This window comes from Gracilinanus agilis, chromosome 2 (genome assembly GCF_016433145.1).
Source record: "Gracilinanus agilis isolate LMUSP501 chromosome 2, AgileGrace, whole genome shotgun sequence".
In the NCBI taxonomy this organism is placed as follows: Eukaryota; Metazoa; Chordata; class Mammalia; order Didelphimorphia; family Didelphidae; genus Gracilinanus; species Gracilinanus agilis.
In genome coordinates, this window is record NC_058131.1 from 553,440,965 (window position 1) to 553,503,516 (window position 62,552).

General features: G+C 39.5%; 3 protein-coding genes across 4 annotated transcripts; 1 reads left to right on the top strand and 2 right to left on the bottom strand.

The window, feature by feature from the left end:
- The first annotated feature begins 3,821 nt into the window (after positions 1 to 3,821).
- Positions 3,822 to 4,805, top strand: LOC123236034 (olfactory receptor 6J1-like). Its single transcript, XM_044662289.1, has one exon. The coding sequence runs from the start codon at positions 3,822 to 3,824 to the stop codon at positions 4,803 to 4,805; it is 984 nt and encodes a 327-aa protein (XP_044518224.1).
- A 33,433-nt stretch (positions 4,806 to 38,238) lies between these two features.
- Positions 38,239 to 40,149, bottom strand: LOC123236035 (CCR4-NOT transcription complex subunit 7-like). The gene is given in 2 exon segments (XM_044662291.1): positions 38,239 to 39,623; positions 39,625 to 40,149. Coding segments are annotated over 2 exon segments (858 nt in total). The 5' UTR covers positions 40,072 to 40,149; the 3' UTR covers positions 38,239 to 39,212.
- Positions 40,150 to 42,086: 1,937 nt separating this feature from the next.
- Positions 42,087 to 59,582, bottom strand: ABHD4 (abhydrolase domain containing 4, N-acyl phospholipase B). 2 transcript variants are annotated; one of them, XM_044665268.1, is made up of 7 exons: positions 59,527 to 59,582; positions 53,778 to 53,866; positions 51,282 to 51,654; positions 50,624 to 50,778; positions 46,498 to 46,609; positions 44,226 to 44,412; positions 42,087 to 43,301 (listed from the first exon to the last, which is right to left on the bottom strand). In XM_044665268.1, exons 1-7 carry the CDS (start codon positions 59,547 to 59,549, stop codon positions 43,212 to 43,214), a joined length of 1,029 nt encoding a protein of 342 aa, XP_044521203.1. In that variant the 5' UTR covers positions 59,550 to 59,582; the 3' UTR covers positions 42,087 to 43,211. The 2 variants fall into 2 exon arrangements, with proteins under 2 accessions (XP_044521203.1, XP_044521202.1); XM_044665267.1 differs by lacking the exon at positions 59,527 to 59,582 and adding an exon at positions 54,119 to 54,979.
- Between the last annotated feature and the right edge of the window lie 2,970 nt (positions 59,583 to 62,552).

Consider the following 62,552-nt stretch of genomic DNA (forward strand, 5'->3'; position numbering starts at 1 on the left):
TTCCATCAATATTTAATATATTAGAAATTAAAACTGATAAAAAATTTAAATGTTTATTAATTTAGGTAAAAATAGCAATAATAAATCCATGACATGTTAACATAAATAGTATATTTTTGTTTACAAAAAATAACCAAGACTTCCAAAACAAAAAGTTAGTGAGTTAGTGAGAAAAGTGGTGCTTTACCTATTTTTATAAATCTCTTTAATATCTAGTTTAAAAGAAGACAGATTCTCACAACTGTTTCTGCATTCAATCTTTTACCATGTGTTGCTTTTATGGAGAAAATCCAGTCTCATAGAGATAGGTAGTTAGAAAAGAAGAATATTTTAATGGGCAAATAACATCTTAGGTTTTTATAAAAATAGTTTTGATCTCAAGGATCCTCAAGGGTTTTTGGAGCACACTTTGAGAATCTTTGGTCTATCCCAACTTTTTCATTTCATAGCTCAGAGAATTCAAATGAATTGTCCAAAGTAAAATTTGTAGTAAGCAGCAGAAACAGAATTTGAACCCAAGAGTTCAGACTCTAAATCCAATGCCTTATAGCACTAGATGACAAGGGCAAATGACAAGGATAGAGTTCTATCTGGCTTTAAATCCCATGATCCTATGATCTTGGGATTTTATGACAGGTGAGGGAAAAGAAAGGAGGCTAGAAAATTGAGTATTCCAAATAGCTTATCATATCAACTTAACTACTTTCTATCTCCATAGCATAGTATAGAGTTGAATAGGCAACATGAGTAGTCTAATTAGAAGAAGACTTGCAAACTATTCTTGGGTGGTCAGTTATTTCTGGGCATCTCGACTTATAGTCATCCTCTTCTTGGCTCTGCTAAGGCTCTCCCCCTGCCCCATTAGCCATTTGGTCAGGAAAGCCCAACAGACCTTAATAGAACTCACTGAACTGGAATTTATTGGTTCTCCTTCATTCAAAGTCTTTAAGTAAAGACTTAGATGACCATTGAATGCTTTTGTAAAGGAGATTCTTGTAGGTTAGACTAGATGACCTTTGAAGCCCCCTCTAACTCAGAGATCTGATTGTGATTTTACATGACATATCAAATTCAAAGTAATAATCAAATTGGAAAAGTCCTTTTAATGTATGAACATCAGCAGACACATATTTTTAAGGGAAGAAGTCACAGTGAAGAGCCAAACAATGAAGTCCCATAGAATGAATCCAATGGCCAGAACGGAGCTGGGAAAAGTAAGTTTATATTTGTAAAATACCACCTCTATAAATGTATATGAAATATAAATATAAATATGTAAATATAAATATAAAACCTCTTTCAGAGGAAATATGATTTAAAATGATTTCTATAAAAGATTAGTTGTGATGGCAAGTCTCTACAGAATTTATATAGAGCCAAACTTGAGAAATAGAACTTCTAGGAAGTAACAGGGTGGGGGGTAAAAAGGTTGGGAAGGTGATCCAAGTGGGCAATTGGTTATTAATCTGATGGGTCATACTGTTTACAGTTTTCTGGAGGTGGGAATGTAGAGGTCCCATCAGAGCTAAGTATCATTTATAAACATATTTGAGATTTTCTTGATTCTGTTTGTATTTAGCTTATATAATCCCAGAGTAGTGAGTTCCCTGAATTTGCTATCATAAAATAATAATTCTTATTTATTTATTTACTCATTCATTCATTCATTTATTTATTTGTTCATTTATTTGCTTATTTATAAAACCTTTACCTTCTATCTTAGCATCAATACTATGTATTGGTTCCAAGGTAGAAAAGTGGCAAGCCTAGGCAACAGTGGTTAAGTGAGTTGCCTGGGATCCCACATATACTGTCTGAGGCCAAATTTGAACCCAGGACCTCCCATCTCCCAGGGCTTGGCTCTCAATTCACTGAGCCACCTAGCTGCCTCCTAGCAACTTTTTCTTTCAAACATTAAACAGTGCTCCCAAATTCTAACATTCCAGAACTTGGTAAACAAATTCATCTTCATTCATCATTTAAGACTGATTTCATTTTATCTCAATCTTCGTCTAAGCCTTGTAACAAATAGCCCCAAGAACAGATTCCCCAATACCACTGGTCAGTTTCCTACTTACCCAACCTAGATTCATTCTCCTCCATAGCTCATGTTCCTGGCACCATCACTTTCCCCTTTAATTCTCCTATGGCACTCCCCCTCATACTGGGTCTTTGGTGGTATATAGCATAGGTACAGTGGTGAGAAGACAAAAGCTACCTGACTCTAGTGGTAGGAGATCTCAAGGCAAAATATCTGTACAAAAATATTTATAGGTTCAACCATGCTACTCACAAGCTAAATGAAAAATAACATGCTTAGCAACCTTTTCTATTTTTCCTAATTCACTCTTACTTTTGTACTCAGTTCATACTATAACTCTTCTTGATCCAAAAGAAGTCAGATTCTTTTTCTATTGGTTCCTACTCAATTCCTTATTTCTTGGTCAAACTTCCCGTCAAATCCCAAACTGTTTTTTTCCCTCCTTTTTTCTAGACCCTTCCTGGTCTAGGCTTTCTTAGTATACAGCTCAGGACAAATATTCAAGAAAGGTGTCTTTGCACTCCTTTAATCCTTTCTCTTCTTCCTGTTCTCCCCTTTCTCTTTAAGCTACTATTTTCTTCACTCCTTCCCCTTTCTCTCTCTTTCCATTCATATTCATGAACCTGATTGTACATATTTTGATTGAACTGCTCCTAGCTAGGCAAGGGTTATCTTATGACATCAGGAAAAGTTTAGAGATCCATCATTGTTTTGTTTCTTGTTATTGAATATCCTTTATAGAGCATTCTTTTCAGTTTCAGGAACATATTATGGTCCCAATTCTACCATATATCTTTTTTTATGCCACTGGAGCCCAGGAAGTGGGTTAGGAGGACCAATGGTTTGGGTGCAGAAAGTGCCACTAGACCAACTCAGCAGGCATAGGTCTTCTAAAATGCTGGTGGGAATAAGAGACCATGAATCATTAAAACAACAGCATCTCTAACATATGTTGCCCACACAGTAGGAATGGTATGTACTGTGGATAAAGCTATCTCAGAGAAAAGAGAGGAAGTGATCAAGTTGCTTGGGAAGTTTAGTTTTAGAGGGTCAGTTGGCTAGATCTTTTTCTACATTTAATTCATAAACTTTAGGTTTCTGGATATAATCAAAATGCTGAAAAAAGACACACTTGCAAAATATGAGAGAATTACCTAAGACAGAAAGGAAATGATCTCCTTTCCTCCAAGTTTTCAGTGTGAGAGCTGGTTTAAAATGGGATTTGGGCATGCTCATTGTTTAAATCTTGTAATTTCATAAAAACAGAGAATTTCAGAGATGAATATCTAACTTTAGAACTAGTTCAATCCCTTCTTTTGGAGGTAAATGAGGCTCAGAAAAGTGAAGTGATCTATTCAAGGGCACAGCTAATTAGTGACAGATGTGATATTTAAACCTAGGTTACCTAAGAACCATACCAATGCTCTTTCCATAGTGCCATGATTGATTTCTCTATTATATTCAGATTTCCTAATTGCAAGGTGAGGGATACTGGAAGATTCTTTTTTATAAATATCTGACAGTATTTGTCAAAAGTTGGTAAAGAAGACCTAAAGGTTTATTTTCAATATTTTTCCTCTCCTTGGTCACACACTATGATTATATCTCCAATTTAGGTGCAAAAAATTCTAGTACTAGTTTGGTATGTCCTAGAGTTGTGATGCCCATTACCCTTTTCTCTGGTTACGTAAGCACTGTCAATTTTATCAACTCAGATCCATCCCATAGAATTCTTTTCTATTGTTTTCTCAGGGGGAAGAGATTCGGGATAACCTTGCTCATGAAGAATCAGACAACTACAGTAGCAGAGTTCATTCTGCTTGGTTTTCCTATCAGCAGAGAGGTGGAGCTGCTATTCTTTATTCTCCTTCTACCCACATACTTGCTAACACTTCTGGGGAACATCCTCATCATCTGTATTGTTTTGTCCTACTCACGCCTCCATACACCCATGTACTTCTTCCTCTGCAATCTCTCCATCTTAGACATCCTCTTCACCTCTGTCATTTCCCCAAGGGTACTGACCAACTTAGCCACTGGGGATAAGACCATCTCCTTTGCTGGTTGTATCACCCAGTGCTATTTCTACTTCTTCCTGGGAACAGTGGAGTTTATTCTTCTGACATCCATGTCCTATGACAGATATGCCGCCATCTGTAACCCACTGAGATATAGCACCATCATGAGTCCTTCTGTGTGTGTTGGGCTGGTTCTTTTCTCATGGGTGGGTGGTTTCTTGTCTGTTCTTTTTCCCACCATACTTATCTCCAGGTTACCCTTCTGTGGTTCCAATATCATTAACCACTTTTTCTGCGACAGTGGGCCTCTACTGGCCTTAGCCTGTGTAGACACAACCGCTATTGAGCTGATGGATTTTTTGCTGTCATCCACTGTTATCCTCCTCTCCTTAATTCTCATTGGATACTCCTATACCTATATCGTCAAGACTATCTTACCTATCCCATCAGCCAGTGGGAGGAAGAAGGCCTTTAACACCTGTGCTTCTCACTTGACTGTTGTTGGGATTGCTGGTGGGATAACAGTTTTTATCTATGTGACTCCCTCCCAGAAAGAAACCCTGGAGATCAACAAAATACCCTCAGTGTTGAGCAGTGTGGTGGCACCTTTCCTCAACCCCTTCATCTACACTCTGCGCAATGACACTGTACATGGGATACTCAGGGAAGTTTGGGTTGGACTCAGAGTTGCATTAGTGGAGAGGAGGAGGTCAGTCTTAAGAATGTTGTACCACAAGAGTCACTGACAAGAGAGTAGAGGCCTCTTTCTATCTTAATAAAGACCATTTTTCTAATCCCTCAAAAATGAATGTAAGATACCTAGAGGTCCAGAACCGGGCATAAAACGTATCTATCAGCATGCATTTATTAGGCTTCGGTTATGTTCCAGACACTGTGCTAGGCACTGAGGATACGAACAACATGAATGGGGGGAAACCCTACTAACAAAGCACTTACAGTCTCCTAAATATGAGCTATTATTACCACTAGCTCTCATTAGAACCCACTAGCCTAATGTAGGCATGGTACATTATTTTCCCTTAATACATTTTTGTAATAATAAGAAGCATACATCTTTTAAAATCACTTTGTATTGTTTTCTCATACTTCCCTTAACTAAGTTGCAAGCTTCTTGAGAACTGGGAACATGTTTTAGAGTTAATCCACTTGGTCCTAAACTCCTGAATCTTTTTCTGTTGTTTCCTCGGGGGGAGAGGTTCTGGATCTCCCAATCCAAAGAGTTTTGTAGACAACAAATGTACCCCACGAGCTTTTCACAAATCCTTAATAATTAATCCCCCCTAGATGTTTCCATGCCTACATGTACTGTTAAATTCCCACATTTCCAAGGGAGATGTGGCTGGAACAATTTTCTTGCCTGGCAGAACTCCCAGTTTTGGCCAAGTTCAATCCTACTGCTTCTTGGCTTTGATCTGTTTAGCTTTGGACTCCACTATCCAGCATTCCTTCTTTTCCTCCCTCCTTCCCTCTCTGTCTCTGTCTCTGTCTCTACCCCCTATTCTACCCAGTCCAAAAGGCACTCTTTGCAGAATCATGGAATCTAGGAGAAAACAAGTTTAAAATAAAAGTGGAATATTCAACCTTCTCACCTTCACTATTAATATCATCCCGTTGACCTTAAGCATAGTCTTCTCCCTACTTCAGTTTTCCTTTTCTCTCTCTAACATAGGTTTTTTAAGACTTTTTTCTTTTTTCTTTCTTTTTTTTTTTTTTTTTTTTTTTTTTTGTCTTTAGTGTTCATGAGCAGCATTAGTTCATTCTGGGATTTAGGGTTCCTGACATTCTTATAAGACCGTGCTACTTAGTCTTCCATCTTCCATCCTCTGTGTTTTTCTATACACATCCTGTCAAGCATCCTCATGGCCCAGATGCTGTTGGATGAGGTTGCCTATTTTACAGACAATCTGCTATCACACAGCACTGGCCTATTGCTTTGTTGCTCCAGTCTATACTTTTGTCCACTCCCTTAGTGACTCTTCCTATTTTCTGATCTGCACTGTCTTGAGCCATGCTCGTGACAACTCCTCTTTGCATTATGACTCTCCAGTATATACTGGACTACTTAGCCTGGACACAGGATGCACTTAGCCTGAATGGCTGCTTCCCTAAGTCAGGCCATGGATTGCTGCCATCACACCTAGGCTCTGTGCTGATCTCTGAGGCAATAGAGAAGCCTTCCAAACAGAAGCACATTGGAGCTATTCAGTCTCATTTGTTATTGGCTCTATTACTGGCAACCTCTAATCACTTCACTACTGCAATATGTAAACCCATTTAACAAATTTCCTCCACTTTAAGAGAAGAAAGAGGTACCAGATAGAGAGGCTTGCTTGATGACCAAAAAAAAGTTGGTGCTCACTCCCAAACGAAACAAGCTGAAAAGGCCTGAGGTGCTGCCCAGCTTCCTGGCTCAAGTTATACAAAAATAGGCTTCCAAACTATTCACTTGAGTGGACTGGTCACCCATTAGGCCACATTATATATATTTGAAAATAACTATGGATCAGATCAGCTAAAATGACAAAAGGACAAAATGATAAATATTGGAGGGGATGTGGAAAAGTGGGGACACATACACTCCTGGTGGAACTGTGAACTGATCCAACCATTTGGGAGAGTAATTTGGAATTATGCCCAGAGAGCTATAAAATTGTATATAGATTTAGCTTCAGCTATACCGTTGCTGGGTCTGTTTCCCAAGGTCATCAGGGGAAAAAGAAAAGAACTCATATGTTCCAAAATATTTATAGCAGTTCTCTTTGTGGTGGCAAAGTACTAGAAATTGAAGGGATATCCATCAATTGGGGAATGGTTGAACAAATTATGGTTTATGATTGTGATGGATTACTACTATGCCATAATAAATGATAAACAGATTAATTTTTTTAAATCTTAGGAAGAGCTACATGAGATACTGAAGAATAAAACAAGTAGAGCTAAGAGAACATTATATACAACTACAGATTTAATATTTGAAGAATAACTTGTGGATGTTCACTTCCAGACAATCAACTGAGAAGTACAAACATGAAAGACATCATCTTTATATTTTGCCAGATGATGCCTTCTATGGTGTGGGAGATGAGGGAGAAGCTGAATAAAATAATTTTTAAAAATAACTGGTGGAATAATTATTCAGTTGCTATGAAAATTTTATGAAAATTTTATCACTGAACTCCAATTGGTGTTTGAGGACCTATTTTGGAAGGAGATTCTCAAACAAAAGGTTACATATGGCCTTATGAGTTCTATACAAATCCTGTATGAATTTTGAATAATAATTGACCAAGGATACAGATTGGCATAAGCTGTCTTGATGAATCCATTCCAGTAAAGCCCCATTGACCTCATCTGGAATGAGCTTGTCAAGATATGTCCCTCATTTGCTTCCTAGAGCCTCTGATTCAAAGTATTACTGAATTCTATAAAATTTTAAAATAGATTTTATTGATGTCTTTTGTTTTTACTTCCCCTTTATTGTCCTGAATAGCCTTCTGTTGTGGTCCAGGACCCTAGTGGAGGAGGGGAGACTTGATTTAACCCATATACCTCCAACCATAGCTGAATTTTGCCTCTAGATGGATTGATTTGGGCAAGGAGAATATAAAAAGTTCTAAGATTTTTTTCAGCGACTTCTGTGGGGGTAAATACATGGGCATTCTAGTAAAGATTTAACATCCAGCTCTCCAGGAAATAAAATGTACACACGACACTTTAAAGTTTAATCTATATTGTCAATATTTTTCTCCATAACTTTCTTAATTTTAGACAAACAACAAATCAAACATTGATTAGTAGTACCTGCCAATTTCCAAATGGCAAATTAATTTAATTTAACTTAATTGAAAATTTAATAATTGGTTCTTGTGAACTGGTATGAGCAAGCTCCAGAACATACTTGAGTATATGTTTGGAATATATATACATATGGAATAGGTATTTTAATAATTTTGTTTTCATAATTCCAAGTTACTTTCTAATATGATTGTACTAATTCACAGCTCCATGAACAATGTATTAGTATTCTTGTCTTCCCATAACACCTCCAATATTGCTCATTCTCATCTTTATCAATTGCCAAGGATAAGAGGAAACTACAGGTTTGTTTTGATATGCGTCTATCTTGTAGTTAGCAATGTGAAGAATTCGTCCATATGGTTGTCATTAGTTTGTAGTTCTCCTTTTGATAACTGTTCATATCCTTTGACCACTTCTCCTTTGGAGAATGGCTTATGGTCATATATATTTCTATCAGTTGTCATATATATATATATTGGACATCAAGACCATTCAGAGTTATTTGATACAAAGATCCCCTTCCAGATGTCTGCTTCCCTTACACTAGATATATTAATTTTATATAAAAGCTTTCCAAATTAATATAATAAAAATTCTCTGTTAACTTTCATAATTGCTTCTTTCTCTTTTTGTTATAAATTCATTCCCTACTCATAGATGTAAATAGTATATAATCTGCTTTTATTTTAAATTTCCTATAAGAAATTTAATATTCAAACCATATGTCCATTTTGAATTTATTTTGGAATGTGGATGGTTGAATTCTTGACCAGTGGCTTCCTGTTCCACTCCATAGACCCTACACCAATATGGGTCAGAGCAGCCTGTCCCTGGCTCTCTTTAAATGAAAGAGAAGATAACTCTAATCCAACTTCTGTGTTGTGAACAAGTAGGATACTCTGTGTATGTCTTCCCTGTTAAAAATCCAGCTATCTTTTGGGAAAGGATAGCTATAGTCCTGTTGTAAGGGGTGGTCAGCAGGATAGCCACCCTAACATGAGTCCTTTTCAGATCCACATCTCCATAGCTACACTTGCCTATCATGTTCTACCTTCCATATCTACCATATTCTACCAGCATATCTTTTGAGCCCTTGACAGGAGTGCTCAAGGACGTCACCTCCTCTGTAAAGTCTTTTCAGATTCATCTAACCATTACTTTCCTTCATATTGGCTTGGATTCTTTGGGATCATAAAATCATATATCTAACACTGGAAGGAAGAACTTCTTGGTGTATCTTGTTGTATTGTTGTATTATCTAATAGAATAGTAACAACTTGAAGTCAGGAGCTTTTTTCCCTTTTGTATCCCTGGCACAGAGTAGACATTCAGGTTTCTGACAGAAAATATTTATTTGCTAAGCACCCACTATGTGCCAGTCATTTTGTTAGGTTCTGAGAATATAAAGATAAAAAAAAAAAAAAACAGAAGGTCTTACCATTAGGGAACTTTATTTTTCATAAATGCTTATTGATTTTAATAAAATGGTAGATTTAATCAATTTGTGAAGTGATAGAATAAGACCTTATTAATCAAGTGTTTGTTACTCATTCTCCTCTGGGATGAAGGGCCATCATAATGAGTTCAACCCCTTCTGAGGTCCCAACACCTTCATCCCAAGGCTTGGTAGGATGAATTTTTTTTTTTTTTTTTTTTCAGAATTAAGGTAAAAGGCCTTTAGGGAGTTCATCAAAATGAATTCTCTTTTGGGATTAATTTGTCTGTTTACTTCTTCTCACAGGGTCCCTATACTCTTCATAAAGAAGACTGTGAATCATCAGTATTGTAATAATTATAGACCCTTACCATTTGCATCTGATACGTGTTCCCACTGGTCCTCAACTTTTTAGACCAGGCATGGTGGGGCCACAATTTACAGCAAGTTAGATCTCCAGTAGTCATGCGATTAGTCTCAATCTAGTGAGTTAGGTGTAAAACCATATTCTAGAGCTGGTTTAGATATTACTAGGGTGCCAAGATGTTATTTAAACTCTATGAATCCATGGTCTTTTGGTGGGTTATAAACGACATATTCTGGGATCTATTAGACTAATAAGATGGCATTATTAGATATTCCTGGTACCCATCTGACAACACCAGCCCCATTTAGATAGATCTAACATACCTGCAACAAGACCCATTACCCTCTAGGTTGGAAAAGGGTGAGTATGACTGCAAGGAGGCCAAGTTTTAGGATCATATTCTTTCCATTTTGGAGAGGAATTGGATAGAATCCCCAAAGACTGATAAAATTCTGAAACAGCAAGAGCCTAAAACTCTCAATAACTTCCAATAGTTTGTGAGGATTTGCACATTATTATTATATAGTGTATAGGAAAGATTTGACTTGAAGTCAGAAGATATGATTTCAAGTCCAGGGTCTTAAACTTACAAGTGATATGACCTTAAATGAGTATTAACCTCTGTGAACCACAGTCTTCTTCATCTGTAAAATGATGATTACAATTGGTATCGATTTAAAGAAAATGCTTTATGAAATTTTAAGTGCTATTTAAATATTAGTTACTAATATGATCATACCTTTCCTTGCTAAAGATATCCAGTTCGGCAAAATGGATAACGTTTAGCCTTGTAGTCAGAAAGACCTGGATTCTGACACAGCCTTAGTTGTGTGCACATGGGCAAGGCACAACTTCTCAGTAACTCAGATGACTTTCTAAGATTTATTAGAGATAGACCGTCTTCATAAATGAGTCAAGAGTTTCCTACACCAATAAGATCAAGGATCTGAACCAAAAAACCCTCAAAATTCTTTACATCCCACTTCTTCAGCTTAACTTTCCTCCTACCCCAATTTTTTGAGAAAAAAATGATTAGACTTTCCACTCCCCGTTTAGGCCCACCCAGATTTTACATTTTACATCTTTGAAGCACTTATCATCAGTTCCCAGCCTAAGCTACCCCAGGTGGCATCACTACTTCACAGTGGAGAAAGATGCTCCTGGTACCAAAGATGGAGGGGGATGAGATGAGTAATCTCTCAGCATAGTTGGAGTTCTATTCAGCCAAACCCTCATACATACTTCTCTCATCAGAATGGTAGGATTGACATTTCCTAAGTGATAGGAAAAGGGCAAGTGAAAGATTGCCCAACCAAGCTTTCCCCTTGTGTCTGTCATCAGTACTAATACATTTGGTTCTGCATGTGGAGCTCTTCATCCTCAACCTCCTCAGAGCCCCTCTCCCAGCAAGTTGATTTGAATGACTTGTCAACCATCTCAACAATAATTTATTTTTTTAGAAATTGTGAATAGATAGTATTTCATGACTAAGAGGCTCTAAAGACTGGGCATAGGGAAATAGAGTTCATATAGTCCAACAGTTGGCAACCTTTTTGGCCGTGAGAACCATAAACGCCTGCAGAAGGAGGAAGATGGAGGCAGAAGGTGCTGGAATATGGGGCTGGGGCTGAAGGGCCCCCTGGGGCACATCCTGGGGCTCTGCCTGGATTGGCCGGTTGGGAAATGGAACCAGATATGGCTCCAGAGCCATACATTGCTGACCCCTGATATAGTCAGTAGTTTAGGGAGTCAGTTATACTGACAGTTAAGTTCCTTCAATCCCTAGATAACTGCTAAGATTCATACTCCTTGGCTAAATAAGGTCCCACTCAAGGCAAGGCTGAGGTTGAAGAGTTTTATTGGTAAATAGCTTAGAGAAGCAGGTGGGTACCTGGAGCTAAAGCTATGAGTCATAGTCCAACTGAAGGAAAAGAAAAGACTGACATTTCTGGGTTAAGCTGAGGGGAGGAGAAAGGAAGGGGTGAAACTGGGAACAAACTGATTTGAAGCTTCTCAAAACACTAATTGTGAAAACCTAGTGAAACCCAAATAATAAAGTTTTCACTGTTTCCCCCACTAAGATTTTAGGGATATCCTATTGCTAATGAGATATCTCAGTATATTCTTAAATACCTATTAGGATTCTTTTGTATTAATAATTTCTCTCTGTCAGACTTTGAAAGACTCAAAAATTCTGATCAGAACAATTAACCTTGATTTCAGAAGACTCCAGAAAGAATTGATGGTGCAGAATAAGATATGTATATTTCTGGACATGTCAATTATAAGAATTTGTTTTGCTTGGCAAGGCATATATATTTCAAGGGTATTTTTCCCCTTTGTTTTTTTTTTTAAATGGAGGGGTAGGTCATTGAAGAGAAAATAATTATTCCTAATTTTAAAAAATTTAAAAAGTATCCTCTAGGGGGGGCAGCTGGGTAGCTCAGTGGAGTGAGAGTCAGGCCTAGAGACAGGAGGTCCTAGGTTCAAATCCGGCCTCAGACACTTCCCAGCTGTGTGACCCTGGGCAAGTCACTTGACCCCCATTGCCCACCCTTACCACTCTTCCACCTATGAGACAATACACTGAAAGTTAAGGGTTTAAAAAAAAAAAAAGTATCCTCTAGGAAAGTTTATGCTGTCACTGGTAGTGTGCCTGGAGAGATAGTCAGATCTTAGTAAATTATTTAACTTCACTGAGGGATTTGGAATTAAAAAAAAAAATTTTTTTTTTTTAAGAACCCTTACCTTCCCTCTTGGAATCAATACTGTATATTGGTTTCAAGGCAGAAGAATAGTAAGGGCTAGGCAATGGGGATTAAGTGACTTGCCCAGCGTCACACAGCTGGGAAGTGTCTGAGGCCAGATTTGAACCTAGGACTTCTCCTCTCTAGGCCTGGTTCTTAATCCACTGAGCTACCCAGCTGTCCCCAGAATTTATAATCTTGATGAGGAAGGAGAGGTAGTTTGGGAGCATGAGCCACTTGGAAGAAACAAGAATGAAGGAAATAGTGGCATAAGCTTTTGGGTATCATAGAAGTGGATAGCTACTAGAAAGGATAAGGGCACTTGGTACCTAGGTGTGGAGTTAATTAAGGAAGTGAGGATATCTAGAGTTGGGAAATGGATGCAAATAGAGAGGTGGAGGGGTACCAAAAATACATTTTGTCCACTTCAAAATTTTGTTTAGAGTTGGTCTTGTCCCTTTTTCTTTAAAAAATAATTATTTCCCCCCAATTATATATACATATATTTTATTTATTATTTATTTTTAATTTTTTATTATTAGAAAATTTTCCGTGGTTACATAATTCATTACATGATTGCAGTAATTACCCTTCACCCCCTCAATCCCCTCCCCCCTGTAGCTAACTCGAATTTCCACTGATTTTAACATGTGTGGTCAGTCAAGACTTATTTACATATTATTGATAGTTACATTGGTGTGGTCTTTTTGGGTCTATATCCCCAATCATGTCCTCATCAACCCAAGTGTCCAAGCAGTTGTTTTTCTTCTGTGTTTCCTCTCCTGTAGTTCTTCCTCTGAATGTGGGTAGTGTTCTTTTCCATAAATCCCTCAGAATTGTCTTGGGTCATTGCATTGCTACTAATACAGACGTCTATTACATTCGATTTTACCACAGTGTATTGATATCTGTTGTACAATGTTCTTCTGGCTCTACTCCTTTCACTCGGCATCAATTCCTGGAGTTTTTCCAGTTCACATGGAATTCCTCCAGTTTATTATTCCTTTGAGCACAATAGTATTCCATCACCAACATATACCACAGTTTGTTCAGCCATTCCCCAATTGAAGGGCATACCCTTGCTTTCCAGTTTTTGCCACCACAAAGAGCACAGCTATAAATATTTTTGTGAAAGTCTGTTCATCTATGAACTCTTTGGGGTACAGTCCCAGCAATGGCATGCTGGATCAAAGGGCAGGCATTCTTTTATCACTCTTTGGGGATAGTATATCCGTATATCTATTAACTCTAATTTTTCTAGGGCTTCATTCACTTCTCTTATCTCTTTCTTATTTATTTTTTGGTTTGATTTATCTAGATCTGATAGGGGAAAGTTGAGGTCCCCCACTAGTATGGTTTTGCTATCTATTTCCTCCTTGAGCTCCACTAGCTTCTCCTTTAGAAATCTGGAAGCTATATCATTTGGTGCATACATATTGAGTACTGATATTTCTTCATTGTTTATACTGCCTTTTATTAGGATGTAGTTACCTTCCCTATCTCTTTTAACCTCATCTATTTTTACTTTGGCTCTATCAGAGATCATAATAGCCACCTCTGCCTTCTTTTTCTCATTTGAAGCCCAAAAGATTTTGCTCTATCCTCTCATTTTCATTCTATGTATGTCTGTCTGTCTCATGTGTGTTTCTTGTAGACAATATATGGTTGGGTTTTGGTTTCTAATCCACTCTGCTATTTGCTTCCATTTTATGGGCGAGTTCATCCCATTCACATTCAGAGTTATAATTATCAACTGTGCATTCCCAGACATTTTGATTCTCTCTCCTAGTCCTGTCCTTCCTTCTTTCACTGTTTCCTTCTATACCAGTGTTTTGTTTTTAATTAGTTCCTATAATCCCCTCCCTTGTTGTACTTCCCTTTCTCCCCCCTCCCTTCTTATTCCCCTCTTATTGTTCTTTAAAGCCACACGGCGCTCCCCCCCAAGCTCTCTCCCTCCCTAGTATTGCTTCCCTCCCCACCAGTTCATTTTTTACCCATCTACTTCTCTATAGGGCATGAATCAATTCTCTGCCCCTATGGATCTGATTGTTCTTCTCTAAGTTGATTTCAATGCACTTTATTGAATAATTCCTCTCCCTAACCTCTTTACCCTTACAGTGTATTGTTATTTTTCCCTGTTGATCCCATGCGCTTCTTTATGGAATAGAAATGTATTCCTTTTTGTTTGTTTTCCTATTTTTCTTATTATTATCTTCTCCCCATCCCCATTTTTGTATATATTTATACCTACATACTTACATATATATATACGTATATATATTTATATATCTCTTGACATTTCATCCTTTACAGTTTGTCCCTGTTCCCTCTATGTAAACTTCTTCTAGTTACCCTGTTGGTAATAATAATTTTAATATTTGCCAATATCTTCTTTTCTTCTTGGGATATAAATTGATTGAACTTGTTGTGTCCCTTAAAGAAAAGAATTTTTTTCTCCTCCCCCATTCTCTTAATTACCTTATGTTGATTCTCTTGAGTTCTGGGTTGGGGCAACAAACTCTCTGTTTAAGTCTGGTTTTTTTCTTGATGAATGTTTGGAAGTCCTCGATTTTATTGAATGACCATAATTTCCCCTGCAATACTATAGTTAGTCTTGCTGGATAGTTGATTCTTGGTTGTAGACCCAGTTCTCTTGCTTTCCGGAATATGTGTTCCATGCCTCCTGGTCCTTCAGTGTAGATGCAGCTAGATCCTGTGTTATCCTAACTGTGGTTCCCTGATATCTGAATAACTTCTTTTTAGCAGCTTGTAATATTTTTTCCTTGGTCTGGTAGTTTTTGAATTTGGCTATAATATTCCTGGAAGTTGTCAGTTATGGATTAAATGTAGGAGGTGATCTGTGAATCCTGTTGATTTCCACTTTTCCCTCTTGTTCAAGGATTTCTGGGCTATTTTCCCTGATAATTCCTTGTAAAATGCTATCTAAACTTTTTCTTTTATCATGATGTTCTGGTAAACCAATAATTCTTAAGTTGTCTCTTCTAGCTCTGTTCTCCAGATCTTTGGTTGAATCAATGAGGTGTTTCATATTCTTCTCAAATTTTTCATTTTTTAAAATTTTGTTTAATATATTCTTGCTGCCTTGTGAAGTCATTTGCTTCTAGTTGTTGAGTCCTGTTTTTTAAAGACTGAATTTCATCCCTGGCTTTTTGGTCATCCTTCTCTTTCTGGTCTGATTTTCTTTGTAGATGATCTTTTGCCTTCTTTGCTTCATTTTCAAGCTGACCAATTCTGGCTTTTATTACTTAATTTTCTTGTTTTAGTCCATGTATTTCCTTTTTCAAATTGTCTTCAGCCTCTCTTGATTGTTTTTTGAGTTCCTGAAGTTCTTGATTTAATTGAGTTTTAAATTCTTGAGTTAATTGAATCTTGAGATCTTCCAAAGCCTGTGTCCAGTTTGCGTTTGGAACTACTTCCTCTTCTTCTATTTCTGTTTCATTTGCTCTCTTTTCACTTCCTTGAAAGAAGCTGTCAATTGTCATTTCTTTTCTCTTTTTCTGTTGCTTACTCATGTTTTTTCCCTTCCTTGTTCTGCTAGTTTGAGCAGATGTATTTAATTATCTTTGATGAAAGATCCAGCTGGTAATAGAGGTTTGTAGTTACTTTCTCTGCCCTCTGAAGACTTCTTGTCTGTTCAATTGTTGGGATTAATCCTCTATTGATTGGATTAATCTTACTGCTTTATCTGCCCTGAGGCTAAAACCTTGAGGGGAGGGAATAACAAACAAACAGAAAAAAAACAAAACAAAAAAAGTGGGATGACAAGAAGGAGTGTTTTCTCTGAACTGAGCTCTCCATCAGTGAGGTTCCCCTGCACTGTCTGCTGTGTTTGATCTGTTTTTCTTTCCTCTTGAAGTCCTGCGTTCTCTATCTCAGTATGAGGAAGCCAAGCTGTCCGTGGTCTGGGGTTTGGTTCTCTCTAAGCCACCATCTTCTGGGATTTTTTGCTGTGTTTCTCTGGTTTTCTCCTCCAGTCACCTCTCCAGAGCCTGTGTTTGACTCCCTGAGTCTGGTGCCAGCAAGGCCCTCTCTCCCAACTGGTGCGCCCACCGACCCTGAGATTTCCAGGCCGCTAGAGACTCCGCACAGCACAGCATGTGGGGGAGGCGTCCTGGGATCCTGGGATTCCCCTTCTACGCCCTCAGTCCCAACAGTTCAAGAATTGAAGCCTTTTAATTTTAATTTTAATTATATATAGAAACAATTTTTGACATTCTTTTTTAAATTTTGAGTTCCAAATTCTCTCTCCTTCCCTCCTTATTCTCTCCCTTCCCTAAAATGGTAAGCAATCTGATATAAATTTTATGTAGGCAATCATGTAAAACATTTTCCCTATATTATTTATTTTGTGGAAGATAATTTGAACAAAACAAACAAAGCAGAACAAAATGAAGAAAGAAAATGAAATATAGTATGATTTGGTCTGCATTCAGATCCCATCAACTCTTTCTTTAGAAATGGATGACATTTTTCATCATGAGTTCTTTGGAATTATCTTGGATCATTGAATTGCTGAGAATAGCTAAGTCACTCACAATTGTTCATCATACTGTCAACATGGAATCTAGAGTCCCCAAACTTGTGGCTTAGTGAGATCTGATGAACCCCAAGTTTTAGAAATAGCTTGTAGGTTGGAGACCCCCAAAGCTTGCGCTTGTTTCCTGTTCCATGAGAATCCACCCTGAAGGGAATCTCAGGCTAGCAGTTGCAAACTGAATAATGGACCCTAGAGTAAATGCTAAATACCCTTTTGTCTTAGGTAGTCTTCCCCATAGAATCAAAGACCCTTCCTAGGAAGACTACCTGAGCAGGGACCATTCCTTTAGTATCCATTGTGTAAGCAGTCCCTTTCCCCTACACCCTAGCCTCTGGCTATGATTCCTTTCCCAAGCTTGATTGTAAATCCCATCCTTACCAGTATGTCAATCATCTTTCCCAGCCCCAGAATCTCCCCAAATGGTATATAAGTTCCCCAATTTCCTTTGTTCTTTGGAGTCGTCATCTAGCATCACTCCCAGGGGGATCAGGGAGCAGAGTGAAGCAGTGTTTAATTCTTGGATTCTGCACAAGGCGCAGCTCTGCAAAAGAGGCCAAGTAGCCCTAATCCCCCTTTCCCTTGATTAAAGAGTGGTTTTATGACTATTTAATAGTTCTGCGTTTTTTCTAAGTTAACAATACAATATTGCTATTATTGTTCTCCTGGTTCTACTCACTTCACTTTGCTTCAGTTCATGTAAGTCTTTCTAGGTTTTTCTGAAATCATCCTGCTTGTCGTTTCTTAAAGCATAACAGTATTTCCTCCATATTCTGAATGGGTGAGGCAATCCCAGAAGAGACCAATTTTACTAGGTACATCTTAATAACTATTACCTTGAGAATAACAACTAATTTCTCACTCCACACAATTACAATCACATAATAATTTATTCAGTAATTCTCTAATTTGTAGATATCCCCTCAAATTCCAATTTTTTACTGCCACAAAAAGAGCTGCTATAAATATTTTTGTACAAATAGGTCGTTTTCCCTTTAAAAAAAATTTCTTTAGGATAGAGACAAAGCAGTAGTATTTATAGATTAAATTGTAAACACAGTTTTAAAGCCCTCTGGGCATATTTCCAAGTTGTTCTCCTGAATGGTTGGAAGAGTTTATAACTCCACCAACAGTGCATTAGTGTCTCAGTTTTCTCACATCCTCTCCAACATTTATTATTTTCCTTTTCTATCATATTAGCCAATCTGATAGGTATGAGGTGGTACCTCAGAGTTGTTTTCATCTGAATTTCTCTAATCAAAAGTGATTTAGAGAGACAGCTAGATGACTCAGTGGACATAGAGGCAGGTCTGGAGATAGGAGGTGCTGGGTTCAAATTTGACTTCTGATACTAGCTATGTGACCCTGAGCAAGTCACTTAACCCCAACTGTCTAGTTCTTACTGCTTTTCTGCCCTAGAACCAGTATTGAGTATCACTTCTAAGACAGAAGATAAATTTTTTTAAGAGTGATTTAAAGCATTTTTTCATATGACTATAGATAGTTATGATTTCTTTGTCTGAAAACTGCCTATTCATGTCCTTTAATAATTTATCTGTCAATTAGGGAATGATTTGTATTCTTACAAATTTGACTCAGTTCTCTATTTATGTGAAAAATGAGGCCTTTATCAGAAATATTTGCTGTAAAAAATTTCCCCCAGTTTTCTACTTTCTTTTTTGGTTTCTTTTGTTTGTGCAAAACTCTTAAAATTCAATATAATCAAAATTACCTATTTTACTACCTATAATGCTCTGCTGTCCTTTTTTCAAAGGTTAAATGGTAGAAACATTTTCTTGTTGGAAAATAGGACCCCACAGAGAGGGAAGTCCTCCTGACCATGGAGTTCCCTTTATGTCTGATTTGCTTCTAGACCTTATTTGGAAGCTTTCCACCTGGCACAAAGACAACACTGAATTCAAATTCTCTTTTCTCATCTTTACCTATTGAAATCCTTTCTTTCCTTTTTATATTTTATTGATGCCCTTTAAAAACATCATAATAATTTTCTATTCTGCATCTCCCTTTCCTTCTCTGCCTCCCCAAAACCTTGAAACATCTTTTGTAGCAAAGGAAAATATTCAGACAAAATTGAATAATAAAGTGATCACTTCTGACAATATAGGAAACACTTTAGTCCTCCACCTCTCTTCTTAGAGGACATGATATATTTATGTTTCATCACATGTTTTCTAAGACCAAGATTGATCATTATAATTCATCTGAGTTCAGTTGCTTTTTAGTATTGTTTTAATTTATATTTTTATATAATTTATTTATATGTAAATTATATATTTATGTCATATACATATATCATAAATCATATATATTTATCTACTTTCCTTGCTCTATGGCAGTTCACATAAGTTCTCAAATTTCTATGAATTCCTCTTATTTGTCATTTCTTATAGTGCAATAAAATTCATGTGCATATTGTGAATACATATATGATGTGTACATTTCGGGGACTGAGGTCTCAGGGTCTGAAAAGGCAAAGGTCTGAGACCTCTGATGTTAGGTGAGGTCAAGGGTCTGTGTAAGACAAAAGGTCTGAGATCCTTCAGTTTCCACATTTCCCATCAACAAAATAGCTGATTCCCTCAGTTTCTGCATTTCCCACCAAAGTTGTTGATTGAGGCAATAATCTTTTCCCAGGCAAAAAAGTAAGTTTACTCTTCTCTTGGTGTCTTCTCCCCTCTCTCAGCTCCAGTTATCTTCTTGCTTACCCACCCCCTTTCCTCCTCATAGTCCTTTGCCCAAGGCCCTCTCTCAAGGCTAACTTTTGTTATGAGAAAGTTGCTTGGATTACCATGAGAAAGTTTCTTTGCAGTTTTTGTGCTTGTGTGTTCATTCAATAAAGTGGACTTAGTGGCCACCAGCAATTAAGGCCCTTCTGACCCCAAACTTTGACTTACCTCTCTCTTTTCCCTAGCCCTTTCCTGAGGAACTCTTGGGCCCCATTCTGCCCCCCCCCCAGGGGCTTTCACAACTGCCTCCCCCCAACAGGGACAAATGTTTATGTTCCAACCTTTGTCTAGTTTCCTAGGGTCTCTGTCATGTACACATACACATATATATGGAATTTCTTGACCTGGAAGTTCCCTATAATGATGAAATCACAGTCCTATTTGCTGTATATCACAGTTTGTTCAGCAATTCTCCAATCTATGGTCACTTATTCTGTTCCCACATTTTTTTTTTTTTTTTTTTGCTGCTACAAAAAGTCCTGATACCAATATTTTGTATAGATGGGATATTTCTATCTTTGACAGCTCTGGGATATGTATCAAATAAAGGAAATACTGGATCAAAAGGTATGAATTCCTAAATAATTGGAAAAACATTGTAGACAGGCTGAGGCAATATAATAAAAATGGAATCCTACCTAAATTAATTTGCCTATTCAGTGCCATACCAATCAAATTACCCCAAAATTATTTCATAGAACTAGAAAAAATAACAATGAAATTCATCTGGAAGAACAAAAGGCCAAGAATATCAAGGGAATTAATGAAAAATATGAAGGAAGGAAGCCTGGCTGTACCAGATCTCAAATCATACTATAAAGCAGTAATCATCAAAAACAATCTGGCACTGGTTGAGAAATAGAGTGATGCAGAATAAAAAGAACATGAAGTCTTCTGACTAAATTTTTTGAGAAATGCTATCCTAAGGAAATATACAGGACTCACCTGTCTTGTAGCTTCTCAAGTTTTGCAGAATAATCTATGAGGTGTTAACTTAGAAAAAACGCGGGACTATTAAATAGTCATAAAACCACTCTTTAATCAAGGGAAAGGGGGATGAGGGCTACTTGGCCTCTTATGCAGAGCTGCGCCTTGTGCAGAGTCTAAAGGAACACTGCTTTGCTCTGCTCCCTGATCCCCCTGGGAGTGCCACCGCGCTAGATGACCACTCCTAGGGACAAAGGAAATTGGGGAACTTATATACCATTTGGGAAGATTCAGGGGCTGGGAGAGATGATTGACATTATACTGACAGGATACAATCAAGCTGGAGAAAGGGATCATAGCTAGAGGCTAGGGTGTAAGGGAAAGGGACTGCTTACACAAAGGATACTAAAGGATGGTCCCTGCCCAGGTGTGTCTTCCTCTGTAAGGGTCTCAGATACAATGAGGAAGACTACCTAGGACAAAAGGGTATTTAGCATTTACCCTGGGGTCCATTATTCAGTCTGCAACTGCTAGCCTGAGATTCCCTTCAGGGTGGATTCCCACGGGAACAGGGAACAAGCACAAGCTTTGGGGGTCTCCAACCTACAAACTATTTCTAAACTTGGGGTTCATCATACCTCACTAATCTATAGATTCCATGTCGACACAGGTAAGGAAGGAGCAGAGAGAAATTTTCCCAATTTAGTAGCTTCAAAGCTACTGTTCTGGATGTCCAAGAAATGATTCTTAAAATGACTTGCCAAAAAATTGGAAAATGAGGGGATGTCCTTCGGGGAATGGCTGAACAAATTGTGGTATCTGTTGGTGATAGAATACTATTGCCCTAAAAAGAATAATGAACTGGAGGAATTCCATGTGAAATGGAATGACCTCCAGGAATTGATGCAGAGCAAAAGGAGCAGAACCAGAAGAACATTGTACACATAGATGGCTAAATAAATAGACAAACAAACAAACAACTAAATAAATAAATAGAATTGAATGTAATGGACTTCTCTACTAGCAGCAAAGCAATGATCCAGGACAATTCTGAGGATCTTATGAGAAAGAACACTACCCACATCCAGAGAAAGAACTGTGGGAGTAGAAATACAGAGGGAAAACAACTACTTGAACACATGGTTCTATGGAAATATGATTGGGGATGTAGACTCTAAGCAATCACCCTATAGTGTGTTATCAATAATATGGAAATAGGTGTTGATCATATAAAATCCGGTGGAATTGTGTGTCAGTTATGGGGGCTGGGGTTGGAGAGGAGGGAAAGAACATGAATCATGGCAAAATATTCTAAATTAATTAATTAAATAAACATTTTCAATTAAAAAAATAAAATGACTTGCTAAACAACAGCAGACTAAGAGGTAGCTAGGAGGTACAGCAGATAGAGTATTGGACCTGAAGTCCAAAAGACATGAGTTCAAATCTGACCTCAGACACTAATCAGGTGTGTGTGTGTGTGTGTGTGTGTGTGTGTGTGTGTGTGACCCTGGGCAAATTACTTAATCTCCCTCAGAGTCAATTTCCTTACCTGTTAAACGGGGATAATAATAGTGTCGACATGGAATCTAGAGTCCCCAAACTTGTAGCTTAGTGAGGTATGATGAACCCCAAGTTTAGAAATAGTTTGTAGTTTGGAGACCCCCAAAGCTTGTGCTTGTTCCCTGTTCCCCTGGGAATTCACCCTGAAGGGAATCTCAGGCTAGCAGTTGCAGACTGAATAATGGACCCCAGGGTAAATGCTAAATACCCTTTTGTCCTAGGTAGTCTTCCTCATTGTATCTGAGACCCTTCCCAGGAAGACTACTTGAGCAGGGACCATTCCTTTAGTATCCATTGTGTAAGCAGTCCTTTTCCCCTACACCCTAGCCTCTAGCTATGATCCCTTTCTCTAGCTTGATTATATCCTGTCAGTATAATGTCAATCATCTCTCCCAGCCCCTGGATCTTCCCAAATGGTATATAAGTTCCCCAATTTCCTTTGTCCCTAGGAGTGGTCATCTAGCGCGGTGGCACTCCCAGGGGGATCAGGGAGCAGAGCAAAGCAGTGTTCCTTTAGACTCTGCACAAGGCACAGCTCTGCATAAGAGGCCAAGTAGCCCTCATCCCCCTTTCCCTTGATTAAAGAGTGGTTTTATGACTATTTAATAGTTCTGCGTTTTTTCTAAGTTAACAAAAGTATCTACTTCTTAATGTTGTTCTGAAGATAAATTGAGATATTTGTGAATCATTTTAAAAAACATAAAATGCTTTATCAATGCCAGCTATTATTACTATTTAGCAGACAGTTCAAGTAAAATAAAAAAAGAAAGAAAAAATATAGAGTGGTGGATGAAAGTAATGAGAGTAGGCAATTAGCACATGACAGTTCATGTCCATAGCAACTTAGTGTTTGACAAATGCAAAGATCCAAGCTATTGGGGAAAAAACTCACTATTTGACAAAAACTTCTGGGAAAACTGGAAAGCAGTATGGCAGAGATTAAGCATGGATCAACATCTCATACCATATACCAGGATAGAGTCAAAATGCATACTTGATCTAGAAATAAAGAGTGACACTATAAACAAATTAGGGGAACATGGAAAAGTTTAACTTGTCAAACTTATGGATAAAGAAAGAATTTATGACCAAGTAAGACAGAGAATATTTTGAAAAATTAGAGTAAAATTTTAAAATTTTCATGATTTCTCTTGTGTGTCTTGGCCTTTTGTTCCCTTTAATAAATTTTATTACTACTAACCTAGTTCTAAAAAGCCACCTGGTAGCAGTTTGGTATAGCATTATGTCTATAAATTAATTTAGGTAGAATTATCATTTTTACTACATTAGTGTAGCCCCATCATCAAAAATGAATGTACCTGAAGAAAAACAACTGCCTGATCACATAGGTTGATGGGGATATGATTGGGGATATTGACTCTAAATGAGCACCCTAGTGCAAATATCAATAATAAGGAAATAGGTCTTGATCAATGACACATGTAAAACCCAGTAGAATTGTGTGTCGGCTATGGGAGGGGGGTGGGAGGAGGAGAGGGATAGAACATGAATCCTGTAACCATGGAAAAATGCTCTAAATTAATTAATTAAATAAAAATTTAAAAACTAAAAAAACCAATGAATGCACCTATAATTATTTGTCTTCTATAAAGGGAGTTTTATAGTTCTATTCATATAAGTCTTATGTGGGTCATAGTAGGTTAACACATGAAAATTTTATGCATTTTTAGTTGTTTTGATTGGAATTTCCTTTACTATCTCTTCCTTTTGAATTATATTAACAATATATAGAAATGCTCATGATTTTTGTGGGTTTATTTTATATCCTCCTTCTTTACTGATGCTTGTTTCAGCTAACTATTCTGTTAAAATTTTAGGGTTTTAAATATCCTTTTCAAATAAAATTTGTCTCTCCTATTTGCTTGCATTTTCTATTTTTCTTATTGCTACAGCTAGGTTTTCTAGAATTGAGTTAATAGTGGAAATATATCTCTTGCTTTACTCTGATTATACTGAGAAACTTGTATTAAAAATAATGCTGGCTCTTGGTTTTAGATAGATATATCTGATCATATTAAAGAAAGGTCTTTTTTATTCTCATATCTTATATAGCGTCATAAACAAAAGCAATTATTGTATTTTGCCAAATATTTCATCATACTATGTCTCTAGAATTGCAATTTGAAGTTATTTTTGTTAATAATGTAGTTTATTGAGGGAAGGACGGGGTGGAGTCAAGATGGCAAATCAGAGGCAACCCATCTGAACTCTTTCAATATTCTTCTCCAAACAACTCTAAAATAATGCTTCAAATCAAATTTTGAAATTTGAAATCCAATAAAAGGTTAGAGTGAGATATTTTCTCAGACTCAGAAGGCTTAGGAGGTTGACAGAAGTTTGTGACACTGGAATGGAGGCCTTTCTGGAGCTCTCCCCCCCCCCCCCCCAGTGGCAGCAATAGCAATAAAAGCAACTTCTTGAACTCTCATCCCAGAGACAGTTAAGAAGGCTGAACAACTGATCAAAAACTGTTTACAGGAGACCCTTTGCTGGTACTGATTTCAGCTGGCACTGATTAGCAACTCTATTGCTGATAAACAGTTCTGGGTCACAGTTCCAGAGCAGAAAGAGGGATTGGGAGTCAGTCAAAAGGGAGTAGGATCCCTGGTCAGAGCTACAGGGCCAAGAGGAGTGCTAGTACTTGAGCCTTCAGAAAAGCAGGGACCCTCCCTGAGTAAATTACCAGAGCTCAAACCTGGAAAGCAATGACCACACATCACACCACCTTGCAAGCATTGAAAACCTGCAGATTCCCCAGAATTAGTTCCGAAAACAGTAGCACAAGAAAGTGTGAAGCTTAGATCACACAAGCAGAGCCCAAAATTAACATAAAGTTCAAAGTCAAATAGTCTGGAAAAATGAAAAGCAACAAAAGAAGCTACTGTGATGATAGGAAAGATTAAGACATTGGTATGAATTGGAGAAGACAGCAATATGAAAATGGCTACAAATTAAACCTCAAAGAACAATGCTAATTATATCCAAACCCAATAAAAATTCCTGGAAGTGTTAATAAAGAGATAAGAATGGTAAAGAAAAATTGGGAAAAGAAATGAAGTTATGGAAGAAAATTATGAAAAGAAAATTAATAGCTTGGCAAAAGAGGCACAAAAAACCCTAAAGAAAATAACATCTTAAAAATCAATTGGTCAAATGGTAACATAGGTACAAAAATCTACTAAAGAAAAGAACTTAAAGAACAGATTTGGCCAAATGAAAAAAAATACATAATCTCACTAAAGAAAATAGTTCCTTGAAAATTAGAGTTGGGCAAGTAGAAGATAATGACTCCACAAGACATCCAAAAATAAAACAAAATCAAAAGAAAGAAAAATAGAAAAAAAAATGTGAAATATGTCCTCAGAAAAATAAGTGACCTGTAAAATAGATCAAGGAGAGACAATGCAAGAATTATTGGGCTGCCTGAAAGCCATGAACAAAGAAAGAGCCTAAATGTCATATTTCAAGAAATTATAAAAAGAAAATTGCCCTGATGCCTTAAATCAAGAAGGTAAAATAGAAATTTAAAGTACCTACTGATCACCTCCTGAGATTCCAAAACAAAAGCTCCCAGGGACATAATAACCAATTTCTAGAGCTCCCAGACAAAGAGAAAATACTTCAAGCAACCAGGAGGAAACAATTCAAATATTTGGAGCCACAAGATTTAGTGCTTTCCACTTAATGGAGTAGAAGGGATCAGAGTGTGACATTCTGGAAGGCAAAGGAACTAGAATAATCTGCTCTTCAAAACTGAGTATAATCCTTCAGGGCAATAAATGGATATTTAATGAAATTAAGGATTTTAAGCATTACTGATGAAAAGGCCAGAGCATAATAGAAAATTTGACATTTAAAAACAAGACTTAAGAGAAGCAGGAAAAGGTAAACATGCACTTCCCAGCTGTGTGACCCTGGGCAAGTCACTTGACCCCCATTGCCTACCCTTACCACTCTTCTGCCTTGGAGCCAATACACAATATTGACTCCAGGATGGAAGGTAAGGGTTTAAAAAAAAAAAAGGTAAACATGAAAGGGTAAGCATAAGAAACTTAACAATGTTAAACTGTTTACATTCTTGTTTTGGAAGATGATACATGTAACTCTTAAGAACTTTATCATTATTAGGGCAGTTTAAAGGATTCTATATAGATAGAAGACACGAGTGCGCATCAATCATGCTAAGATGATCTCTAAAAAAAATTGAAGAGTTTAAAAAAAGAAGAATGCACTGAGAAAAGGGAGAAGAGAGAAGAAGGGGAATTTTTCTCACAGAAAAAAGGCATTCGAGGAAGGGCTTTTATAGTGGGAGACGGTGGGCAATGCTTGAACCTCACTCTCATTGAAATTGTTCAAAGAGGGAAGAATGTACATACACACATACACACTCAGTTGTGTATAGAAATGTAACATACAATAGAAAAAAGAGGGGATGGGATAAGAAAAAAGATGGTGGTAGGGGAAATGATAAAAGGAGGATAGATTAAGAGGTAGTGATTTGGAAAAAGAATCAAAAAGCAAAATAGACTTTTAAGGACGTACAGGACAAAAAAGAAAGTGAGGGGGGGAAATGAAGAAAATAAGATGGAGAAAAAAACCAAAATCATAATTGTGAATGTGAATAAGATGAGCTCACCCATTCAACTGAAGAAGATAGCAGAATGAATCAGAATCCAATACATAGTTGACAAGAGAAATACCTTAAACAGAAGGCACACACAGAGTAATGGTCCTAGACCAGTGATGGGCAAACTTTTTAAAGAGGGGGCCAAAGGAAAGGAAATGCTCATCTGTCAGTCTGTTTCTAAGGCAACTCTTTTGAAGTTTCATTGTATTGTGTCCTACTCATTATATTCGTCAGATTAGGAATAATGTCGAGCAGCCAGATAGAACATTTCAGAGGGCTGCATCTGGCCTGTGGGCCGTAGTTTGCCCATCAATGCCCTAGACCATGATTTTATTTGGTTCTTGGGTCTTCTGCTTCATCCCCTAATGCCAAGCTGGGGATTGCCACTTTTTGCTGCTGACATAACAAGTTTTCTCCTAGCATTCATCTTTATGTTTAATTGTTGGTTCTGTTCTGTTGAGAGCTGGGAAATCAGTTTTTAAAAGCTTACCAGAATTCTTTGCAAAATAACAGTCAATGGTAGTTCTGTGAATAAATTATAAGAACTTCTGGCCATGGATTCTGGCTACTCAGAAGAAATCTTTTTTTAAAATTTGCTTATTTCTTTTTGGATATTTAACACTGCCAAATGAATTATCTCCTTTATGTAAGGCGTTACTGAAATAAGGTAATGGGTTTGATTCATTTTTAGTTATTGTGTATTTTATCACAAGTACAAACATATTTATACTTGTATCACTAATTACCCTACTTCAAATTATGTTGACATTTCATCTGAAGTTGAAAGGTTTTTAATTGGTCTTCTAGTAAATAAAGTGCATCCTTTCTCTTTTGAGATGGTGACCCAAGGTGAAATTCTGACACTTTTGAAGTTTGTCTTTCATTTCTCCTCTCCCTTCTCCCTGTTCTTGTTACCTTGTCAGCTTTCAGTGACTGATATGAGCTAGAGAAGGTGTTAGATAATTATAACTTACCCCTCTCGGAACTTAAACATATTAAGTGATCTTTTAGGACCAAAAAGGTTTAAAGAACCAAAAAATTAAAATTTAATGGTGGAACCTTGACCAATCAATGGAGGAGAGATCTTTTTTCTTTTCTGGGTGGAAAGTTGTGGGGGCTCTCTGTTGTTGTTTTATTAAGATGGGAGCAGGGAAACAATACATGCAAAAGTGAAGCTCTTTACTAATTCAGTACTAAGGTCCCTCGGTATGGGGCTCAAGTCGTTCTCAGCTCTGGGATTCTGTTCTAGTTACAGCCAAGTGAGATGCTCCAGTCCCTTTATTCCTTCTTCTCTGGTTCCTGCCTTCCCATGTGGCCAGGGAAGGCTGAATGTATTAAGGAATCAGGCCCTGACAGCTAGGAATGTCCTGTATTCTCATAATGGTCAAAGTTCCTCAGTTCCTAGGAAGCCCTGGGCTTTATCAGCTACTCTGGAAGCAGCTCAGACTCCATCAATATCAAGGACACCAGTGTATTCCTTATCTGGTGGTACCTGTGGTTCTCCTCCTTCTCACCCCCATCTCCAGCCTCCCATAGTTTGGAGTATGGGGGTGCAGGCATCACAGCTCCAATGGCTGGCTGGCCCTGCCAGACCCTGCTCTCATTCCTCAGTGGTGGTGTGTCAAGGGGCAAAGTTTCCATGCTTGGATCCAGATTCTCCTGAGAGGTCAAGGAATCATTTTTTTGCTAGAAGAGAACATAAAGACTTAATTACTAGGGGTAGCTAGGTGGCGTAGTGGATAGAGTGCCAGGCTGGAGTCAGGAGGAACTGGGTTCAAATCTGATCTTAGACACTTCCTAGTTATGCGACCCTGAACAAGGCACTTAACTCCATTTACCTAGCCTTTGCCTTTCTGACTTAAAATTGTTACTAAGACAGAAAATAACATTTTTTTAAAGAGTCAATTTCTGAGCTACAGAGGAGTAGTAGTGCTTCAGCACAATGGTATCAAATTCAAATAGAGATAAGGACCAATAAAAAATATGTAAAGATCTCTGTGGGCAATATATTGACTAAGTTTTTAAAGTAACATTATCTACATTTTATGGTATTTCTTATTTATTCGGATAAATATTTTCCCAACTGTGTTTTAACCTGGTTCGGTAAGACAAGGAAGAATGTCCTAGGTCCCATCAGAAGCAAGAGCAGGTTGGAAGGTGTAGAACAAACACTGAGACATATGATATGCCCAACCCTAGATGCACTTATTCCTCTATCTCAGTGATTCCCAAAGTGGGCGCTACCACCCCCTGGTGGGTGCTGCAGCGATCCAGGGAGGCGGTGATGGCCACAGGTGCATTTATCTTTCCTTTCAATTGCTATTAAAATTTTTTAAAAAATTAATTTCTAGGGGGCTAAGTAATATTTTTTCTGGAAAGGGGGCAGTAGACCAAAAAAGTTTGGGAACCACTGCTCTATCTAGACAAAATGATCAAATGGACTATATATGTTTGTTCCTCTGTTTGAGACTGTGATCCTGACTTTTTTCATTGTGACATTTGGAACCATATCAATGCCCTACAAAACCTCATATACATTAGGATATATCATTGTTCCAATGACCTGATGAGATAGGTAGTAGGAATCTTATCATCCCCATTTTGTAGATGAGGAAGTTAAAGCTCTGGAGGTTAAATGAGGCTCCCAAGGTAAGCAGGAGATGGTACTTGAAGCCAGGTCTTTCTAGCTCCAAATTCAATATGTTTTCTACTTGAGGAGGCTGTTTCTTGCCTTAGTTTTTCAGATTAAAAAAGTTGTTTTAAATGAACACTCTTAAAGAACTTTGAGAGTCAGCATGGTGTAGTGGATCTTCTGCCAGACTGGAAGTCATAAAGACGTAGGATCAAGATTCCTCTAACACATAATAGCTATGTGCCTATGGGCAGGTCACTTAACCTCCAATTTCAGTTACTCTGGCAACTAAGAACCTGAGTTGTAAACAAGGAATTATTAGTCAAAGGTTAGGATATCATTTCTTACCCCCTCAAAAAAAATGTTAAGAAATACATTTTGCTGGAGGTAGAGAACCCTTGGATCATCATATTGAAATACTTTGGGGACTGTAGTCCTCTGTGGAAGGGGTTCTAATTAAAAAAGAAGCGAGTACAGGGAAAGGTATATGATAAAGTGATGTTTCCCGAAGTTACCTAGGGCTATCCCTAATTCTGTACATGCTTGTAGTGAGACTGACTTGTAGGTTATGATCATGTGCAATGTATGTTCAGTGTCTCCCTGTTGGGCAATGTGTGTTTGGAGCTGGGTGATGGAGCCAGGGTGGGTGTTGGCAGGTGCAGCATCCCGAGCCAGTGCCACATAGCCCCTTCCCCAATGCCCCGCAACACTTACAACCCCATTCTTCTTTTGGAAGTAATGGAGGAATCTCTTTCTCCTTTTTGCTTCTTCTAAGACTGGGACTTGTCCCTTGGTCCTTTGCTTTGATTTTTGGTTTTTGGAGTGGAGATTTCCCATCCTGTGCCCAGGTAACCCCTCCTGAGCCCCCCAGGGTTAAGGAGGCCAAGATGTCTCAGGAAAGAGTCGCTGTAAAGGAGTCAGAAAAAGGAACTATTTGTGACGTCATTTGTAGCCATGGATACAGGAGGCAGCTGAACCTCCTGGCTGAGTCTGATTGAAAGGTGGAGCAGCGCTTGGAGAGGCAAGAGATGTGTAGTGTGAGAAAAGTGGGAAGCAATTTTCAAGATGCTCTTTTTCTATGATACCTTCTTAAAACAATGAGGCAAGAACTAAAAGATACCCGTCATCTTTCCTAGTCTGGAACCAAGCCTCCTCCTTATCCACATGATGTATTTCCACTACCTTCCATGTCTCAAAATCTACCTGCCATTGTAAATACTCATTATTTATCTTTTATGTTCAATCTGTTATTCACATGTATGGCTATCAGAGAGTTGGAAGATCTTAAAGTTGGAGGGAGAGGACTTCTGGACTGAATAAGGCAGCCAGATCAAATCTCTGTACCTACTTCCAGCAAAACCCTCAAAATTGGACGAGGCTGAATAATGATCAGGAAATCCAATGAGCAACTACAGTAAGTGACTTTGGCTACCCTAAAATTGTAGAAATGGTCAGCTAGAAACCCAGGGGTTCTAGGGAAAGGAGGGGATCCAATAAAGGCAGTGCCAGCACAGGCAAAGCAAGTCTAGAGCAGCTCAGCCAGAAACACAGGTAGCCTGAAGGGACAGTGTTTGGAGGAAACTCCAGGAGAAAGCCTCAGGGAGGTCAGGTTCCTATAGCTGGGACCTTGAAAGCCATGATGAGTATCAGAGAGGGTTGTGGTGGCAAATATTTAATCACCACTTGGAGCCTATGATATACTTTTAAGATTAATTTGCATTAGGAGCATTTTCTCCATCACTTTTAAGTTGACAACACAACAAATCAAGCCCCATTTGTAGCTGCTGGTTTTCTAAGAAATAAGTACTCACAGTGGGCAGCTAGTTGTCTCAATGGATAGAAAGCCAGGCCTAAAGATGGGAGGATCTGGGTTCAAATCTAGCTGCAGACACTTCCTAGCTAATCAATTAGCCCCAATTGCCTAGCCCTTACTCTTCTGCCTTCAATTCTAAGGCAGAAGGTAAAGGTTTTTTTTTTAAAAAAAGTAAGTGAATATATACAAACCAGCTATATATAAAATGCAGAGGAATTAATTTAGAGAAGAAAGGCACAAGACACAAATTTCTTGCCAATATCCTTAAAATGTAGGACTCAGAACTTAACAGAATTTTCTAGAAGTTGTTTGTCTGGGTAGGGTAGAATATATTGAGACTATTCCCTAACTTGATCTTCCCATTAGGAATCATTTCTCCTTCATTTGAATTTCCCTTTTTTTTTGTGGCACATTTGCATTCTTGCCTTTCTGATTCTTTATCTTGCCAACTAGTCTGTAACTCCATAGAGGGAGGAAATGATATGTAATTTATCTTTGTATTTTCTACACTATCTGCCTGGGTGCCGTACCTTACATATTACTCAAACAATTGTTACTGATGCTTTTCTTGTTAGCCATATCACTTGGTTGACCAATATTAAACTTGCAACAAACTAAAACTAAACCCCTAAATATTTTTATTTTCCACAAGAAAAAGTCAAATATGTATTTGAATTTTTTAAATGAACTACAAGAATTTACATTTATTTTACATTTAATTTGTGCTTATTCCTATTAGATTTAATCTGGCTAGTTTCTGCTTATGGTAAATCCTTATTTTGTTGCTATATATTTTTTAAACCCTTACCTTCTGTCTTAGAATTGATACAAATATTGGTTCCAATGCAGAAGAGAGGCAAGGATGAGACAGTTGGGGTTAAGTGACTTGCCCAAGGTCACACAGCTAAAACATGTCTGGGGCCAGATTGGAATCTGGGTCCTCCTGACTCCTTCCCATCTTCCCGCCCCAAAATGGAAAAAGATTAAAAAAGGAAAAAACCTGCTGTAGTGTGTGCATACTCAAACAAAAATTCTTGCATTATACTGTAGGACTCATTTTGTAATCTGAATCCATCTCTTTTTTTTCAGGAGGTATTAGATTTTGTCAATGTTCTTTGGCAAAATGTTCTTTGTTAGTCTTTGTATGATGTTTTTTAGGTCTTTCAAAGTTCTTTGATTTTTGTTCCCTTAATTTTGATCACTTTGCATCAGTTCATATACGTCTTCTCACGTTACTATTTTTTCTTTAGTGACCAACCATTTTTTCCCCTTCACCTTACCCCTTAATGAAAAATTACCAAATTCTCAAGCATTGTCAAGAAAAACAAATTCCTACTTTGGCCATGTCCAAAAATATATATTTCATTCTGCATAGTCTCTCACCTCTGTGTCATGAAGTGGGTAGCATTCTTTATTAGTCCTCTGGAGTCATGGTTGCTCATTGATTAGAGTTAAGTCTTTAATGATTGTTGACACAATATTGATGTTATAATAAATGTTATCATAAATATATATAATATATTATAAATAAATATAAAAGTATAAAAAATGTTATAAGAATTATTCTCGTTTTTTCCTCATTTCACTGCATTAATTCATATGTATCTTCCCAAGTTTTTCAGAAACTATCTCTTCATTTCTTAAAGCACAACAGTATTCCATTATCCATATATCATAATTTGTTCAGACATCCGCTAACTGATATGTACTCTGTTAGTTTCCATTTGTTTGCCTCTATGAAGAAAGCAGCTATAAAAGCTCATTGGTATTGTTTGTGCAAACTTTTTCATATAATCAAAATTGTTCATTTTATTCTCTGTGATCAATCTATCTCTTGTTTAGTCATAAATTATTACTCTCTCAATAGATCGGAAAGATGATTTCTTCTTTGTTCTTCTAATTTGTTTTTGGTGTGACCTTTTATTTCTAGGTCATATGTCCATTAAAAATTTTTTTATTTAATTAATTTAGAATATTTTTCCATGGTTCCATGATTCATGTTCTTTCCCTCCTCTCCTCCCAACCCCCCCTCCCGTAGCCAGCACACAATTCCACTGGGTTTTACATGTGTCATTGATCAAGACCTATTTTCATATTATTAATATTTGTATTAGGGTGATCTACAGAGTCTACATCCCCAATCGACTCATGTGATCAAGCAGCTGTTTTTCTTCTGTGTTTCTACTCCCACAGTTCTTTCTCTGGATGTGGATAGTATTCTTTCTCATAAGTCCCTCAGAATTGTCCTGGATCATTGCATTGCTGCTAGTATAAAAGTCCATTACATTCGATTTTACCACAGTGTATCACAGTGTACAATGTTCTCCTGGTTCTGCTCCTTTCACTCTGCATCAATTCTTGGAGGTCTTTCCAGTTCACATGGAATTCCTCCAGTTCATTATTCCTTTTAGCACAATAGTATCCCATCACCAACAGTATCACGATTTGCCCCAATTGAAGGGGCATCCCATGGTAAAATATTCTAAATAAATAAATAAATAAAATTTTTAGGAGTGTAGAACTGCTTAGATAGACGGAGTTTCTTTCAGTTCACAGGTCACATGCCCATTTGAAACCTATCTTGTTATATAGTGTGAAGCATGGGTTTAAACTACATTTCTATTGCTCTATTGCAAAAATGAATAATATAGAAATAGGTATCAAGTGATAACATTTGTATAACTTAGTGGAACTGCTTGTCAGCTCTGGGAGAGGGGAACGAAGAGGGGAAGGGAAAAATGAATCATGTAAACATGAAAAAAATAGTTTAAAAATAAACACATTTCGGGGGCAGCTGGGTAGCTCAGTGGATTGAGAGTCAGGCCTAGAGACGGGAAGTCCTAGGTTCAAATCCGGCCTCAGACACTTCCCAGCTGTGTGACCCTGGGCAAGTCACTTGACCCCCACTGCCCACCCTTACCACTCTTCCACCTAGGAGCCAATACACAGAAGTTAAGGATTTAAAAAAAAAGTAAAAAAAAAATAAACACATTTTTAAAAAATTAAAAAGAAATAAACCACATTTCTTCTGGATTGCTATTCAGTTTTCATAGTAGATTTTGTCAAATAATGAGCTTGTGTCTCTGTTCTAAGCAAACACTAGACCTTGAACTTTTTGTTTGCTTTTTTATATTGTATACTTATATTATTCCATTGATAAACCTCTCCATATATTAGCTAGTTCCTAATTAGATGATTGCTGCTTTGTAGTATTGTTTGAGATCTAATATTCCTTCCTTTTTTTTAAATCTGCCCAGGGATTCTTGACTTTTTATTCTTACATTTCTATTAATTTTTTTTGTAGTTCTATATGGTAATCCTTTGAAGCAGCTGGTAGCACAATGGAAACAACACTGAATCCCCCAGAGCCAAGAAGTCCTGAGTTCATATTTGGCTTCAGATATTTATTAGCTGTGTGACCTCAGGCAAGTCACTTAACCTTTGCCTTTTCTCAACTGTAAAATGGGAATAAAAGCACCTACCTCCCAGGATTGTTGTAAGGACCAATTAAGATATTTGTAAGAAAAAAAAAGTGTTTAGCATAGTGTAATAAGCACCTAATAGGTGCTACATAAATGTTTATTCCCTTTCCTATTTTCTCTGAATATATAATTTAAGTAGGGTTGTAATTTTTATTAGTTTGGTATGCCTGTGAGCAATTACTTCTTCAATTATTTTGGTCTCTATTTCCACAAACAGTATTTTGTGATTGTATTTATATAATTTCTATGTGTTTTTTTTTGGAGACAGTATCCCAAATCAATTATACCTTCTGTTGTTATTTTAAGTGGACATTCTTCTTTTTCTTCTTGCCAGGCTTTATAGGTAATATACAGAAGTACTGATGATTTATTTGGATTTATTTGCTATTCTGCAATTTTGCCAAAGCTAATTGTTTCAATTTTCAGTTGACACTATACAGTTCTTTAAGTACATTATCATTTCATCTAAAAAAAGGATTTAAGTTTTTTCCTTTAATTTCTTTTTCTAAGATTACATTAAGTGGAAATAGTAACAACAGGCACCTTTGCTTTACTTCTAATCTTATTGGAAAGCACTCTTAGTTATATTCCCAGGTGGCTCTTGGATTTTGATACATACTATTTATGTTAAGAAAATATCCTTTTATTCCTATTTTCTTGTGTCTCTGAGTATTTTTTCAAATATAAATGGGTATGCATTTTATTTAAATTTTTTTTTTTTGTATTTAGTCATGGGCATTGTCAGATTATGGATCTTTTAATCTTCTGGAGATAAAGACCAGGGCTGAGACCCACTCCTCTTCTGGAGTCTAATCCCTGATATTCTCTCCTCTGGGGATTAGTATTAAAGTGATCACATTGAGGTCTTATTTCTCACTTGGAAGTTGTCTCCTTTTTTTAGGGATCAGAGTTGGCATAACAGTATTCTTTTCTTTGCCCTGGGAACTGATCCTGAAGTTCCCCACTTTCTAGGGAACAGGATTCAGAGGAACAGCTATGCCTTGTGGTCAGAGGCTGAAGCACACAATAATCAGTGGATGAATTGTGTATTAGCAGGGAAGCAGGACTGCACTGCTTCTTCCTACTCCATCATCTCGACTAGGCTCTTCCATATATTTCTTTGGCTATGTCCTCCTTTTGTTCTTCACCTGAACTACTGGTGATTATATTTCATTTTGGGAGTCTTCTATGTATCTTGAATTTCTTTATTTTTGTAGCCCCTAGTCATAGGTTCATGGTTATCTTTTCTCTGAGCTGATTTAAAAGTGCCTTCCTCAAGTCTAGCATATACTATGTTTGACTATCTAGGATTCCTTTCCTTCAGTTTTATAAACACTCTGATGGCCAGGTTACTTTCTCCCACTGTAATTGCTTCAATACTACCATCATGTTTCTTGTAGGATAAAATTAAATCCAAAATAACAATACCTTTTACTGCTTCCTCAAATTTAGGAGAAATGAGAGTCAGAAAGACATGCTTTTATTAGATGTTATTAGCAGATTGAGACTTTTCCAAAGTCTGGATAGCTGAAGGGCCCATCATAACTATATATTACCTCTTTGATAATCTTATAAATAATATTCTGAAAGCATCATCTATAGCTTCCATCTTATTTGGTGGTCTGTGGTATATCTCTAAAATTTTATCACTTCATTTTTTTCCTTTTCTTTCACCATGCTTTTACCCTTGGTTGATTATAATAATAGCTAGATCTATATAGAGTGCTTTATGGCTCACAAAGTACTTTTGCAGATGTTATTCAATTCTTATAAAAAATCCTGGGGGAGGGCATACTATTATTATTCCCATTTCACAGATGAGAAAACTGAGGCACAGACAATTAAATAACTTACTCAGGGTCATGAAGCTAGTGAGACATGAATATTTGAACTCAGATCTTTTTGACTGTAAGCTCTGTGTTCTTTGCATTATGCCACCTATTCAGATGTATAATTTCTTGACTGAATGCTAATCTTCAATTCCTTCCATTAGATTTGTTTCCCGCGAGCTACTTTCTTTGACCATATTTTAGTTATGAGTTTTCCCACCAATTCATAGTGATACTTATGAGATCATATTGACATCTTTATTTTAGAATTAATGTCAAGATCACTTTATTATTCATACTCCATGCATTGATATAGAGACATCTGAGGTCATATGTATTTTATCCTGATCTTTTTCATGTCTAAAAATTACTGAGTATCTCATCTTCTAGTATTCTAAGTTGTACTTGTCATCCTCCATTTAGTTTTGCATCTTTTATTTGGGCATTTTTCATCTTTCCCTAAAATTCTCTTGAATAAATGAGTCAAAATGCTCCCAAATATTCTCAGTGTTCATTGGATTTACTGCCAAGAGTCTTATCATTCAAGAGAATGTAAGGACTGTTCTATTTTTTTCTTTGTGCCTCTAGCACTCATCTTGGAGCCTAGTAAACTTAATGCTTAATGTAGTTTATCAATAATATAATAAACCATAGTCCATAAAACCAAATCTTGTTTCTTGGATACTTACATGTCTGTCATCTACCTACCTACCTACCTATCTACCTATCTATCTATCTATCTATCTATCTATCTATCTATCTATCTATCTATCTATCTATCTATCTATCTATCTATCTCTATAACCAGCTTTTCACTTCCCCTCTCCTTTCTATTCCAGTCATGATCTTCAAATAGAAAATGAAATTAAAATCCTTGTCTTAAAGTCCTTCATTTTTCTAGCAAGGACTTGAAAGTTACTAAAGACACTTTCTCAAGGTTTCTTCTAGTGGTTTCTATATCAGTTGGCAGGAGGAGGTATATCTATTAGGTCTTGGTCAGCTGTCATGTGTCCATTCCACACTCCAGGCAGACAGCACACTGATAGATTAACCAAGTCAGGTATACTTAATGTCCTCTTTTTTTTTTTTTTTTTAGATGTAAGAAAACATTTTTGAAGCCTTTATTTACAAAAGCTTTAAAAAGAAATAATACCTTCTGTTTTGCAAGTAACTTTTCTGAAGGACCACCCAGTTACAGCATCGTAACTCAACAAGAAAAGAATGTTAAAGTACGAGGGAACAAGCCAACCTGGCAAACAGCTAATACGACTCGAGTTAAGTGCAGGTAACACACACACACACACACCATGACTTGCCGTCGATCGTCATTTCTGAGTAGCCTTTAAGTTACCCATTACCAAAGTATTCCTTCCTTCACATGCTCTGGCCTGCTCACATGCTCCTGTCTACATGGCTAAGAAAGTATTTCACAGTTATTCTGTCAATATATAGAAAATATATTGCAAAGATATACACGCAAAATAAACAAGCATTACACTCCTCAGGTGACTTTATTTACGCTAACTTGTCTTGTCAAGTTTTGTTGTTTTACAACAAATCTCTTAATCATTTTCGTCTTTGTAGCAACTACAAAAGCATAATCTCGTTTCTTCTAATTTAATTTGGTATAAGACATACCTAAGGTGACTTGCTCTCTTTGGACTTACTGACTTGTGGAGTCGCCAAAACAAGGGCTCGGTAAATATGACTCTATCACAGGGGAGGGGTGAGGGACAGCTGGGGGGCTGGGAGGGAGCCAGCGAGGAAGGGGACCAAGGCAGAGGCGCAGCCGCGCCACAGGGGTGCTGGCAGCTCTGGCACACAGGTGGAAAGCCGCCACAAAGCACTTCTTCAGTCCCAAAGCCCATTCAGAGACCGATCCGAAACCCAGCAGACCCGGTGAGCAGGGTTCATGAAGCCCCAGGGACAGACAGCGAGCCGGGCTTGACTCTTCAGGAGCCCCTCTTCCCTTGTGGGAGAACTTTGCCGAGTCAACATTTTGCAGCACAGTAAATTGACTCTGTTCCGTGGGTCCAAAACAAGAGAGTGCTGTGTAAAACTGGCAAATGATCAACTTTCAGGCTAACAGCAAGGAAAACCCAAACTTCTGCTAAAACGGTGGATCCGAGTCACTCTCTAAAGTGCAAAATTGATGGTCCACAATCTCAAATAGCTAAAACTCTTGCATACTGGAAGGGACAGACATGAAACAGGGCAATAAATTACAGTCAGTGCTTGGTAATCTGGGAATGGGGGAAGAGGTGTGGGGTACAAACTAAGACCAACTAGATATGTTTACCAAAAGATTGAGTATGATACGGATGTTCCCCTTGGCCACACATGCTTGCTAACAGATGGATTAATTACACAGCCAAATTTAACCTGAAGACTCTTCTACTTATCAGGATCTGTGGAAGGAATGGTCATAATTAGTACTGAAAGACAAAAGAGAAAACGGTTTGAGAAGGCAGGGTAAAAAAAGAAAAAGCCTTATTGTCTACTGTCCAAGGGATTTAACTGGAGATAAAACCTATATACAAGCACATGTGTAGCTCCAAACACCAAGGCCTCTTGTCCATCCATTTCATGTCATGACTGCTTGCTGGCCTCCTCTTCATAAGCATTCCCCGTACCATTCTGCACATAGGAGGAGCCCGAACCAAGGCCGTACAGGTGTCCACAATACTTGGCATCGTCGATATGATCTTCAAAGAACATTTCTCTCATTTTGAAAAAGGCCATTCCTGTCAGTAAGGAATCGGATCCTGCCTGGTGCTGTGGGCCTATCCGCTCCAACTCAAGTTGCTCAGCCACTTCCTGCAGTCCACCCTTGAGGTTCTCGCAGCTCTTCATGAGGTACTTGACATCATAGATGACTGGGAAGAACAATGGCAGGATCTCAAAGAAGTCCAGCTCTTCTTCAGGTAGGTTAGAGTTGGTCAGGATTTTGATCAAATAGCCAAAGTCATAGCCACTGTGAAATGAAAGCCACTTGACCCCCCTCACACAACACAACACCAGATGTCATGAGAAGTTCTGCGAAATACTGTGTCTCAATTCCTTCTTCCTCATGCTTTTTAAACTGGATCCCTGACGTTGTCAGAAGCTCAATGGAGTCCTGGGCATACATGTCCTCCGTTAAATGAAACTTGAAGTTGAATTGCCATGTAGAGGTTCCTGGAGGGTATTCCCCTTGCTCATTCATAAATGTCAATCCAAGCTGAATTATCTTTAGCAAGTCTACATTACATCTCAAAAGTTGGTACTGATAGCCAGCATTACTTCTGAATTCTCCAATGGGTCTTGCAACCACACCTGGAAACTCAGTGTCCATGGCAACATAATTATACTTCCATATAACTTGACGAATTTTCTTCATCTCGTCATCCAGGTTGCAAGCCCAAACTTCACAAATTCTTTGGCTATGATCTACGGTCGCTGCTGGCATAGTGGGAACGCAAAGGGTTTAGATGCCAACGAGCATCAAAATATTATACTTGATTGAAGAGTCGTTTTATAAAATAAGTTTTCTTTTTGTACCTCCGCTGGTGCCGATGCGGTCATCGTGCTCCTCCGCCTCGTCCTCGCCATAGAGTCAAGCCTCAGCGGCGGCCCCATAGACACCTCTCGCCGGCCCAGGAGAAGGGGGCGCGGGAGCCGTGCGGCGCCATCTCTCCTCACAAGTCCGGCGAGGCCTACTTAATGTCCTCTTAACAGGAGTCACCATCAGTCAGAATGTGCATCTTCTTGCTGTGACAGCAAAGTGCCACTTTTGTTAGCGTCTTTCATTTCCTTTACTGTACTCTGGCACATGGGATATGAAAAGCCTTCACAAATATGAACTACCTTCAATGAACTGAGCCTTAATAGCTCCAGTGGTACAAAAATATCTCCTTTTTCTATCACATTCTTCCCCTCACCAACACTAATTTTGATGGCCTTTGGGCTCCTTAGAGTACTTTTCTTTCTGGTTTTCTTCTTAGAGGATTCTCTTCATCCTCTCTATTAAGATGAAGTATAGGAAGGTATTCTTCAAGCCCATTGCCTTTGCCTCTCGTTTGGAAAAGAGCTTTGCAATTATAGTATACCATTGGTGACTACCTTAGGCAGGAAGAAAAATATAGTCCTTACCTAACTGCAAATCACTGGAAACCTTTTCAGTCTCCATCTATACCTTAAAGATGTCAAGTTCAACTCCTGTACTATGTGACTAGCCCTCAGACCTCCTGCAAATTGTCTCCGTCTTGGTCATCAATATTTCAGTGGACCACAGATCTGTCAGGAAAGATAGACTTGGGGTTTTATTTAGTGTGACCTCAGTTTCCACCTTTGGCAGGCTTTTATCCAGAGAGGTAAACTATGTCAAAGATGGAACAGATGAGTATTATGAGTACTGATTAGGGGACACTGCTGGGAGCTGTCCCCATGTAACGTCTGTGGCAAGTAGTCATTCCCATGGGAAGGCAGAACATGTAACTCTGAGACAGAAATATGGAGTTAGGAGACCCAGATACCATTTCTCCATGAGCTCCTCTGGCATAGCATCAGAGGATACCCTGAATCCTAGACCCTGTTCCTTTAGCACAGTGGTTCCCAAATTTTTTGGCCTACCGCCCCCTTTCTAGAAAAAATATTACTTAGCCTCCTGGAAATTAATTTTTTTAAATTTTAATGGCAATTAATAGGAAAGATAAATGCACCTATGGCCATCACCGCCCTCCTGGATCGCTGCAGCACCTACCAGGGGGCAGTGGCGCCCACTTTGGGAATCACTGCCTTAGGAGGTAGAAGTCAATATTCACAATACTTCTCTCTGTAGACTCAGGAGTGGTCAGGTCTCCACATCTGGGTTCCACAGAATGGACATAGGTCCAAGTGTGGCTCTGGAGGTGAGGAGCTCTATTTCCCAGACTACATAACCAGGAATGTGACATTACCGACCGAACAGAGAGCAAAGTTCCAGTTCATAGGTAGGACCTATTTATAAGCACAGGATAAATCACTCAATACATTTGAACTCACCAGCACAGCTCACTTCCTCTTTATGCTGTGCAAAATAAGGAAGCAAGGCCCTTCCAGCCCTTCCATTTCATTATTTTACTTGGCTGTTCCATCTTTGATGAAGCAGCTAGATGGCTCAGGGAATAAAGTGCTGGGCCTGGAGTCAGGAAGACAGGAATTAAAATCCAGCCTCAAATAATTAGTGGGATGACTTTGGGCAAGTCACTTAATTCGTTTGCCTCAGGGAATAGTGCTAAGCCTATAGTCAGAAGACCCAAGTTCAAATCTAGCTTCAGATCCTGAATGTGTGACTGGACAACTCACTTAACGTCTGCCTTAATCTACTGAAGAAGGAAACGGCAAACCACTCCAGTATTGGCATGCTATGGGGTTCCAAAGACTGAACAACAATGTGTTGGATACTATCCCCAGAGCCCTGGACAAAATACTAATTACCAATAATTGAAGCATTTTCATTTCTTTATTAATATAGAAAAGGACTCCAAGGTAAGTGGGCTGGTATAAAGCACTGGGTACTAATATTGTTGAAATACCTGGTTAAAAAAAAAGTGTGGTTGGATAGATGGAAAATACTTTGGATTAGGTGCCCGTCTTGTCAACATCACCTACCACGCAGGAGAGGACTTACAGCAATGCCCCTCGGACCCGGGAAGCCGCTAGATCAGCAGCAGCACTGAGCAGGCCATGATGACCAAGGCTGTGGCTGAGGATCAATCTCTGAGCAGAGGACAGGTGTGGGCTCATAGCTGGTGACGAGGTTCTCTTCATACCAGCAATGGAGAAGAGGTGAAATCATTGCCCTCATCTCCAGCAGGGATCACCCTTATCCAGGAGGGGCTTCACTGCCCAAGGCACAAAGGGAGACTCTATGGCCTCCCAGTGAATAGTCAGGAGGGGGCAGCACAACACTGGGCTTAAGCTATGGTTTAACATCAGCCGAAGCTAAGGTGAACCCAGGAGGAGGGATGGCTGCTCGTCCCAGGTGGGAGTATGGAGTTGTAAGCCAGAGAGCCATGTAGATGGCAGCTGGAGTGGCTCAGTTCTCCAAGAATACCAAATCTGGAGGTGGCGTGTGGCATCAAGTGTCAGCTTTGCCGCTGACCTTTAGGCCTTCATTTCCTCTGGGGTAAGATGAGACTAAGGTGGATAATCTCTTAAGGATTCGGTCGGGCCTTGTGGGGAATTCCCCACCTCCCCAGTTTCTCCAGATGAGGAGGCGCCCCCCCATCCCTTGGCACATTATGAATAGAGAGAGCAGAATACATGAAGACATCTCTGGGTTTATATAACACTTAAAAACCAACTCATTGCTAACACTTTGGCATGAGAACGGGATGGGATCTAAGATCCTTTGTGGAAATCCCTAGGGTGGGGAACTCCAGGCCGCTACTGCCCCTCATCTCCAGGATGTGGACAGGAGGGGCTCTTCATCGTCATTGTCCTGCCCCACCCCTAAGAAGAATATGACTCTGCCTAGGCGACATAGTGGTTAGTGAGGGTAAGGAGAGAGGGAGACGAGGGCTGAGTCTTGGTGCTCTTTTCCTCCTTCCTCCAAGGGTGGCAAGCTCAGTCGACTGACTCACAGATCTCTTCCACCACAGAATTGAAGATGTGTGGTTGGTCCGCATAGACGTGGTGTGAGGCACCCTCAATAGCCTATAGGAAGGAGAAATAATCAGGAATAGGATGGAGGGAAATCTTCCCAGAGGGTGAAAAAGTTCTAGTACAATTAAATTCTTTCTACTTTTAATTGATTCCTTTTTAAATTATATTGCTTACTCCTTGGAGAGCACCTACAGGAACTAAAGCACCATATATTTCCCCAAGTTCCATTTGTTAAGCCCATATCAATCCCACCTTTGGGCTGGCTTTCTAATCATACACGAAGCGACCTAGAACCCACAGTGAGATTCATTTCATTCAAATAGGTTTAACAGGGATAGTAAATGAGAGAAAAGGAAAGGTAGAATTTCCAGTAGCCACCCTCATCAACTTGGATAAAAACTACAGCATGGAACCCTGGGGAAGTAGTTAAATGCCTCCTGAAGAGTACAAACATGGTCCTCATGGGACATAGCCTGAGCCTTTCGGTTGATCTCTCCACTCCTCTGTTTCCCAACCTCTTTCGAGCACCAGCAAAAAATCTCACCCACTACAAGAAACCTTGACCAGCAGCTCCTTATCCCTCCTCATGGCGGTGCATTTCTTCTTTTGATTTCTTTTATCTTTTTTTATCCAATTTATCTTACCTGTTCATAGTTGTTGCATTTCAACTTCTCCATTACACTATGAGCTCCTTGAGAGCTGAGACTGTCTTTTGCCTCTCTTTATATTCTCAGAATTTTGCATGATGCCTGGCACATAGCAGGTCCTAATGCTTGCTGACTGACTGATTAAACTTTAATCCTGGCACTAAGAAAAATTTCATAGGCTGTCCCTCACCAGCTAATTGAGTAGACATCTTTTTCCTTCTTTACCTCACATGTTCTCATCCACCCGAGTTGTATCACATCTGATTTTCAGCCTACATTACTTTTTTTTTCCATCTCTATTATCATTCCCCATTCTGCATGAACTTACCACATCTCGCACATAGGAGCCTGGCCTTCTAAGTTTTACTTTCTCTCCAGTGCTGGTGTCTATCCAGGTATTGGCTCCATAGATCATGGTGATAGGCACATCTTTCCGAATTAGGTGGATTCGCTCCAGCATGGGGCGCCGGGCCCAACCGAAGGATTCCATCATAGCTTTGAATGCTGTCTCACCACTGGCAATAGAAATAAGTTTGAAGTAGACTGGCTACCCAGATCTTCATCTGCCCAACCAAAAAATTATAGATTAATGGTTTCTTAGGGCAGTTAGGTGGCTTGGTGGAATGAGAGCCAGCCCCAGGGACACGAGGCCAAATCTGGCCTTGAACACTTCCTAGCTGTGTGACCGTATGCAATTAACCCCAATTGCCTTAGCCTTTCCCACCCTTCTGCCTTGGAACTGACATTTAGAATTGATTCTAAAAAGGAAAAAAAAAGACTAATGATTTCTTTAGTCATGAGAGATCAAGAGCTGGAGAAGTCTGCCTGGAACTACAACTGCCTAGAGCATCTTTGTATAATCTGGTATAGTTCTCTTTATCTATGTTGAGGACTCAAATGTATGGAAAAAATAAAATTACTGAGGTTCCATGTTATAAGACATTCATTTGGACACAATGATGAGCTTCCTGACAGTAAAATACAAGGAGAGATTATTGAGAGAGGTGAACAATAAGATTTTTAAAAAAGGAGCCACTTACTCAACTTGAGTAGTAATTGGTACTAAGTGAAAAGTATCAAACTTATTTTACCATTTGACTATCTCTTCAAAAGAGTTAACTAGCAAACTCTCTCACATAGTGATTGGCAAGGCTGGGAAGAGCACCATCTTGGCTAGTTTTAAAAAAAAAACTCTTATTTAGAAGCAGGAGAATGGATTGGATCTCTGGAAGCTAATGTGAGTCTGTGTGGTCGAGTCATAGAATCCTAGGACTTAAAAGAGTGTCAAGGGAGCTTAGTGGTTATCTGGTTGTTAACAAAACCCTCTCCTAGGGGTAGCTAGGTGGCTCAGTGGATACAGAGCCAGGTCTGGAGATGGGAGGTCATGGATTCAAATCTGACTTCAATCAAATCTTTCCTGACTATGTAACCCTTGCGTAAACTCTAATTGCCTGGCCCTTACCACCTCTTCTGCCTTGGTATTGATACCTGTATTGATTCTAAGACAGAAGGTAATGGTTTTAAAACATTCCGCCCCCCCAATCTATATATACATGGGTTCCAGTCCTACTCCTCTTATAGGACTTTCCTGTTCCTTTGTGAAGCAAAGAGATCTAGGGGCATTATATCTGATACTTTCAGGAACTGGTTATTACACAGAGTTACTATCTTTGTCATAATCACATGTTTTCCTGGGAAAGGGAAAGCATTTGTAGCCTCAAAAAGGGACTTGATATAGCACAATAATCAAGATTTGGAGGACAGAGGAGAAGTCTCCCATCCTTAACAAAACCACCCCTTCTTCTCTTCTCTTCTCCATTGTGTACAGCTACCAGGCTTTGGAGGGTAGCTAGCTGGGCAAGGGCATGGGCAGGGGCTCGGGGCCTGATGAGTGATGTCAGAAGCAGGGCGTGGGGAAAAAGCTGGGAGTCTAAGGTGGAATTCCTGGTTCTGTTTTTCTGTTAAGCAGTCAGGTGCTTTTCTATCGCCTAGGCTGAGCCCATTTGGTGTGTGTGATGAGAGCAGACCAATGGCCTCTAAAGCCCCTTTTAAACCCGATGATTCTATGGCTTACTCCAGCCTCCGCATTTCATAGATAAACAGAGAGATTTTCCAAGCAGCAAAGATGCTACAGCATTTGGGGGGAAGCAGCTCGGTATGGAAATGCATTTAGCTTCAACTCCAGGATTCACCTATAATATTCACCAAGTTTCCCACGAGGTAAGAAAGGGCCCTCCTCATCCCGGGGTTTAGTACAAGAGTCTGATGGTATGTTCTAAAGATAAATAATTGAAACCTGCTACCAAATTCTGACCTGCTGATTTATCTGCTTGGGTCCAGGAAGGGGCTGGATGGGTAGGCAGCCTTGAACAGTTACTTTTAAAAAAATGTGTCTGAGAATAAATAATTTCTCTGATGTTACTAAGGATCTTTTAAAGAGTGTTGCCATCAGTCTTTGTGATACTCTTTCTTGAGAGGAGGGAGAAAGGAATACAGAATTTTTATAGTGGAAGAAACCCGAGATGGGGAGGTAGGTAGGGAGCACTTCCCAAGTCATAGAGCAGAGCCAGCCTTGGGACTTCTAACAAGAGCTAACTCACCTGGGATGCTGGGCATTACAGTGGTAGATATACTCTGATATTGTGTCATCATCAAAGAAATCAGCAAATTTTTGCTTAAAGTCCGGACGGAATCGCTGCACCAGGCCAGGCCCTAAGAGGGAGGAGAAGGGGCAAAGTGGAACTGGGTGACAGATACCTCAAAAGCTGGGCTCAGTTGATTAGCACAAGCAATGGGGTGCAATGGAAAGGGCAGTGGTCTGGAGTCAGAAGGGCTAAGCTGGAGTACAGGCTCTGATACCACTCGTCACACGATTCTGGGCAGGTCACTTGCCTGTGTCACACCTCAGTTTCCTTATTTATGAGAACAGGATAATACTTGTCCACCTTTCTCACAAGATAGTGATGAATAAAGTAATTTTCAAACTTTAAAACAGTATACAAATATGGAATTATTCACCAATAAATAAGAAGGGACATATATTAAGCAATTATAAAGTTGTACGAGGAATTTAAAAAAAGATAAGAGAATGAAGTGAGGATATGACTAGTGTATGGCCCTTCTGAAGTATGGCTTCAACCAAGCTGCTGCCACCACTGATAGTTCACATTGCAATAAAGCTTCTCCACAACAGGCCTGAGAGATGATTAGTTCAAGTATTCGCTCTCCAGCACTGGGTGGCACAGTGGATAGAACTCTGGGCCTGAAGTGAGGAGTTCAAATCTGACTTCAGATACTTCCTAGTTGTGTGACCCTGAGCAAGTCACTTAAGCACAGTCTGCCTCAGTTTCCTCAATTATAAAATGGAGATAATATCTGCACCTATTTCCCAGGGTTGTTGCAAAGATCAAATGAGATATTTATGAAACACTTAGCCCGGTGCCTGGTACAAGTTTAGTAATCTTCCCTCTCTCCTTTTATCCTTCTTTTTACAAATGGGGAAAACCAAGGCATTTGGCACTGTGCTTGGCAAAAAGTAAATACTTAAATGCTTGCTGACTTGATTGGAGACAGTTTGCCTAAGGTTATATATAGTGCTATTGAGTGGCAAAGCCAAGACTCAGACCCAGATTATACTTTTTTAGTGGTTTTAGAGCAGTGATGGGCAAACTTTTGAGCTCAGTGTGTCAAAATTTGCCAAAAAACTGAGCATAACTCAGGTGGCATGTCACTTCGAGAAAAAACTCATAATTTTGTGATATTTATAGTTTAGTTATATTTATAATTGTAATATATAACTATTTAATAAACCAAAATAGGTAAATTAATATAGGTAGAATTGTCATCTATAGTGCACAGAGTGTCTACACTACACTACAGCAAATGTTTCATCCTTGGCATGTGGCCCTATACTTCTCTGTATGCACTGTGTGTCATCGAAAATGGCTACGCATGTCAGAGGTTTGCCATCACTATTTTAGAGTTTACACTTACAGAAGGATATAAGATTTGCAAAGTCTCTTACATACATTATCTTATTTGAACATCAAAACAATCCTGTAATAACAAAGCTCACCTACCAGTGAAGTAAGTACAAATATTACCCCCATTTTACACAGGGGAAAACTGAACCTAAAGAGTTTAAGAGACTTGCTCAGAATCAAAAAAGTGTGTTTGAGAAGGGACTGAAATCAATGTCCTCCTGATTCCAAGCTTCCTCTTCCTCCTGCCCCCACTTCCCCATTCTCTTGATTATACCCTACACTGCATCTTTTTGGTCTATTCCTTTAAGTTGTTCATTTTTGGCCCTCAGCCATAAATTTGCAGGAGATCTACACAGAAAGTGTCCCTTAATTAGAACTGGAATAGTTGACTGCCAAGATACATGGAGTTGCCTTTATATCACTAGAATAGCTATAGTATTCAGCAAAAATGCAAGGTTCCTAGGAAGTCATTCTTTTCAAAAGTTTTAAATTTCTATATACATTGTATGCTTGAAAAGAAAAGTATTACTCAATATTATATATTACTCTTCTCCCACATACAACTCTTTCCTCAGCTATTTCCCACACATGAAATTCAATTTTTCTATCTGTCTACAGCAAAGCATGAGACTAAGTGACTCCATTATCCTATTGAATCCTGAGATTCTAAGATCTCTGAAAAAGCACAAGCTTTCAAAACTGGAATCAATCTTAAGGCTGATGACTCAGTTCAATTTCCTCCTTTTTAGTGATATGAAAACTGAAGACCAAAGAAATTATGGGATATGCCCAAGGTCACGCAATAAATAGACACTCCACTGTTAGGATCTTTTCTCAAGTCCTGCTATCTTTTCACTTAGAGGAAAAAACAAAATAAATTCTCTTCCTTAGTAATAGAGAAAGGAGGAAGCAGTGTCTCTCTGGTTTCTTTAAGCAATGAAAAATGGACCTGTGATTTTAGGGGTAGAGGGAAATCTCAGATGGGGAAACTCCCTCTGCAAATGCAATTATTCTACACAGCTTGTGGTTTTAGAGAGGTGGCTAAGAGTGAAAACAGTTCTTGAACATTTTGGTTCCAAGATCTCTTTACACACTAAAAATATTAATTGAGGATTCTTCAAAGGGCTTGTTTATATGAGTTATATCTCTAGATATTTACTATATTAGAAAGTAAAAGCAGTATTATTAAGAAAAATACTCTTGAAGTTTCAGATCTCCCTGAAAGGGCCTCACGAATCTATAAGGATGGACCACGGATGGACCACGCTTTGAAAACCACTGGCCTAGGGGCAGTTTTGTTACTGTGAGGTCATACTAGTAGGCTTGAACCCAGGTCCTCTGACACCAGATTCACTGCTCTCTCCAATGCACCATAAGGACAAAGGCAGGGATGTTGTCTCACAAGATTCTGCTGCTTTTACTCTCAACTATCCTGAGGACAAAAGGTACTGGAGTCTCCAATACACAATTATTTGTACCCTTGGCCAAACATAGAAGGTGCCACCAGAGGCGTCGAGATTGGGAATGGACAGAAAGGTGCTTGTTTCAAGAATTCTGAGGACCATCGGAATGACTGTAGTCTCCATCTACCCATTCTTTCCTGTCTTTTGCCATTCTTTTAATGAGATCCAGAACTATTTAGTTCCTCTTAGAGGTAGCGTGGCCTAGTGAATAGAGAGCTTCCCTTTGAGCCAGAAAGATCTTGGTTCAAGTTCTGCCTATGTGACCCTGAGGCAAGATCCTCTCAGTACTCCAGATCAGTGGTGTCAAACTCAAACAGAAACAGGACCATCGACCCATCCATAAGGATCCCTTTTAGGCTGCACATTGACTTTAATATCTATTTTATTGTATTGTTAAATATTTCCCAATTATATTTTAATCAGATTCAGATCACATGTGTGAGTATTGTGGGTTGTATTTAACCCATAGGCTGCATTTGACCCCTCAATACTAGGCAACTCTCAGAGAAGACTCTAAATAGCAGAGAAAATGCATGTGTGGTGGGAGCTTCCTCATTTGAGATTTCTCCTCATCAATGAAATAACAGGGTTAGACTCTAGCTATACAGAAATCTGGGAGATACTCCTAGTTTTTCTCATCTATCCACATGGATATTTTAAACACTCCATCTAGGCTCAAAGGACTAGGTTTGAATCCTGGCTCTACCATGACTCCTGTGTGACCTTGGGCCTCTGTTTCCTCATCTGTAAAATGAGAGGATTGGATGGCTTCTGAGATCACTTCCTGCAGGGAGTCTATGATCCCATTAGAAATCCAGGTTTTTCTTTGGGTATACAACTAATTCTGCTTTCTTTGTTCTTTGCAGATGACGGTATCTCCCCAAAGATGGAGGCCACAGGAACCTTGTACCTTAGATAAGAGATCAGATTCAGCTCGACAGTGAAAAATGGTGATACTACTGAGTCCCCATGTTTACTCCTCTACGGGGCAGTTAGGTGGTGGTTCAGTAGATTTTGAGAAGCAGGCCTAGAGAGGGGATGTCTTGGATTTAAATCTGGCCTCAGACACTTCCTAGCTGTGTGACCCTGGGCAAGTCACTTAACCCCTATTGCCTAGCCCTTGTCACTCTTCTGCCTTAGAAACAATACTTAGTATTGATTTTAAGATGGCAGGGTAAGGGTTTAAAAAAATAATAAACTAAGGGTGGTGGCATGGAAGGTTCCAGAAATAGATGGGATGCATTCAGGAAAATCATTTCTTCTTTTGTAAGTTAACTTACCCCAGGGTCCAGCCACCCGTAAGACAGCTAAAGGATTGGAACGACCCAGGACAGAGGCAACAGCCTTCACCCAGGTTGGGGGTGTCCGGATTTCGCTGGGGTCAGTCGGTCGAAGCGGGAAACCCCATGGGTCCACCAGGATGAGGTGTCTGACTCTATATTAAGACATAGAGAAAAGACAATGATTAATAGCTCGGAGGTATGAGAATCCTTACGTGTCCTCAGAAGGAAGAAAGAACTGAAGGAGATTAAGATAGTGGCCAAGACTGGAAGCTCTTGTTAATTCAACAGTCCAGCAAATGAGACTTGCTGTTCCTCACACACTGCATTCCGTCTCCAGTGTCTGCCTTTGTACAGGCTGAACCTCAGTCCAAGAACCCAGTCCCTTTACCTCTTTCTCATCATTCCTCATGTCCTCCAAAACTCAGCTCAATCCCCACCTCTTACACAAGGTTTTCCCTCCTTCCCACCAGAAAAGCTTTATATATATGTTGTATCCACTAATAGGTCTCCCCCTACAAAACGTCAGCTCCTCCAGGGGAGAGACCTTGTCTTTGTTCTCCTGACACCCAGCACAGTGCCCTGCATTTAATGAATGCTGACTGACGAGCCGAGTGGGCTTGCTGTTGAGGCAAGAGTGGGGCTTATTATCCCTTACCTTTCAGGATACTTGATAGAGTAAGATGTTGCGAGGAATCCTCCTAAGCTGTGCCCCAGGAGGATCATTTTGTGGATACCCATAGTCTCCCTCCAGGTCTCGATAGAGGCCACAAACTCATCCTCGGCACCTTGGGCATCCCGGGGAAAGATTGGCCTTGAGCTTCTCCCAAAGCCCAGCAAGTCGAAGGTGTGCACTGTGCGCCGAGTACTCAGTGAGTCCATGTTTAGGATCCAGAGACCCACACCACCCCCAAAGCCATGCACCATCACCAAGGGCGTGCGGTCCTCCAACTCTGGGCTCACTGTAACGGTCCAGATCTTGTTATGATTCGGGAGGGACACATAGCGGGCCAAGAACTTATTCTGGAGACCTAAGGAGAGTGGGAGTCCAGGGAAAATGAATTGTCTTTCCACAGATGTTACAGCCTCGGCTACCATACTTTATTCAAAAAAATTAAAATAACTCTCTCTTCCTGACTCAGAACTGAAACTAAGGGGGCAGCTAGGTAGCAGTGGATAGTGCCAGGCCTGGAGATTACGGGTCCTAGGTTCAAATCTGGCCTCTGCTTCTGATATTTAGCATCAGTTCTAAAATAGAGGGTAAGGATTTTTTTTTAATCATTTCTAAGGCAGAAGAGCAGCAAGGGCTAGGCAATTAGGAGTTAAATGACTTGCCCAAGGTCTTACAGCTAGGAAGTATCTGAGGTCAAATTTGAACCCAGGTCCTTCTGACCCAGGCCTGGCACTCTATTTTCACTGCCCCTACCCACATATTCTTAACCATTTTCCATCCCAAACCTCTGACACAATTGACATTCTTGGTATGCCTTTCTATGCTGCCCTGCCTCCTTAGGAAGAAAAATTAAACAACTTCTGGCATCCAATATAAACTGAAACATCTCCCCCTGTCCAAACCTTAATTCCTCATTGTCCCTAACCAAAAAGCAATAAAAGGCTATTTCCATTCCTTCTCGGAACAGTCTGCTTGGTTTCCTTCGGGCTGGTCCCGTGGCCAGTGCAGACGTGCCCGGCTGGCTCATATTCCCAGGAGCTTGGGAGCCTCTCCATAAGCTGGCAGGTACACACAGGGCTTCACTTTGGTACAGTTTGCTTGGGTTCTGGTGGCTGAGATTCCTGGATATCCTAACAGCTGGGGGGGGGGGGGGGAAGGGGAGGGGCAGATATGTTTTCCAGAACACAGCCTAGCAATGAAGGAGTAGAACTGTGTTGTGTGTTCATTGTGAAGAATCTAGGTCTGGAAAGAAGACGTGGTTTTACTACCTGGAGAGATGTGAAGCAGAAGATGGGAGGTTGGGGAGGAGCGGCTGGGTTGTGAAACCAGCCTGAAGTCGGGGGTGTCACAGCTTTAGATGGACCTCGAGGCCAGGGACCGTATTCTGTCTCTTTGTATCCCTCGCACTTTGGCCAGGACCTAGTACATTTTTGTTGTCTGGCTATAAGACCCTTTTGGGGTTTTCTTGGCCCAGATACTGCAGTGGTTTGCCATTTCCTTCTCCAGCTTGTTATAGATGAGGAAATTAAGGCCAACAGGGTTAAGTGACTTGCCCAGGGTCATGCAGCTAGAAAGTATCTGAGGCCAGATTTGAACTGAGGAAGATGAATCATCTTCCTCATTCTAGGCTTAGCTCTCTTATGGATTATGCCATCTAGTTGCCCTGTATATATTTTGGCACATAATAGGTACATAATAAATTCTTAATGATTAACAGTTAAAGAGTTTGCTTAGGGCAATAGGTGACATGGAAGTGACACCTAGGCCAGCCTTGGGAGATGGCATCTGGCAGATGGAGAATTGTGATTTAGAGGTACAAGAAAGTCAAAATAGCAGAACCTGTAGCATGTGACTATGTGCAGCTAATGGAATTTTCTCTTTCCATATGACAGTGGCCTTGAGAGCAAGTCCTAGCAGGCCAAAACAGCTAATGGGAACCAAATAAGTGCCGGGGCCCAATAGGGTAGAATATAAAAAAAGTGAGATGAGGAAGAGTCACGTGTGTGTCACTGAGTGTGTTGGAGAAGTGAAGGGAGCATGTGTATTTTTCTGGAAGAGGGATTTTGGCACTACATATTTACATATATGATCAGAAAAAGGAAGTGTGCCAGTAACGTAGCAAGAGAGAATGATAGTTAAGAGGCATCAGAAGAAAGTCTCCAATGTCTTAGGTAGACATGGAAAGATTCAAAAAAAATGAGAAGGAATAGAGGGGTGCCTCTTGAGGCCATTAATGAGTCCCTCGTTATATTTATTATCCCCGCAATATATTTATTGAAGGATTAAAGGAAAAGAGAGTGGGGAGAGTTGAAGGTACTTCTAGGAGAGCCAGGCTGGGACAAGTTGAAGAACCACTATTATAAGGGATCCATCCCTTGTCCATTACCCTATCCTCTGGCTTGCCCAGTGAATCTAGACCATGGATCTGCCATACATCCTTGTTAGGGAAATCCCTGAGGACAGCAGATCTTGGCTACTTACACTGTAAGATCCTGGACTCCACATTCTTCAGCTGAGACATTGAAGTAGGACACCAAGTAGGTAGCCAGCTACTCAGCCAGCTTTGAGGCCTGGGACAGGGAAGAGACATAGATGCAGAGTGACCACAATAGAAGGGGAACATGGATTCATTCAGCCTTACTCAACATTTATCAGCCAACAAATGTTGTCTCTCTGCCTGACCTCCCCCCCACTCATTTGTGCCAAATCCTTGCAGTCAACACTTTTCTATTTAACTATTAAATACTGTTCTCCTTGGGTTAGTGGCTACTTACAACAACACACACTACTAATACTGTTTACATGCAGAAAATGTCACTCACCTATATTCAAAGAGATCAAGAATTGATCAGAAACTTTTTTTTTTCGTGATCCTTGATGATGACCTTCACTAAGCAGGCTAAATTATCATGAGGTCTGCCAGTTTTTCCAGAGTAGCAGGCCTGCCTTTCTCTCTCCCTTTCTGCTCCTAAAAATATGATCCCCAGAGATCACCAGCAGACGTCCAGTTTCCTTGTGTGGGGGGAGTTCAACTCTGAACTCTGTAGTTGGGATGTAGAGGAGGAGCAAGAGGGTAGGGTAGGAGTTAGGAGAACTGGCTCCAATTTTTGGCTCTGGCTCATTGGATATAGATAGACAAGTCACTTCTTTCCTCTGTGGTTTGGTTCCCAAGTTACAGAATTGAGGAGTAAAAGCCTCTACTTCTCATGGGTGCAATGGAGATAGGAAATAATTGACCTTATTTTCCCTTAATGTACAGGAGACTGGTTCCTTCTCCCTCTTATATTTCCTTATGCTTTCTAGAACTCTGGACTTGCAGTAAGAATTCCACGTGGGTAGAGTAGACTTCCTTTTCCCAATGTAAGCCACTAGCAGATTTCCCTTATAATGGGGCTGTCCCAATCAGTGTCTGCCAAGATGGTAACCCCTTTCACAAAATCCTGGCACCTGGATGGATTGGAAAAAGTCATTTGGTCTAGCCTCCATCTTTCAAGGCAATATGGTAGTCAACATAGACTTGGGTTAGTAGCATTAAGATAATCCTCTGATGCTTGTTGCAAGATGGAAATGACCCTTTGTGTCTATGATTTGAGAAACAGCCTAGCACTAGAAGCCATCAAATAAAGATCTTTCTTTCACAAATCATTAACTAAGGCATTCTGGAATGGTTGCAAATCTGCAACAGAGGAAGCAGTACTTAACAGATAAAATCATAGTTCTTATAAAGCTATCCAGTATGGGAGAAAAAGCTCTGGACTAAGAGTCATGAACTCTGGCTTCTAATCCTAGCTCTTCTAATTTGCTGTGCAATGTTGGGCATACACATTTACCCCTATAGGCCTGATTATTTTTAAAATTCTAAATTCCATCTTAGAACCGATAGAAAGTATTGGTTCCAAGACAGAAGAACAGTAAGGACTAGGCAACTGAAGTGAAGTAACTTGCCCAGGATCACACTGCTAGGAAGTCTTAGACCAGATTTGAACCCAGGACCTTCCTGTTTCCAGGCCTGGCTATCTTTTGAGCCACCTAGCTGCTCTGGGCCTAGTTATTTATGAATGATGGTACTGGAATAGATGATCTCTATCTAAGGTCCCTACTAATTTTAAGATTCTACTACTATTCTAGGTGAAGGAAGAATATTTGAACTGAGAGAACTGATGATTATATAGAGGGAAGGACACCATACTGGCTGTGTGACCCAACACAAGACACTGCAGCATCTGGAAACTCCCTAAGACTATATGAGGTTGGCAGATCTACAGGGTCAGAGTTTAGAGAGAAGATTATATCATTTACTTGACTTTGTATTTGGAGTTTTCTTCACCTAAGAGTTCCCTGTACCAAATGAAATCATGATTCTATTCCCTAATCCCTGGTTTTCATAGGGTAGAACTAGTTCCAATGATTGTTGCAAAGAGGCAGATTTTGGCTCAACATATTGAAGAAATTTAGAATAATCTGATTTCTTCAAAAGCAAAATAAGTTTTCATGAAAGCTATCATTCAGGGCCTTCAAGTGGAAGTTAGTTGGCCACTTATCATGGAGGTCATAGAAAAGATTCCTGGCCAGATATACATTTTATTTGATATTCTCTGAGGTCCCCCCCCCACACACACACACCTTCTACCTCTTGAGATTTTAAGTACCTCGAGAGAGAAAACCCCAAAGAGGGCTGTCTTCTACTTTGGCATAGATGACATGTGACTTGTCTGGTGGTTCCAAGATGCTATAGTGTCTTCTTGATTTTCACAACAATCTTGTGAACACCATATTGCAAGTATGACTGTCTCCATTAAAAAAAAAACATCCTTATCTTCCATCTTAGAATCAATATTTATACTATCTATTTATACTACCTAAGTATGGATTCTAACCCAGAAGTGCAGTAAAGGCAAGGCAGTGGGGGTTAAGTGACTTGCCCAGGGTCACATAGCTAGGATATGTCTGAGGCCAAATTTTGAACCCATGTCCTACCAACTCTATGCCTAGTGCTCTATCCACTGTGGATATATCTAGATGCCCAATTGTCTCCATTTTGCAAATAAAGAAACTCAAGTTGAGACAGATTAAATAATTTGCCTAAAGTCAATAGCAGTGAAGCCAGGGCTGAACCTAGTTCTAGGTTCAGAACTTCTGACCCTGCCAGTTCTGGGCTTTTTCAGTTACCTGAAACTGGCCTGGGACTAGAAACACAGGTCATCTTTATTTATTTATTTATTTAAAAAAACCTTTATCCTCCATCTTTGAATCAATATCATGTATTGGTTCCAAGGCAGAAGAGTGCTAAGAGCCAGGCAATGGGAGTTAAATGACTTGCCCAGGGTCACCTAGCTAGGACTTGTCTGAGGCCAGAGTGAAACCCAGGATACCTCCTGTCTCTAGGCCTGTCTATCCACTGAGCAACCTACCCCCAAACAGGTTTGTCATTTAATTGTACCCTGTATACCTCTCTATATACAATCCTAATTTGTTAACTGAAAAGCACATCTCTAAATTTAGATCTAGAATGGAGGGCATGTTAGAGACCATCTAGCCTGACCTTTTCATTTTTGCAGATGAAGAAACAGAGGGTTGAGGATATTAGGAACTCTTTTGGGGTTACATGGTTAATAAGTATCAGAAGCAGGATCTGAAGCTAGGACCTCTGATTCCAGGGTCAACTCTTTCTGTCGTAACATATAACTTTCAATCAGTTCCTGCCTCCTCCTCAAAACCCTGTCCACAATGATCTTTTCTTTTCTTCTTTAGGTACTCCTCTCACTGCCTGTACCACTTGTACAGGCTATGATGTATTTCTAAATATTTTTTCATGTATGCCTTATCTCTAGACTGCCATTTCTGTGTTTTGGCTAGCTAAGCCTGGCCTGGGTTTAGAACACAAGGCTGTCTTTTATTTATTTTTTTTACCCTTACTTTTCATCTTAGAATCAATACTAAGTATTGGTTCCAAGGCAGAAGAATATAAGGGCTAGGTAGCTAGAACTGATAAGTTGTCTTTTAATTGCACCCTGAACATCTTTGAGGCCAGGAATTTTATCTTATATTCCTCTCTTATCCCCAAAGTTTTGAAACACAGTATTCAATATTCAATAAATACTACTTAAATTTAAAACTTTAAAAGGTCACTAAATGGGGGCAGCTAGATGGCTCAGTGAATAGAGCCAGGCCTGGAGAGAGGAAGTCCTGGGTTCAGATATGACCTAAGATACTTTCTATAGTTGTGTGACTCTGGGCAAGTCACTTAACTCCAATTACCTACTCCTTACCACTCTTCTGTCTTGGAACCTATTCTAAGACAGAAGGTAGTTTAAATTTTTTTTTAATTCACTAAATGAATATTGGTAAAATTCCTCAAGGGGGATCATTTTATTAAGCAGTTAACTATGTGCCCAGGCACTGTGCTAAGTATCTTATAAATAATATTTCATTTAATCCTCACCACAACCCTGAAAGGGAAGTGCTATTATCTCCATTGTACAGTTAAGGAAACAAAGTCAGTTAAGTCACTTGCCCAAGTTCACCTAGCTATTAAGTGTGGAGGTCACTTTTGAACTCAGGTCTTCCTGATTCCAGGCCCAGTGCTCTAGTAAATATATATATTTGCTATATCTATATATAGTTATATAGATATAGTTGCCTCTGCTTCTAACAATCACCTCATCTAAAAAACCTGAAATGGGTGAACTAATGAAGTAGCCCTCACCGGAAGTGGACAAGACCTATTGTTAGTGATTTTTTAGAGGAGATTCCTGAATTGTTTTATTTGGGTTTTCATTTCCAGATATTGCTTAATCTGTTTGGGTTTTTGTTTCCTCACCTGTAAAATTAGGGAATTAAAGATAATTTTATAAACACTACTAGTTGACATTTGTATAAGACTTTATAGAATATCTTTTTTTTTAATCGTTGTTTAGTTGTGTCTGACTCTTCCTGACCCCATATCATGTAGGATACTGGAGTGGTTTGCCATTTCCTTCTCCAGTGGATCCTTTTGTAGGTCAGGCAATCAGAGGTTAAGTGACTTGCCCAGTACCTCACATCTAGGAAATTATCTAAGGCTAATTTTGAACTCAGATCTTTCTACCTCCAGGTCCAGTGCTCTTAACCACTGAGTCACAGCTGCCTCTACAGAGCTATTTACATATTCTCAATTTAAGACATTTTCACAACAACCCCTTGCAATGAGTGAAAGTATTATCCTCTTCATTTTCCAGGTGAGACTCCAGGTGGATAAAGAGAGAGCCAAGTAAGAAGTGGCAGAGCTGGGCCTCAAACTCAGGGCTTCTGATTTCAGCCCTGCTATATTATGAGTCTACAAAGAGGCTTTCTATTTAGAAAGCTAGGATCTGGGAGATTTCTCAGAGCTGAAGGAAGGCAATTCTTTTCCTTTTTTTCCCCAGAGGATCTAAAAAGGAGGAACAGATCCACTTAGAACCAAGACTGGTGAACATGGGCCCCACACCCATGTACTCATGTAAGGTAGGCACAGTTAGCTGCTGAGTCATCCTGGAAAACAGCACTTGCTGCTTAGTCTTAGGGAAGAAGGAAGGCTTAGGCAACAACTCAGACCCCAACTTGATTACAGAGGAAATGAAACCTCTGGAACTCTAAATTCAAGAGGATAATCCTCGCCCATTTCTAAGAGGAAGCTAGGTTCTTGTTTGGGAAAGAACCAAATGGATCCCCATAATACCCTGCTTCTGAGTCCTTCCAGCACAGAAAAACTCTCCAATCTTTCCAAAGCTCGTTTTAACCTATTCAGCTGAAAGATATTGTTTCTGCCCAGCACCCTTCACTACAGTTCCTGAAGCCCGTTAGGGATCATTCTTGGGGCAAGTTAAAATAAAGCTCTCCGGCTCTCCCTCCCAACTCCAGCCCAATCCCTATCCCACACCCATCCATATTCCAGAAAACCATAGGCATGTACGGCTAATGACTCGGAGAAAGGAGTTTCCCAGACCCCTCAGCAGCGGGGATCTTAGCAACAACAGGGAGAGAAAAAAAGACAGGCTAATGTCAGAAACACAACTTTCGGCAAAGCGTCCGTCCCTCTCACCCCTACATCCCTTCCTTCTCTCAGCTTAGGGCAAGAAACCCGGGCCCTCTCCCTGCTGTAGCAAGACCGAAACGAGAGGATGCCAAAACTACAGGCCTCGGCATCGGACGGTTCTAAATATATGACCACGGAAAGAGAAAGAGAAAGAGACAGACAGGGAAATTAACTCACTGCTGCTCCAGATCATCAGCCATAGTAAACAAGCCTATCTGGCTAGGAGAGAGCCAGCCTATCCCTTCTCATGACAGTACACAGCTGACCTCGGAGGGCATTGGCTAACAAAGTGGGGCGTGGCCAGAGGGGCTGGGAGAAAGATGGAGCAATCAGAAAGGGGGGCGGGGCAAAGGGGATTGTGAATGGAGTGGCTGCGGGTGGAGGTGGGAATGGCGAAGTGGAGGAGTGGGAGGAGGGATTAAGAAGGAATATTCTTGAATTTCTGAAGAAGCTGCTATCCCCCAGGGGCAAACACCTTCCCCAAAGTCCCAGCCTGGGGACATTTTGAGTAGTCCCTGGGCTGAAATTCTCTAAAGATTTGGGGAGGGAGAGGAGAATAACTAAAGAAGGCGTAAGCCGTTTTTGAAGGTACTGCTAGCTCCACCCTACTCTATTGTACATAGTCCCGAGAAGAAGAACCTACCTCCAGCTACTTAGAACCTTCCAGTTAATCTTTTTTTTTTTTTTTAAACTCATTTCTTTTTTCTTTTTTCAATTACTCGTCCTTCAGATTTGTCTTCAATTTCTTCTTTGACCTTGGTTTTCATTTTATCTAAACGACACCAGGGCATTGTGCTTTTCAGGCACAATGCCTAAGAAGATGAAAAATGATGATTTTACAATCTGATAAAAGGTGGAGGAATAAGTTCATCAACACAGATACTGTATAAAGCAAAATATAATAAGGTAAAGGAGGAGATTCAGTCAAAATTTTTTAAAAATGAAGAGGGGGAGAGAGAGAGAGATCACCTTTACCTGGGGAGTTCAGGGAAGGCTCTTCAAATGGACTGAAGACTTTCTAAAGGTTAAAGGTGCAGAGAGGCTGTGTTCTAAGAAGGGAGTCCAAGAGAGTACAGGATGTTTTTTTGTGGTTTTCAGTCTTGTCTGGCTCTTGGTGACCCCATTTGGGGTTTTCTTGGCAAAGATACTGGAGTAGTTTGCCATTTCCTTCTCTGGGGCATTTTGCAGATGAGGAAACCGAGGCACACAGTTAAATGACTTATACAAGGTCACACAGCTAGGAAGTGTCTCAGGCCAGATTAGAATTTAGGAAGATGTGTTCCTGCCTAGACTGGGAACTCTATCTATTTCAAATTCTAGGTTAACAGCTAACCCACCTAACAGTCCAGTTGGAATACACCAGTCATTCATTGAATAAGCATTTATTGCATCAAACATCTACTAGTGCCAGACACTGTGCTGTGTTCTAGGGAATACAAAGACCAAAAAAAAAAAAAATCCTCTGCCCTCAAATTTAGATTCTGTTGGGGAAAATATGCATGTATAAATAATCAAAGGATATGTCATCAGAGCTCTATCAGGTCCTGAAAGCTGGTTGTTAAATTTTCAGTATGAGCATTTTACACCTAGGAAACTCAAAAAAACCAATTAGGTACTTGATAAGATGGTCGTGTACAGTGTCTGCCCTAGATTTAAGAAATCAATAAAAAGGGGCAGCTAGGTGGCACAATAGATAGAGCATCAGCCCTGGAGTTGGGAGGTCCTGGGTTCAAATTTATCCTCATACTTCCTACCTATTGGATCATTTAACCCTTATTGCTTCTTACTGCTCTTTTGTTTAGGCAGAAGGTAAAGGTTAAAAAAAGTGATGGAGAAAACATTAATGCAGATTAAATTTCAAAGTATGTCCTTTTTTGGTAAGCATTAATTGGTTGGGGAGGGCCCTTAGAAGTATTTACAAAATATATACAAGGTAAAAGGAGAAAGGAGGTTCTGGTCTTCAAGCTTAGAATCCCTTCTCCCTGCTGCCTTGGCTACCAGTGCAGAGTGTGGAGATGAAGGGTAATTTGTGGGGGACAAAAGAAGGCAAGTTTGGCTGGATTGTAGAGAGTATGTAGGTGGGTAACCTATAAATCGAGGCTGCTAAATTGAGGCCGGATTGTGAATAATGGCTTTAAATACTAAATAGAAATGTTTTATAAATAGGGAGCTATTTATAGTTTATTAAGTTTTATTCAGTTTACTAAACAGGAGTGACATGGTCAGACTTTCACATTAAAAGGAATATTAATTTGGCAGCTTGTGGCAGATCAGTTAGGGCACAGCAAGAGTTCAGGTCAGAGAGGTGATGAGGGCATCAATCTAGGAAGCTGCTATGGTGATTGGAGAGAGAAGAGAAAGTGGGGAAGAAAGATGGGAGAAGAAGGTTGTGAAGGTCCTTCTGAATGCTTTTACTCACCCGGTTGAATTCTTGACTCTTGGGATTTCTTCATCAAGTCCTTAGAATGGTACTTTGCCCCCCCCCTCCCCCCAGCTTCCCCTTCTGTTTATTAAGTACCTACTAGATGTCAGACACTGTGCTAAGGGCTTTACAAATATCTCATTTGATTGTCACAATAACCCTGGGAGGGTAGGTGCTATTATTATCCTCATTTTACAGTGGAGGAAACTGAGCCAGGCACAGTGTCTTGTTCATATGGTCACCTCGATAGGAAGTGACCAAGGCTGAATTTGTCTTAGAAATGTCTCCCATTGTATCTTCCAGGTAGTTCAGTCCCTAGCAGGAATACTCTTTCCCTTTTCTCCATATGGGCCTATCAGTTGTCATTCCTTTCTAATATTCCCAAAAGGGGTATATAAGACCCCAAGTTCTTTAGTTCCATGGAAATTCCCATGATGGGCATTCCCATTCATGGTGCATTTTCCCAGAGACATGGTTTCCAGAGTCCCAGAGCTTGGCTCTGTGTGGTGTATGTTTATGACTCTGTGTGGTTGCACATACGAACTGTCTCCCTTATCCTGATTAAAGACTTGTTCTTTGTAACTATTTTAGTGGTTCTGTGTTTTTCAAGGTTAACAGGTGGCTCAGTGGATTAAGAACCAGGCCTAGAGATGGGAGGTCCTGGATTTAAATTTGACCTGACACTTCCTAGCTGCGTGACCCTGGGCAAGTCACTTAACCCATATTGCCTAGCTCTTACCACTTCTGAGACAGAAAGTAAAGGTTTAAAAGGGGCGGGGGG

Coding starts and splice junctions, on each gene's coding strand:
- LOC123236034 (XM_044662289.1), top strand. CDS start 3,822: ATGAAGAATCAGACAACTACAGTAGCAGAGTTCATTCTGCTTGGTTTT.
- ABHD4 (XM_044665268.1), bottom strand. CDS start 59,549: ATGGCTGATGATCTGGAGCAGCA. Junction 50,779..51,281: donor TCTATCAAGTATCCTGAAAG/GTAAGGGATAAT, acceptor GTCTTAATATAG/AGTCAGACACCTCATCCTGG. Junction 46,610..50,623: donor ACGGGTGGCTGGACCCTGGG/GTAAGTTAACTT, acceptor CCTCCCTCTTAG/GGCCTGGCCTGGTGCAGCGA.